At 34.7% G+C, this 72,089-nt stretch overlaps 2 protein-coding genes and 1 pseudogene across 3 annotated transcripts; 2 read left to right on the top strand and 1 right to left on the bottom strand.

Annotated features, from left to right (window-relative positions):
• Positions 1-14,252: 14,252 nt before the first annotated feature.
• On the bottom strand, positions 14,253-16,358 carry LOC142618317 (putative transcription elongation factor SPT5 homolog 1; annotated as a pseudogene).
• Positions 16,359-31,446: 15,088 nt separating this feature from the next.
• LOC142619284 (dolichyl-diphosphooligosaccharide--protein glycosyltransferase subunit 2) lies at positions 31,447-43,087 on the top strand. The gene is made up of 20 exons (XM_075792346.1): positions 31,447-31,587; positions 31,756-31,900; positions 32,467-32,659; positions 32,780-32,869; positions 33,314-33,376; positions 33,649-33,718; positions 33,888-33,952; positions 35,480-35,534; positions 37,427-37,554; positions 37,652-37,767; positions 38,915-38,984; positions 39,338-39,442; positions 39,595-39,684; positions 39,788-39,936; positions 40,162-40,273; positions 40,352-40,435; positions 41,430-41,510; positions 41,587-41,811; positions 42,391-42,513; positions 42,714-43,087. The coding sequence occupies exons 2-20, from the start codon at positions 31,758-31,760 to the stop codon at positions 42,828-42,830; spliced, it is 2,079 nt and encodes a 692-aa protein (XP_075648461.1). The 5' UTR covers positions 31,447-31,587; positions 31,756-31,757; the 3' UTR covers positions 42,831-43,087.
• A 4,005-nt stretch (positions 43,088-47,092) lies between these two features.
• On the top strand, positions 47,093-56,677 carry LOC142618851 (uncharacterized). Of its 2 annotated transcripts, XM_075791884.1 has the most exons (8): positions 47,093-47,343; positions 47,486-47,559; positions 48,618-48,698; positions 49,449-49,541; positions 49,804-49,923; positions 51,288-51,359; positions 54,773-54,850; positions 56,109-56,677. In XM_075791884.1, exons 1-8 carry the CDS (start codon positions 47,181-47,183, stop codon positions 56,298-56,300), a joined length of 873 nt encoding a protein of 290 aa, XP_075647999.1. In that variant the 5' UTR covers positions 47,093-47,180; the 3' UTR covers positions 56,301-56,677. The 2 variants fall into 2 exon arrangements, with proteins under 2 accessions (XP_075647999.1, XP_075648000.1); XM_075791885.1 differs by lacking the exon at positions 48,618-48,698 and having other exon boundaries at positions 47,133-47,343.
• The last annotated feature ends 15,412 nt before the right edge of the window (positions 56,678-72,089 follow it).

Genomic DNA, 72,089 nt, shown 5'->3' with positions numbered 1-72,089 from the left:
TGGCGAGGGCTGGAGCATGAGGCGGTGAGATCAGCGACGAGGACTGGAAAGTGAGGCGGCGAGATCGGCAGCAACTTTCTTCAGAGTGATATTGAGCAACTTTTGAGCAGGGAGGAGAGGGAAGAGATAGAGAGTGACAGAGAGAAGAAATTAGATAGAGTCGATGAAGAGAGAGAGATATCAATGGAAGAGGAGAGAGAAAATGCAATAAAATAATAATATCCAATTTTACCATTGTTGTCCATACCGTGGCATTTTTGCAACGGTACTGTAGTAATGTGGTATAATGTTTGAGATTTGGAACAGCTAATAAAGCTCCGTTATTGTGTTTGGTGTGCCAAATGCACCAAATATTTGGCATTTGGCACATTTGGCACATCTGCTACGGATGCTCTTATACTGTTAGCCGTATATCCTTGTTTTTAATTAGTTTGTTAGAGTTGAACAAAGTTGTCCTGTATTGATAGGTTAATTAGTCTATTTGGATTTCTATTAGTCATTGTTATGCCAGGGTCTTGGAGATGAGCTTATATACCGCATTACAAAGGCTAATTGGCCAAAACTCGGTCATTTTGGAGGGGCGAGCAGTTTTGGGAATGAGAACAATGTTTGTTTTATTTAGTGCTGTTATGGGAAGGTTTTGGATGAGAACATTAAGCACCATGTTGGTAATATCTGTTCCTACTATGTCCCAATATTTATGAAAAAATACAACTGACATACCATCAGAGTCTGGAGCCTTGGTAGGATGAATTTGGTACAGGGCCTTTGTGACTTCATCTCCAGTGAAGGGTCTGATTAGCTCCTCATTCATTTCTCTGGTGATCCTCATTGGAATGGCCCTGGTGATTTCCTCAATACTACTTGGAGAGGATGTGGTATAAATATTCTGAAAGTAAGCTACTGTCGTTGTTGAGATACTTTCTTTATCATCACACCACCTGCCATCCTCACTCCACAACCCCAAAATTGTGTTCTTCCTCCTTTTTTCTGTGGCTCTAGCATGAAATTTTTTTGTATTTTTGTCCCCCTCTTTGTACCAATGAATTTTGCACATCTGATGCCAAAGCATCTCTTTACTATCTAGCAAGTCATTTAATTCTTTTCTAATCTGGTTTATCTCAACACCGTGGGAACCATCTTGGTCTTGAGCCATTAGAGTGTTAAGCCTTTTCCTACTCTCTTGGATTTTTTTAGGGATATTGCCAATTACCTCCTTGTTCCACACTGATAAATCAGTTGCACACCTACTGAGACTAGTAGCAATTCCCTCAAGAGTGTTTGCGGAGACATCACTATTCCAAGCTGCTTTAATTATCTCATCGCAATCCTCCCTTTTGGCCCATAAAGCTTTAAAGTGGAAGTGATGCTTACGAGAAGGAGGGGAGAAGCTAAGGCCAGAGATTTTTACAATGCAATGATCAGAGGTGGACTCAATCTAATGGTGGACTCTTACATCTCAGAACAAATTCAGCCAATCGGAGTTTTCAAAAGCTCTATCAAGCCTGAGATACACCCTGTTACTGCCTTCTTGCAAATTACAGCAGGTAAATTTAGGACTAGAGTAACCAAGGTCCTAGAAGTCTCACAAGTTCACAGCCTCACGAATACCCTCCATTTGGTGTTGATACCTTAGAAATACCCCTGAATTTTCTGTCAAAGGCAAAATTTCATTAAAGTCACCACAGCAAAACCAAGGCAAAGAGAATTGAGTGTTTAAATAAGAGAGTAAGTTTCAAGATTCCTTTCTTAGATGAGTTTTAAGGCGGTCATAGAACCCTGTGAATCTCCAGGTGTTATTGTTTTGCAGCTCTAAAATTGTTGCATCAATGTGGTAGGGTGAGTATGATTGAATCTCCAACCTAACCTCTTTAGACCAAAGGAGAGCAAGGCCACCACTGCGGCCTCTGCTTGGAACAAAAAGACCATTAGGAAAACCCAATTTATATTTTACTTTTTCCATACGTTTTACATTTGCTTTTGTTTCCATTAAGAATACGATATAGGGATTCCAACGTCGCACATAATCGCGCAACACATAAACTGTTCGAGGCCTCCCAATTCCTCAGCAGTTTTAGCTTAAGCAATTCATTGCGCTCGGCGGTGCTGCTTTGCAGACACCGCTGATCCATCAAGTATATGGGTTGGGGTATTAAGTTGTGTTCCACAGAGTTTTTTTTTTTTAGAGGGAGGAGTACCTTCTGTTTCCTCAGGCAAATCAAGCCGACTAGGACGTTTATAGCCTGAGAGTTTTGCCTGGGCTTTAGTTGGTGTAGTTTGGGCTTGTTTACCTTTTTCACGAGCATTCCTTTTCCAGTTAGCTTTTTCTCTAGGTTGTGCTCCTTTTTTTAGGCTAACTGAAGTAACGGGCTTCATAGAGGGATTTGGGATTTCCATATTTGCTTTTAAAGGGCTTGAGATCTTGTGGGCTTCATTTGCTGAGGAATTAGGAAAGCCCACTAAAGAGTAAGCTTCACTAGGGCCCATACCCAAATGCTTCTCATAGTGTTGCTCATGTGGGGGATTTGACAACTGAGCCCCTGAGTCAGTAGATTCAACCCCGTATCTATTCTCCATATTTTTCTCTACTTTGGTGCCTGAGCCCTCGGTTTTACCCCACTTTCCTAGTGCAACGTTTTGTCTGATCTGTCTTGAATTTTGAAATTTCGAATTTACCCTTTGATCAGAAACCAAATCTGCTGGATAAGCAGTCACCGGGACATATTTTTCACCTAAATTGTTGCCTGATTTTCCCCTTCTGTCATCGTCTTGGCTTCGGCTACTTGATGCTTTGGACCGCTCAGAAAATTCCTTCGAATTTCCACCTGCTTTGAGCCAAACCCCATATTGTTTGGGAGAATCGGGATTGTAAGGGAAGCTAGCACAATGCCGTTCGTCGTGACTTAGTAATCTGCATTGGAAGCAAAAACAGGGGAGCCTTTCAAATTTAAAGGTAACCCATGTTTTGCTCCCATCCAAGTTGACAACGTTACCTCCTTTACGAAGAGGTTTTTTTAGTGGCAAATCCACCTGAATTCTCATAAACTTGGCTTGCTCTGTCAGCCAAGAACGTTTGTCTATTTCAATGTATCATATTTCCTAAATCTCTTCCAACTTCCTCAGATAAATTTCAAAAAGGAGACCCCAAACTTGTACCCAAAAAGGGGAATGGGTAAAGGAAATATTTGACACTGATAAACCTTTTTTCCATCGGCACAGTAGGAGGAGATTGCTATCAAAGTTCCATGGAACATTCCTCTCTACCCACTCCAATTGATATTCTGAAGTAAACTTGAACTGCAAAATGTCTTTACCCACATCAATAATTCTTAGCTTTGATCCCATTTTCCATGCAGCCCTGAGTGTGCTTTTTAGAGCTTTTTGGTTTTGTTGCCTGTCTGAGAGCAATTTACTGAATAAACTAAGGGCACATTCCTCCATGAGATCCGATCTGCTCATAGATGAGGTGGCTATATCCTTTTCCTTTTCCTTAGTGAGCGTAAGATGTTGTAAACTTTCTAAAACAAGCTGATCCATCTGATAGGTATGAGGTTAAAGGAACTACTTACCTACCAGAGATAGAGAGAGCGCCCTTAAGAAGGGAGAAAAGATGACCTAGAGAGTCAAGAGAGAAGACTCCTATGGAGGGAGAGAAAATTTTTATCACTGAGAACCAGAGTGCCTTTACCTCAAATAGGCTAATTACAGACAATGTTTTAGTCGCATTTGAACTAATGCACTACCTAAACCATAAAACTGATGGGAATGATTTTTTTATGTCCGTCAAACTCGATATGAGTAAAGCCTTTGATAGGATTGAATGGGGTTTTGTAAGGGGAGTTATGGAGAGGCTTGGTTTTGACGAGAAGTGGATTTCCCTTATTATGCAATGCATCTCATCTGTTTCCTACTTTGTCATCATTAATGGTGACGCATATGGTAACATCACTCCCACTAGGGGACTTAGACAGGGCGACCCCCTTTCTCTAGGCCTCTTCCTCTTATGTGCTGAAGGCCTATCAGCTCTCATTTATCAGGCTACTCGTACCTAAGCGCTCCAAGGTATATCCATTTGTAAGGGCTGCCCAAACATCACCCGCATATTCTTCGCAGATGACATCCTTTTATTTTGTAAGGCTACTGCCCAACAATGTCTTGAGCTAATCCAAAATTCTTAATTCCTATGAAGCGGCTTCGGGATAAAAAATCAATGCGGATAAGTCTTCGGTTTTCTTTAGTTCCAACACCCCCAATGATGTAAAAAAAGAAATTTTAAGCATTCTTGGCCCAATGCAATGCTTTCAACACAGGAAATACCTTGGCCTTCCTTCTCTTATTGGTAAATCCAAAACTCAAATCTTTGCCCAGATTAAAGAGAGGGTGAGCAAGAAATTGGCTGGCTGGAAGGAAAAACTTTTTTCCATTGGGGGTAGAGAGGTCCTCATAAAATCAGTCACTCAAGCAGTGCCCACTTACACTATAAGCTGCTTCCAATTGCCGAAGACTTTATGTGATGGTTTAGAAAGAATGATGATGAATTTTGGTGGGGCCAAAGAAAACAGGAGGCAAAGTTGGCGTGGGTGAGTTGGAAGAAATATGCAATTCCAAGCTTTATGGGGGCATCGGATTTCGAAATCTCCAAGCTTTCAACTTAGCTCTTCTTGTCAAACAAGGATGGTGGATCCTATCAAATCCTAACTCACTTTTGGTCAAGGTCTATAAAGCCAAATACTTCCCCTATGATGATATTTTAAATGCAAAGTTGGGTAGCAACCCAAGCTATGCTTGGAGGAGAATCTTCAATAGCCTTGAGGTCATTAGAAAAGGATCTAGATGGCAGGTGGGTAATGGCAAGAGAATCCACATTTGGGAAGATAAGTGGCTTCCAACTCCAACCGCTCACAAAGTGATTTCCACTTCGAGGGACTTTGATGATTTCTCTATGGTTTCGTCCCTCATTGATGAGAATAGCAAATGGTGGAAGCCGGACTTGGTGAAGGCTCTTTTTCTTCACTTTGAAGCTAATGAAATTCTTAAAATCCCTTTTAGTCATAGCCTCCCTGAGGACTCTCTAATCTGGTTGGGCAATAAAAAAGGCTCTTTTACGGGGAAAAGTGTCTATTATGTTGCAAAGGAGTTGGTGGAATCTGGGGCAGCAGGTGCAAACTCATCAAATCACCTTGCTTCTCCCTTTTGTAAGAAGATTTGGCAGGTAAATGTTCCTCCAAAAGTTAAAATTTTTGCATAGCGTGTGTGTATGGATGGCTTGCCTACAATGCTCAATCTAAGAAGGAGGGGTGTAAATACTGCTAGTTTTTGTCAAATATGCGACAAGGAGTTGGAATCAATCTCCCATGCTTTGTTCCATTGTAACCATGCAAAGCAAACCTGGTCTTGTTGGAGTGATTGCCCTGTGAATCTCTATTCTCCATCTTAAGATTTCATCAGCATTTCCTCCCAAATTATGGAAAAAGGGTCCTCTACTGATCTATTTTAATTCATACATTAACGAAGCATACACATCATAGACATTTGAAACAAAAACCCCAAAACCCATATAAGAAGAAAAAAAAAAAAAAGCCAAATCCGAAGCCCCTCAAAATCTTAGATAAAAACCCACATCAAAAATACCCAACAGAATATAAAACCAAACTCTTGGGAGCTTCGGCGATGAAGATGAAAGGAAGAGACCAGAGAAGTTAAAGCGTGGTTAGGTGTCAGGATATTATTGGTGGAGGGAATGTGCAGACTAGCAGTGTGAGGGACTTCTATGTAGTAAGTTAGGCAACGTTTGAAAGAATAATGGAAACTAACATCTCGAGTTTTAAAAACTCGAGATCCACATTAAAACTCAAGTCTCAAAGACTCACTTTGTACTAGCTTTGTGCTCACTGAGGTGGACAAAAATGCCACTTAGATCTCGAGTCTTAAAGACTCGTTTTGCACAAAATTAAAATTGAGTCTTTAGGACTCGATTTTCTTAGGGAAAAACTTCTTATCAACTATGAATATTTAATTAAAAATTTGCATAGAACTCGAGTCTATAAGACTCAAGTTCCACTGGGCAAAATTAATAAAAACTCACACGCATAACAACACTCAGCCTGTATTATAACACACGCATAACACAACCTTCTCACCCAAAAACAGAGCATCCTCACTAAGTCTCTCAGCCTCACTAACTCTCACACCACATTGCCTCTCACTCTCACTCACCACATTGCCCACTCTCACTGCTCTTCCCTCTCAGTAAATTCATATCTCAGGTAAGGGTTTGCATAATTTGATTGTCATTGTAGTTGGGTATGTTGTCTATGGGTGTGGGTTAAAGAGTTTGACTATTTATTTTGTAGATAGTTAACATAACTTAGTTAATTTACCAATATTGTGAATTATAGAACTTTGTTTTGTTAGTGTTAATTTTTTGAGTATTTATTTGCATGTTTTTTGTTATCAAAATTTTATTCATCATTTCTAGGTTTTTATTTTTATCATGATCTTACAAGTTTTTTTGACTTTATTTATCATTGTTTTGGGTATGAAATGGGTAGTGAATGAATGTAATGAATGGGTATGAAATGGGTATGTAATCATGCTCCACTACCCACCTACTTCTTTCAGAACCCTTTTAGGCATTATAGGTCACCACACAATAGAGTAATAGATAATTCCGTCTCTCCATCCACTAGGATTAGAAGGTTTACATCTTGGCCTTTAGATATTAATGGGCAATGGGGCACTTTATAATCTGGCTTGAATATGTTCAACCTTAAGATCACATTACTTTTTTTCCCACACTTTACGACTATGTGATTTAACTAACATAGTACTTGACTTGAACAGGTTCACAATGCCTGAAATTGATATAATCCTATACCACTGTGGTCCGCTTAAGAATGCCAATGCGAACAAGGGATTGCCATTTGAAGGGCCGGGTATAAAGACCTATTATACCCAAATTGATCGTAGGTTGAAGACCCTTGATGAATTAAAGATGTTTGTCATAGAAGAGTTGTGTGAGAATCTTGATGTGCACAACATACAAATTACTTATCGTATGCCAAATGAAATCCTGAAGCACTGGATAAATTACAAGTATATGACGATAGACACAGACAAACATGTAAAGATCATGTTTGACAAGTTGGAGAGAATAGTTGAAGTAACTAACATTGAGTTGTACATACAATTGGAGCCGCCTGCAGTATGGTAAGAGGATATCCAACAAACAACCACAAGCTTATAGGTTACGATTCTGGATGCTCAATATGAGCATTTTACACATGTAAAGGATGATGATGTTCATGCCGATGGTGATGATGATGATGATGATAATGACGACGACGACTGTGTTGATGAGACTACTGCCGTTAACAATGATGATGACGATGATGATGACGACTATGTTGATGAAAATCTTGCCATTAACGGTGAAGATTTTGCCAATAAAGATGAGTATAAAGACATGATTGATAGAGGGGACTTTCAGGACTTTGAGGATTTTGAGAGAGACATTAATGACGATGAGACATTGAACGGTAGTGAACCTGATGCAGACAATGTTATTAGTGTCCAAAACATTACGAACACAATCCCTGCCTACGCACCTCCTGCATTGTCGTTCTCTGCAAATACTTGGGAAAATATGGTTGATCCTTCACATTTTAAGATGCCATTTGTGTCTACTTGGAGAAAGGGGATGAATTTGTGCAAAGGGTTGACTTTTGCCAATAAAGTGGAGGTGAAACGCTTATTAACAATTTGTGCCCTCAAGGAAAACAAACAGTTTAAGATCACTATGTCGACGACGAAAAATCTGTGTGAAATGCGTGCATGAGTCATGCAAGTGGTATGTCTACGCAGTTATGAAGCCCAATCTCCACAAACTATGGATGGTCACCGTGTATGTGGGTCCTCACTCGTGTATACCGATTGGGGTGCGAAATGATGGTAGAATGTTGAGTTGTAATTTAATTGTAGCAAAAATCCATAAGAAGTTATGTAAAGATCACACTACTCAAATTAAGCATCTTAGATCTATGATAGAGTCGAAATATAATGGCCATAAGCCTTCTTACTGCAAGGTATGGGATGCGAAACAAAAGACGATTGCGTTTACGTTTGAAAATTGGGAAGAGTCTTACCAAAGGCTACAAAATTTGCTAATGGCATATATTGATCAAGACCTGACTACCCAGTTTTGCTATCGCGTCACACCCATCGATGAAGATGACACCGTATTGTTGCATTATGTGTTTTGGTCTTTTGGTCCATGCATATCAAGATTCAAATACTGCAAGTTGGTTATCAGTATTGATGAGACCCATCTGTATGGTAAATATCAGGGAAAGTTATTGGTCGCAATGGCAACCGACGCTAACAACAACTATTCCCTCTTGCCTTTGTTATTGTGGATTATGAGTGAGGGTCCAGTTGGAAGTGGTTTTTACGGTGCCTTAGAGAAACGATTGGCCATGTGATACTTGATGAAGGCATTTGCATAATTTCTGACCGACATCTCAGTATCAAAAATGCCATTGCAAACTAGCCTAGAAGGGATGATGGAAAAACATGGGTTTTTCATAGATATTGCCTTCGACATGTTGCTAGCAACTTCAACACTCATTTTCAGAACTCAACTCGAAAGTTAGCGGTGTTGAAAACGGGATATGCTAGTCAGGTAGTTAAATTTGATACCATAATGGAATCCATTAAGCAGGTGGAAATTGAGGCCATTAGGAAGAAGAAGAAGGTGTTGGGGAGGGATGGTAAGGAAAAGAATCAAGATTATCTTCCATACACATACCTAATGAGCAAGTTTGTGGATATGTGGACCCAATCACATGATGGTGGGAGACGTTTTAGGGCAATGACAACCAATATATCAGAGTGCTTCAATGGTGTGTTGAAAGGTGCACAGGGCCTTCCTATTGCCGCGTTGGTTGAGTTCACTTGGAACAAACTTGTTCAATATTTCCACGACCGACACAAAGAATACCATTATGAGTTGTCAGAGGGTAAGAAATGGAGTGAATATGCCTTATCCACGTGGGATGGAAATAAGCGTAAATCTAAGAAACACTATCTCAAGCCATTTAGCAATGAAGAGCTGATATTTCAAGTAGTTACTTAACTCAACACATGTAGCGCAAGAGGGGGAAACCACAGTTATGAAGTTCGGTTACGGGAAAGAATATGCAGTTGTGGGAAATGGCAAAACATAGGGATCCCGTGTTCACATGCAATTAGAGTATGTGACTATTTACATATTGATTCGATCACATATATTCACCCATGTTATGGTTTGAACCATGCCTTTAACACTTATGAGCATGCATTTGTGGTTCCTAAGTCACAGTCATTGTGGAGGGATCCCATGGGGCCAAAGTGGTTGCCTAATCCAGCATTGTTGCGGGTCAAAGGTCGACCAGTGAAGTCAAGAATAAGGAATGAGATGGATGGAGTGAGGAATAAGGATCGAGAACCGGGATGGCGGAGGGAGGACGCATATTTGATAGAGATTCAACCCAAGCAAACATATGGATTATGTCATGCTTCTGGGCATAACCGTAGAAAATGTCCGCAGTCTCGTGGCGCTTCCACAAGCGGTCATGTTCCACACTAGGTAAGTAGATGGCAAAAAGTTATGCATCGGTTAAATAATTGTTGTTCATTCGATATTTACCTAATGTTTACTATCTTGTCTCCTAACGTGATTACTCTACATTTTTCAGGCATGCTTCCATGGACAACGTTTTTGTCGTGCGGACCGCCGATCTTAGGAAAAGTGACTACGTTGTGTTGGCTCTATGTGAACTTTTTAGTTTTTGTTGAATGTACTTGTAATTCTCTATCCAATGTACCTCTATGAAGATTGTGATTTGAGTTGTATGGTTAGAACTGCAAATTAAGCGTGGTTGGGCATGTTTATAATGTTGATATATTGATAATGACTTTTGTTGTGATTTAAGTGCATTCACAATGTAAAACTATGGTTATGCAAAGAGCGTAACAATTTCTATAGTTTGGTGCTTATTGAGAACGTCTTTTGATGTAATTTAAGTGTATTTTACATTCTCAACTTCTCTACCTCTAAATGAGTATTTGTGGATTACATTCTCAGCTTCTCTATCTCTGTTTCTCAGCAGGTGTGTGCACACATTTCAGTTTTTGGTTTGCTAGATGTTTAGGAAGAAAAAAAATTCCCAATGAAACTCAAGTTTCATAGACTCGAGTTCCACTAGTCTAAACCCCCTAAAAAACAGAGCATTGCTCTCTGCCTCTTTGCCTGAAACAGAGCATGCTCCTAGGAAATATGAAAAATGCCAAGTAAAACTCGAGTGTCTAAGACTTGAGTTATACTCAATAAAATTCGAGTCTTTGGCACTCGAGTTTTACTTGGCATTTTTCATACGGGAGCCTAGTCTAGTGAAACTCGAGTTTCATAGACTCGAGTTCCACTAATCTAAACCCCCTAAAAACAGAGCATTGCTTTCTGCCTCTCTGCCTGAAACAGAGTATGCTTCTAGGAAATATGTAAAATGCCAAGTAAAACTTGAGTTTCTAAGACTCGAGTTTAATTATAACTCGAGTTTCTAAGACTCGAGTTTAATTATAACTCGAGTCTAAGACACTCGAATTCGGTCCACTTTGGTCTAATTCGGTCCATTTTGGTCCTTTGGGTTCCATTTGGTTCCATTTGGTCCCATTCGGTCCATTAAATTTAATTTAGTCCTATTTGGTCGAGTTTGGTCAGCTTTGGTCTTACGTAGTCATTCAGTTCTAGTTGGTCCAATTTGGTCCATTCAGACCACTTTAGTCAATTTCGATCCATCTATGTGCACTTACATATATAATGCTTGAAACAACAGGTTTAGGTTGAGAGACCTTATTCTAAATCTAAATTTATTAAAAATATACTCGATTTTCAAAGTTTATGATGCATTTAACACAACTCGGTATTGTCTCGTCAAGTCATGTAAGATGAAGCACAGGCCTGCTGAATACTCTTCATGTGAATGGGGCAGGAGTGCTGAATAGTCATGGTAGTACACTGCAACTACTGCCTACAACAAGAGAATCTCACTGTGACATTGGGAACGTTTGAACAAAAAATTCATATCATGGTTTCCAGCCTGTATTGACATGACAAGCTCGAATATGTTAAATTTTAATGCTTGAGTACACAGTGAAATGAGGTTATAAATGCACCACAATAATGATCTTATTCTTGCACCACTAACTTCATAGGTTGACTAAGCTATGAGTCGCAACGCCTCAACATTATCTCGTACACATAGAAACATGTTTCGATTTACTTCAACAAATGGATTATCACAAGTTCCAGCAGATTAACAACTACAGACATACACAAACCACTATGGAGGGAAATGGGTTGAAAATAAGAGAGATTTCGTTAATATGCCAATATACACGTACGAGAGTCTTGGAAGAGTCGGGCACATCATGGTCAGCAAACCTACAAAACTAAGTACAGATTCTACCGCAATGGAGTTCCCCGTAGCAGAACCACCATGGTCAACCCTATACGAGAAGAGGTGTGAGTTGGAGGTGTATTGTCGATGGCACGGGTTACGAGTTCCTAAGGCACGCTCAGCCAAGTTACCTAGAGATGAACCTACCAACATACTTGCTCGCCTTGAATGAGAGAACAATCAAATGCAAAGGCGACTAGACCGTTTTCATGCAATCCAAAAGGCTAGGAAGCATCTAAAGGGGAAGGCGCAAGAGCGAGCCATGAAGTCTATTAATGAAATTACTACGTTAGATGATGAACATGATATTTCACACTTCTCAGATTCAAGTAATGATGATTTCAAAAAATTTCAACCTACGAACATTCGACGTTGTTGTTAAAGTCCACACATTGTTGCAATTTTTAAATGTTGTTGTTAATGTCTGACAAATCATGTCACCGTACGTTCACTTGTTGCAAATCTAAAGATGAATTGCACATAACTTGTGGCTAAGTTTATATGAAATCACTTGCTCATTCTTTCCTTGCTATTCTTTGTTGGTATAAAATGAAAATGTGTAATTGTATTAGTGTTTGCAAGAATTATAAGAACTTGGTGAATATTATGGTCTAAACTCACATAATATACACATCTAATTCAACAAGTTAAACTCAAATGTTATATGCATATCACCATATAGATAAAGTCAATTATTTCTCTCTAAGTGCATCCGGTCCACAACTATCATCTACCAGTAATCCATCATGCTGGAAGCCTAGCCCATAGACACTCTTTCTGTAAACTATAATAGACTCTCTCATCATTCCAATTATTTTGAACACATTCCACTTAACAAGGAACGAAAATCTTTTATACCATTAAAAATGTTTTATACTTTATAATACACCAATTAAAATATGTCACGTGTATGAATTTCTTTTTATTTAGACTTTTGTTATTTTATAAAGAAAAAATAGATGAGTGGAAGATGGAGTATAAATTGTATAATCTATAGAATGGAGTACACACATTGGAACATATATTTTTTTACATATAACAAAGTAATTTCTCGACCAATAGTGTGGCGAATAGGACTTGAAACTAGGGCTATCCAACCACTAGGAAACTCGATCGAACCCAAACCAACCATTGCCTAACCCGACTACTCCAACGGCTAGGCTCTTCCTTCAAAAATCGATACCGGTAGGTCGGTTGCAAGTCTCCTCTCCCAAAACCCAAATTGACCAACTAGTACAAGAGTTTTCTAGTGAGATTTACTAGATCCAATAAGATCTCAGCCATTTCCAACGAGAACTCAGCTAGATCCAGTGAGATGTTCATTAGATTTGAACAGACCTTACGAAATCTATTAAGATTTTCACACATTACATGTCATATGAAATTGACCACGAAACTATAATTATGTCCAACATGATTTTTGTAAATAGTACTATATTACCAATTTTAAAAAAAATTAAAATACTAAACCCATTAATGTCTATTACATACTAGTGCTTGTTACACATAGAGTTGTGTGCACTAGTCAATTCCCTATTACCTAGTTTATACTTGGATAAAATACTATTTTGATCTTTAAATTTTACCAAAAATTTGTTTTTTGTCTCTAAACTTTAAAAAGTTCTTTTTTCATCTCTAAACTTTATAAAGAGTCTTTTTAATAGTTTAAAGACAAAAATAGGAAACAAAATAATATTTTACCCTTTATACTTCTTCAAACATTATTTAATCCTAGTTTGCCAAATTAGCAAATTGTTATTTGTAGGTAAAAAATATGATATCAATAGTACACCTTTATTGAAACTAATAAAAACTTGTCAATAATAATCAATTATTGCAAATATGAATTCAATTATTATGAATATGAAGGTCGATGTCCCCGTAGCATTACTTGATAGAAATAAAAAAATTTACCCTCTAGCATAAACCTAGATTGACTTGACAACTCACCAGTGAGCCACCCTCTTCAAGCTGCTAGTAGCTGTTTGGTAGATTAGTTCTAACAACTTTTTTCCAACCGCATACGTGCCCCTTATTAAAGGGACTTCTGATAACATAAGGCTATTTTATAAAAGCCATATTTGTAGTTAAAAGTACAACCATTTTGAAATATTTGAATTTCACTCAAAATGGGATTTAGCAGACATTTTACTCTTTTTTTAATTAACAATGTATATTCGCTCATCTATATGACTATATGCGTGTATAATAGAAATGTAGAATCCTTCCATCCCACAAGAGGTATATAGTTTTTGCTACCTCAGCAAATAGAACCCACATTATAATACATACGATAACTTGAAAGAGAAGAGAGTGGAGCCATTAAGGAAGAGGAGGTGAGTGGAGTTGAGCTGAGCTGAGCTGAGAGAGGGAGGCGAGGACTTTCTGGATTAGAGAGGGAGGTGAGGACTTTCTGGATTAGAGAGAGAGGTTAAGACTACCCATATCTACCCCCCCTCCCTCCCTTTTGAAAGCATTCTACCTCTACCAAATCAAGTTCGACCAACCTCTACCCACCCAATTTTTATATCTTGTACCCGGCATATATGCCGGGTGTGAGACACAGGGGCGGGCCCCATTGTGTTTGGGCCCCGCCCCTGTGTGAGACACCCGGCATATATGCCGGGTGCAGGATATACCACCTCCTACCCACCACTATTACACACAAAATAACTCCCCAAATTCCACCATTTCATTCTAGTAGTACCACCCTTCTCCAACTCTAATTAGCAAGCACCCACCCCCCATCCTCTACTCCCAAGTCTCCCAACATCTTTGTGATTTCCCATTTTGGCACCAACTTCATAATATCCAACCACCTCTGCTGGCTCTCTGCCACCAGCCCTTCCACTGCTCCAACCTCTTCACCGTTTCCCAACAGCTTCATTATTTCTGGCCGCCATCTCCATCTTTTCAGATCTAGGTCCACACAAGTGACCCATCTTTTAACAGCATAAAAATATTTCCTCAATAGGCTGTCATCCAATACTAAATTAAATTCAACCCCGTTTAACATACTTGTCTACCACCATGACCTACATTATAAACACATTTCAAACGACAGAGAGAAAGAGAGAGATTTTCAAAAAAAGATGAATCCCTCAAAACCTTTTTCCATAACTAACAATGATATATATATATATATATATATATATATATATATATATATATATATATATATATATAATACACATTTTTCTTCTTATTGCCATGTCAATCATGGTTGTGCTAGCTTTGCCAAAAGAACCAAGTCTAAAATCTTAACATCAAGAGTGTCGTCCACCTTTACAATTCCGTCACTGCCATCCACACCAATCAACTTACCAATGGCACCACGTAGCACACTAGCCAAGATTGTCATTTTTCCTTGGTACTAGTTCGTCCATTTCATTAGGAAGAACTGTTATGGTTTCACCATTGCCACTTGACCCAAGAACAATCCTACAAGAGCCATCCTGGAAGATGGAACAAAAGCATTGTTAACATATATTATTACCCCATTCACACTAACAAATTTCAACTTTTTGGCAGTGTAGATCAGCAAAATAAATGAAAAAATGGTAAACGTTTTTGGGGTGACCATCCATTTCACATGTTAAAAAGATTTAGATGCTTTCCATATCTCCACAGTTTTTGTTGCAACCCGCAGCCCCAAGTACACCGAACTTCTCTTGCAGGGATTTCTATCATAATTAAATACAAAAAAGGCTGAGAAAGACTTAATATAAGAATTTAACGAGACATACCGGAAGCACCTCCCGGACAATTCCTACAACAGAATCCTCTCCCGACCTGCGTACATTTACCAATATGTCTTGCATGAAATATGGCCCTTCATTGTCCCCGCCTGCAAATCAAATGAATAGTTAAATTGATATTCATAAAAACAAAACTCAACAGTTGGCCAACTCTATCTTCAAATGTTATGAAGATCAATGGCCAAAAATAGAAGAGGGTTGAGGAGCTCGTAGACAACTCCAAGTATTTAAACTTGGATTGTTTCTAAAAAACTTTCATCTATTTATTTCATTGAGAAGAAAATAAATATTTATCAGAAAACAGTGATAGTCAGTACACAGCATCTGAACAGGAAAGTCCCAAAAAAGTTACAATTGGAAAGTTAAACAATCCAACAATCAAGAGGAGAAAAACGGGACATTGCAAAAAGCTGTTGTCCAGTCATACGATAATTTTTAAAAAAAGAATACTTAAGCAATATGAGAAACTATTCAGTCTATTGAACCATCAGTATGACTCTAAGGTAGCAAAGGCAAAAAGCCGAATTCAAATCAAACCTATGACAGGAGACATGGCATCCAGACCACCAGTTCCCGGTGTCATTGGCTACCCTCCAGGAATGCCAGGAAGATAGGAAGCTGAATTTGGTGTCATTGGCTGTCCATTAGGAGTTGATGGCAAGTAAGGGCTAGGAGCATTGGCTGCAACAGGGACATAAATTGAGTTACTCTCACGCAAGATTAAAGCACATCAAACATTAAAAAAATGTCTTCATGTGTCTGGGTGTTTAAATAATGTAAATCAGTACCATATGCAAAACTACTATCCCTTGGTGTTCCAGCTTCACTATAGTTGCCGCCAGGAGTACTGACCCAACCAGAACCAGGACTTGGCGCTTCATATGTACGTGAAGGAGGACTTCTTGGCTGGAGGAAGGGGAAAATAAAAACACAATACAGTTACTTCGAATGTGAAAGAACAAAAAACTAAAATATTCCCAACCCGTCAGACTGAATATGCAAGATTCCTGACCTGATACTGTGGACTGGTTCCCCAAGAGCCAGGGTTTCCATCTTCCCAATTATCCCTAAATTTCAGCAATAAAAATTCAAGAATATCAGCCATCAGTCACGATGCACACAGTATTCTCTAGAGCTTCCTAATATAAATAGATAAAAGGAAGCTTCCTAATAGAAGGAAAAAGGAGCAGAAGAAGGAGACAGACTAGGAAGAGAGAGACATAACAGCAGCAAAAATTAAATGAGTCACTTATAACTCGGGAAGTACAAGTTTATATGCTTTTCTAGGTAGTTTCAAATATCTAACCGTAAAAACTTAGAACACACACATGATAATTCGCCATGCTTATGTTTTTTTTTTTTTTTATAAATAAGAATTCTCCATGCTCATGCCAATCTGAAACTTTCACTCTCAAAATGAAAACATAGATTCAAATTTCTCTTTCAAACCCATGACTACCAAAATTTCATCTTTAATTATCAAGACTGTTCTTGGATGTTGGCATTATCCCTCCACTCTCCAAAACAAAGAAGCAACAAAACTATTCACATCTATAATCCAGTTCTAAACACAGTCACAATTTATAAACATCGCAGAGTACACATGTACCAATTAAAAATTTATAAGCTATTTATCAATAATGTGAGTGTTTGTGTGTAAGTTTTGAAAGCAAGGAAATTTAATTCCTCTACTAAAAATGGAGTCCCAATTTATTAATGCTAGCATGCTTATCCAACCACAAAACAATCACATAGCTAAGTTTAAGCCCATCTTGAGCTTTCCATTTCCCCAAATTTATATGGCTACCAATCACATAAACCTGCATGAGTCCAACTTCAATTAATCCTACCAAGAATCAAGGCGACAAAGATAACCAACAGAACTTATAGATAATATCAATTCATATCCAAATAAACAGTAAAATTCTCATTTGGAGAACAGAGCTTATACTGATGTGTCTTCTTCTATATTTGGGCAGCAAATTCTGAATTGGACGAGGACTGTCTCTGCTGATAACCAGAAGTAAAAACGATAAATGACTTTTCAAAAATGACAGTTCACAAACAGAACTTTACATCAGGAATTACTAAAGAACTTTCTCAAAAAAAAAAAAAAGGAATTACTAAAGAACTCAAACTACATCCAATTACCTTCCTCATCCAGCTTATTCTGAATGACTCCTAGAGGTGTCTCTACATTCAAAGTCCAACTTCGGTTAAAATTTACATTTTTGAATGCACTTCTAAAGGGAATCTGGATTTTATAATAACAGATATTTGTTAATGTCAAGAAACAAACAATTTCCACAATGAGCAAATCATATAGCAACCCGAGGAAAAAAGAAATATGTCACTCCTTTTCCTCTTTTATAAGTAAAAAAATATTTCTGCCACTCCATTTAATTCCTGAAAAGAATGAGGATCCAAAAAAATTTTAAAACAAAAAAACCAAACTTTAGAACCATATGGGGTGGGAGTGGTTGTCATGTAAGAGGCTCTCCTGTCTTTCCGTTGTAAGCAACCAAAGAGTATAGATAAGTAGAACAGAACAGTAACTGAAATACGAAGTTTGAAACCATAACATTGCGCATTGATACAAGCATGTTCTAAAATATGGAGTTTGAACACATAGTATGCATTGTCCAGTACATGGCAACATAATTACTTGGATATTTTACATGCCAAAAACAAGTCATATAACATTACCTCTGTAACAAACCTCTTTTTCAAGGTTTACCAATTTTGCATTTTTTAACCCTCGTGTAATGTTTGGGCGGGGGAGGAGGCTGCGGGGCATCATCCTTAGGCTCATCATCGTGCTTAACGAGACATTAGATGCATACAATCAATATTCGGTGTAATGATAAGAAAAAGTGAACTACAAAATAGGCCTATACATTGTAATTAATGGTATCGTACCATAGAGCTGCCTTTGTGTCCTATTTTGTGTCCACCTGTCCCACAAGTGAGAGCTCTTCTAGCACGTTGTGGTCTACCTCGTGGGGGTGAGGGCTGATGAGGGGGATGCTCGTCCAGTACATCAGTATCTGGCTGTAGAGTGTCAATCTCAACCGAAGGTCCTAGAGGGTCAGATGAGGATGAGGTAGGTGAGTAATGATGCTCTGTGTAGAGGCCAGGAGTGGGGATCATTGTCATGGGTTCAATACGAGGTGGGTCTATGGGCAAAGTGGGTGCATTGGAGCTGGTGGATGGGTTTGAGGGTGTCTCGGGTGCACTTGGGCTGAGGAGATGCATCTACCATGGGTGGAGGGACCTCGGACTGAGGAGATGCATCTGGGATTAGGGGTGGCAATTCGTGTTTGCGTGTCGAGTTCGTGTCGTGTCAAGTCATGAGTATTCGACTACATAGGTCAACACTAACCCGACATGTTTATTAAACGGGTCAAGATTTCTCAACCCTAACACGACCCATTTATTAAACGAGTCAGTCGTGTCGACCTGTTTATCAGATTTTATCAAAATGAAAAATAAAAATTAATGAAAAAATAAACAAATAAATATTTTTAATATAAAATTCAGAACTAACAAGTAACTGCATCACAAATAATTATTCAAAATTAAAGCATATCCCAATATCACAAATAATCAATCACAATATGTCAAAGAAAATAAATCACAACAACTAATAAGTTTATATACCTAGAGTTTGAAGGGTATATTGGTAAAATATCATTTAATTAAACGGGTCAGACGGGTCAAACGGGTTCTATGTGTTCAACACTAACCCAACCCATTTATTAAACGGGCTAGCCGTGTCAACCCGAATATGACACGAACTCGTTAAGCCTCAACCCATAACCTGCTAATTTCGTGTCGTGTCATGTCGGGTTCGCGGGTCGTGTCAAATTTTGCCACCCCTATCTGGGATGGGTGGAGGGACCTTGGGCTGGGGAGATGCGTGTGGGATGGGTGCAGGTATCTCAGGACTACTTACAACCCGAGGGGTTGTTGCACACCGACCACGGCCCCTAGCTGCACTTGTGCTTCGGCTTGCTGTAGCAGGCCGACCACGGCCCCTAGCTACACTTGTGCTTGGGCTTGCTGTAGCAGGCCAACCATGGCCCCTAGCTACGCTTGGGCTTGGGCTTTTTGTAGTAGGCCGACCACTGCCCCTAGCTGCACTTGTGCTTGGGCTTGCAGTAGCACGCCAAGCACGGGTAGGTGTACTTACGGGTGCTGCGCTTGTGCTTGGGGTTGTAGTAGCTGCTGATTTAGTCTCATGCCCATTGTTTTCCTGCCCATTTGCTGCAGGACCACCACCAAGCCCAGCTACATCATTTGAGACGCGTCGGACATGGTTGTGTGCTCGGCTGCCTACAGGAAGCATCTCCAACAGCGCAAAATGGCTTTCAATCTGAAACCGAGAAAGAATCAATACAATCAGATTTGAGACATTTATGTATCAATTGTAGAATGGATAATATAGTACTTATTAATCTACTCAAGTACTCAACTAAGAACTAAAAGTGTTATTAGAATACTATATGTAATAGAAAGTCTTCTTAATTGGAGGTCAGCCAGATCAAACCAGATTTGCTGAAAAAAGAAATCAATTGATTCTACGTTCCTACATGTACTGAAGAAAAACGAAGTAGGCAATAAAATCTAACTAGAACACATTACCGTTATATCTAATTTAGCGTTGTTACGGTCGACATACTTTTGAGTGACCGGACGGTACCAACGATAATAGTCATGATCGCGAGGCATCTCACCAGTCTGAGGAGGTGCATGGCAAAGTCATTATTGTCTCATATCCCGTGTAAGGATATACGGTCCACGCTCCTCCCTCCAATTCTTTTCCACCTTCCCACGCAAGTCTATTCTATGCAGTCTATTATCGTACACAACATAGTCAGGCCGCTCTTACGCCAACCCAAACTGTCGAAGGACACGATCTGGGTGGTGTGTCTCTACTATGTAAAAACACACAAGTGGCACCCTTGCCGTCCATGTATCCCTCCCTGCAACGCAAAAGTCAGGAAGGTGGCTGAAGTTTGCCTCGTATGGCTGCCACACAATCTACAATAGAAACAAAAAATAATTACATAACATCAAGGAATGTGAAACAAGGGAGAATACATAAATAAAGGGAAAAACAAAAATTAAAATAGAAGATATGTTAAAGGATGAAGCAATCATATTCTTAAGGAAAATTAACATAACCAAACAGAATTTTTGTATACTATTACTTGGTCCGGCTGCATTCTAACTAAGTACTCGCAATAGTGGATCAAGGCCGTGCCGGATGGCCTACTTTTCGAGCTTGACACCCGCACCCATCTACAGTTACGAGCAAATAACATAAGATAAGATAATACCCATGTTATAGTTACTAAGAAGAGTACATTGCATAACACACTAAATATCAGGAAAATACTTACTTAAATACAAGTGGAGCATATGGCCATGGGCCATAATCACATCCAAGTGGGGGCTTTATCCTCGGGCATAAGAATGGCAACCTTGCCCATGCCCAATACTAGACCAAGGTGCACACCCCACCAATCTACGATGCCCCTTTCTCGCTTGCACGACACAACTCTCTGTACAACCAGGCCAGGTAACCACTACCCCAACTATAGTGTGGCAGATCACGAAGGTTCCGCAAGAATGCCAAGAACATCAGATGCACCCTATCTCCTGACTTGTCCATGAAAAGCTTATCCCCTAGCAACGCTAAAATATAGCACCGGGTATACTGGTGTATCTGCATCTCTGTTGCGTCATGAGGTAGTGGCGCTGCAATGGCATCAATAAGGCGGCTGATGAGAATTCTTTACCCCACCAAAGTTTTGTTGTCATTCGCGGGGGTAAAACCAAGCAACTCCATGCACAGATCTCTCCAATCCCCATCCACCACAGCAGTCGGCCCAACCAAGACCTCACCGTCTATAGGAAGTCCGAAAATGACCTCCACATCTTGTAGGGTGATTGACATCTCACCATATGGAAGATGGAACGTATGAGTCTCCGGCCGCCATCGCTCAACTAGGGCCGATATTAGACAATGATCTATCTCTTTGGAAGGGGCCCTAAACAATCCTTCCAGCCTTAGCAACTTGATAATGTCAATCACCCGATTATCTTCCATCTGAATGTTTGCCATCTCCTTAGTGCAACCAAGACACGTAAGTGGGCCCGGGTCCTACAAAATTGATAAAAATTATAACGGTTGATACAACTACAAATACAATTTTGAAAGAACTTGCTAACTAAAAGTCAAAGACAACGTAAAAATTAAAGCGGTTGTTAGAACTAGATATTTTACCTTGCCATTCCAAATGTCCTCTGATCGATAATATTGCTGTCGTGTCAACAATGACTCATCAAGCAGAATGGGGTACAAGATTTGTGGCTCATCATCGATCTGAGGCTCCATATTGCAAAGAGTGCTACAGTGAGATCATTAATAGTGTGGGGGCAAAGGAATGCTATTCTACATGTAAGGAAAATTTATACTGAGGAGCAGCTTATTGGCATTATTTAAAAAAGGATGCTAAAAGAATGGAAAGCTAGAAGAAGTACATCTATAACTCAGGATTAAATAGAGTACTTTGCTATAATTAGGGATTCAATCCAGCCTTGATCTTTGTTGTTCCTATGTAAATGGTAAGTTATTTTTAAAAATAATACCTCAATACAAGTGGAATCCTTTATTTCTCTAGCCTTTTCTGACACACACATACACATGTAATATATGCTTTAATGGATTTGACCAGGAGTCTTTATATATCTCTCACACACACACACTTTCTAAGCAACCAAACAGGCCACAAGAACTGGTACATTTGTTTCTTCATTTTACATTTTATTTTTTGCCCCTATTCTAGTCAAAGTACTCTAAGTTTTCCTGCAATATTTTGTGGCTAAATATTTGCTAAGATTATGCTTGCAAGTTATATGGATAGTGTTCCACTGATCATTCCACTTCTAGAAATGGAGTACAACAGCACAACAAGAAAGTTGAATGAAATTAATCGGGAACTCAAGTCTCAAGTTTAACTCATAAAACATTTTTTTTAGGGTAATTTCAGTAACTTACCCTGAGGTTTTGGCTAATGCCAATCAAGTCAAAGACATTTCAAAATTGACCAACTTGGTTCTTAAACCCAATTTGGTCTTTAAACACTGTTAGTGTCGTTAATTATTCTAATCCCTCTATTCTCTCTTTCCTCTCTCTTGTCTCTCATCCCTCTCTCTTCTTTCTCTGTGTATGCCAAACCCAGCCATAGAACATCAAGCTAAGTAGCTAGAAACTTCACTATCCCTACACCTTTCTTTTGCACCAACAACAGATTTTTGCAGTCACCCACACATTCCAGTCTTTATTAATATAAACCATCAAAAAGCTGTTGATTTCTTCAATATAACTATGTGGGTCTCTGCAAAACCTTCGATTGCTAACATGGATTCACTTTCATTTTGCTAAAAACCTCCCAACAACAAGTTTTGCAGTGACCCAAAACGACACCATAAAATCAAATCTTTATTAATATAACCCACAAAAACTAGTATTGATCAGAATATTGTAGTGATATCTTTTTTAGAAGGGAGTAATAAGATTCTTCTCTAACTGCCATAATTCACCAACAAAAAAAAAAAGCACACAAAAAAAAACCCAAAAAGATCCGAAAAACCCTAGGTCACATAATGGAATTCAAGAATCTAAAATTGGAGAAAGAGAGAGAGAGACAGAGGAATCTGAGAAGCAAAAACGACAAAGTATTGAGAGGAAAGAGAGAGTACCTTTGGCACGGTGGGCTACGAACGGCGTTGACAATGAGCTACGATTGCTTTAGAGACTACCTTCGTGACAGTGGGCTACGAATTTGCTTCAGCACTGGGCTACGAATTTGCTTTATGAATGAGTGAATGAGTGAGTGAGTTTGAGAGGGCGGAGCGAAAGGGTGTTCGAGTGAGTGAGTGTTTGAACTTTAAGGATTTTGTAATGAGTCGTTTGAAAGTGTGGATTTGTTCTTATTCTGAAGATTTCGAGTCTTATAAACTCGATTTCTACGTGACTCCATGTGGCAATTTTGTCCAGGTAAGGTACACAAAAACTTTGAACTCGAGCTTTAGAAACTCGAGTTCTACATGGCAATTTAGATTTCGAGTCTTATAAACTTGATTTCTACGTGGCTCCATGTGGCAATTTTGTCCAAGTAAGGCAGGACCAAAACATTGAACTCGAGCTTTAGAAACTCGAGTTTTAATTAAATCTCAAGTTTTAAAAACTTGAGATGCTAGTTTCACACATACTTTCGAACTTGAGATGCTAGTTTCACACATACTTTCGAAACCGGGTAACTAACGAAATTGTTAAAATATTATTGTTTTTTGGAAAGGGTGTTCATTATTGGTGTATCGTGTGTTAGAGATTGCTTAGGTTTTGATTGGTGGAGGGGAGATTTCATTAAGATGAGGTGGATCGGGTCAATTCTGTAGACCCAACTAGCCAACCCGTGAAACAAAGAAAAGCCTGACCAACTCGGCCCACACTTTATTTTTAGAACAATGGGTCCACCGCTTTCGTCCAGTTCCTTTGAAACCAATTCACACCAAAAGCCCAATCCGAAATTAGGCCTGGTTAGAAAATAAAATGTACCCATCCCAAACATGGACCTAATATGCTCCATCCCATTTAATTTAAAACTCACCCCTCTGGCCCCATAAGGGCCATAACTAACAAAAGCCCAACCCGTGGGTCCACAAGCCACAAACACAACTTTCCAAAATTACAAATCAAACCCAAATGTTTTCAAAATTATATTTTCAACCCCAAAACTTTTTTAATTTACAATTTCAACCCCCTAACTTTCCAAAATCACATATTGGTCCCTCTACTTTTGCAAAATTTCCTTTCAACCCCAAATCTTTTTCAAATCATGTTTTTCACCCAAAAATTTCCAAAATTACATTTTAACCCCTAAAACTTCAAAAAATTGTGAAAGGCCCTTGAGGTCACAAAAATGTTTTTTTTTTCTTAGTCAAAATAAAATATTTTCCTCAAAAAAAGAAGTGTGGAATGATGTTCTTTTTACATTTTATAAGCATTTAAAACTTGTGTTTCTTGTTGTTCGTTTTTGCACGAGAGAATATGAGATAAAATTTTTGGGGGAAAAAGAATTGCAAATTTGCATGGTATGTAATGCTATAGAGTTCCTTCTACATTTTACTGCCCTAGTAATTGTCATGCTATCATATGCTTAGTAAAGATTTTTGATCTTGCTTTCTAAATAGATTGTTCACACGTCCATGCATTTTGCACGTTTTTCTTTTATATGTCATTTTAGTGTAGATACATGTCATTTCTTAGGTCTTTCTTTTTTTATCTTGCTTTCTAAAATAAATTGATTTTTGATCTTGCTTCATGTCTTTGAGATACTTTATAGTAAGCAAATGTTTGGACTTTCACAAAAAAATTTACATGTTTCTCACTATTCTAATTCACTTATCACTTTTCTAACAACTAGATTGTCAACACTAGCTGTATTAATTAACTAACTACTCATAATTGAATTGAACCACTCTATAACAAGGAAGTCAATACCGTACTGGAGGCCGTACTGGAGGCCGTACCGGTTTGGCCATTGGTACGATATATTTTGGATACCGGTCAATACCGGTGTACTGTTTCGGGTTTACCGCTATTTTTTTTATATATATATATATATTATATACACACACCAAATTCTCTAGAATCATGTTTATAAGCATATAATATTTCACTTATATTATAGTAAATATAAAAGTTTATCATAAGACATTATCTCAATTTAGAAAAAATTATTTATAGTTTTAGACTTTAGTATCAATTAAAAAGAAAAAAAAAACACAATATAAAAAATAGAAAACTTAATTGTTTATTGCATACTAAGAAAACAAATAATACTAATAAGTTAATGTAAATAAGTTACCACTATGCCCTTACAAAAATTCAAAAATTACAAAACTAAAAAAAAAAAAAAAAAAAAACTTTTTTCTGTACCAGCTAGTATTGCTCGAAATTGGCCAGTATGGCTGGTACGCGGCCGGTACGGCCGATATTTTTTCCGATATAAAATAGAAGTGTACCAGTACCGATGCACTGGCCGGTACGGTATGTACCAGTCGGTACCGATACAGTATCGACCACCATGCTTTATAACCAATTCAACTAATTTGAACTCCTGTCATATGAATGGCATATAATAAATAATTATTAAAAGTTGGTGACTTGTTATAGTTGTCATCATCATTATCGCTCTCGTTACTGTCCAGAAAACTGCTATTTTTTCCTTCTTTTTTTATTTATTTTTTTAATGACATTCTTTGGTGGTGGATAACACGTGGTGAGTCGTCCACATTATGTTTCGTCACCATAGCATGGATCTTTAATATTGTAAAATAAGTGGTGTATAAAGCTTTATCTCAATTCATTGTTTTCTCTCCCATCAAATCTACCATTTTTTGGCCCTAGCAAGCAACAAAATACACTGAAAAATAAGAATGCATCAAATTAAGCTTAAATTAATTAAAATATAAAAGAGAAAAAGATAGAAAAATCAAAGTCTAGTAAGATGTGAAGACTTTTGAATTTGATTGTATCCCATAATTATTTTACTAGTTGTTACACCCACCACGAGCTAAGACTGTACGATAGTCGATACTTTGACTGTGTCTTCGGGGTAAATATCACTAGATTTGCTTTCTTTGCAAAACCACTTTCATAATTTGTTTTTTTATAAACAGACTTCGACAAATCCTCAAGGGTTATTTTGTTCTCACTCAGGTCAAAGAACTTCTTTGGCTTGGGTGAGAAGGACTTAACTTCTAAGGATTTGAAGAAGATTTTTTTTTCTAAAAAAGTTGATGGGAATGATTTTACAAAGAAGGCTACTTGGAGATCACTACCCTCAAAGACATGGTCAGACAATCGACTTTCATCCAGCCTTTGCTCGAATTGGGTGTTACAGCAACTGGGAAAAAGTTGTGGGATATCATCGTATTCAAAAGTACTAACATCTTGCTAGTAATTTGATTATATCTTTTTCTCTTTTTACATTTTAATTAATTTTAAACTTAATTAAGTTGATGCGTGCTTATTTTTCCAATTTATATAGCTGCTTGCTAGTACTAAAAAATGATAGGTTCAAAAGGAAAGAAAACGATGAATCGAGACAAAGGCTTATCTGCACCTATTCTACGGTTTTCAAGACCCATGCTCTGGTGATAAAGCATATATGGGCGGCTCATCACCTAGTTCATTTGTACCACCACTAAAGAATGTCATAAAAAAAAAATGGGAGAAGCAGCAGTTCTGTTGACAAAGACGAATACAATTACGGTGACAAGCTATAGGGAGTTGCCAAGTTTTAATAATTTTTGATCAGGTATCCCGTATATGATAGGAGAAGTCTGTTGAGTTGGTTATGATGAGGTGGCTCAATTCTATTATGAGCAGTTAGTTCAGCTGATGCTGACAATCTAGTTGTTAGTGAAGTGGAAATTGAATTAGAAATGTGTAAATTTCTTTGTTTGATATGTTGTTCATGATTTGCTTCTCAGTATTTTATAGAAAGAGTTGTAGTTAAGGAGGTGGGTGGGTTTTTTGGATATCTAGAGCTATATAGGAGCAAGCTATATAGGAGTAACTACAGATGCTGAATTTTAAAATCTGTAACTCAATAAATGATCTTCAAAACCAGCGTTGTTAAAAGCATTGACCAGACTGAAGCTCAAAGACCTCCTGGAGCTTAGGCACAAAGCACAAATGCACACTTGATAAATGTGATGCGCACATTTTAAAAAAAAAAAAAATTAATAAGCTAATTTTTTTTATTAATAGTCAATACAACAATTAAGTGATCAATTGATCATATAAATTATAATAAAACATTCCGTATAATTTATATAACATTTATATAATTCTCTTGAGCTTTACAAAATATATGCAACCATGATATTTGATGGTCATGATTACAAAACATGCTTAAATCAAAATAAGAGTATAGAACCAAAAAGGCGCAGGCTAAAAAGAACTAGAATGTTAAGTAATGTTATCTTTGCCTAACAAAATCAATGCAAATATGCAATGCAATCCTAATCTACATAATCATCATTCTCATTAAGCAAGGGACCATCATCATTATCACCACAAGATTTATAGCCCCCATCATTTTCCTCATCATCTTCATCTCCATCATGAGGATCATATTGTGAACTAGAACTTGAACCTGTTACTCGTCCTAATGGCCCCATTCTTGATTTCAAGTTGAATCTTTCTTCTTCAACTCTAGATTCTAGAAGCTCTCATAACACTACTCCATGTCAAAATATCATCATCATAGGCAAGATCATCTATAGAAAATTCATCTAGTTCATCTTTTTCTACTCTTCTAGTCAATCCATCATTGCTATCATCTATTAAATGTATGGTAGCATACCACACTATTAGTTTTTATATATTAAATCAATAGTTTATATCAAACATATTTAGATCTAATGGTTAAAAATCAAATCAAGAATTAAAAAAAAAAAAAAAAAAGCTCAAAAAAACATGTTTCGCGCATAATAAAAAAGCTCTAAAAGACGCGACTAAGGGCGTGCTTTTGTGAGGGTGCATCACTTTAGAGGGAAAGAGTCTCAAAACCTGTGCACTGTATACTTTACACTTAAGTGCGCTTTTAACAACACTAGTATCTGCTTATTCCATTCTCATTTCGAATGGCAGGTCTACTGAGTCAGTAGTAACTCTGCTGAGTCTGATCCCAAGGGTGAAGATATACATTAAGCACTGTTTTTGAGTTGGACACATGCTAACAAAAAATGGAATACGTCAGCAGCAACACTTTAATTAGGACATTTGTTGATTCACCAGAGGATCTTGTAATAATGTTGTTATATTTTAATGCTATGCTATTGCCAATAGCCTATTGGCAATATGGCATGTACTATGAGAGGTTTTCTGTTTTGGCTTATCTTTTAAAATTTTTCTAATGCATTTTAAAAAGAATTTTCTTTGGTAATTTTTGTTTTTTATATATATAATACTGTATATTAGGCTTCAAATCAAGCACACATATACACTACACATATTTACAAATGATATATATATAAATACACTACACGTATTTACAAATGATATATATATATTATATATATATATCAGTAAAAGTTTCGCGAACATGAGACAATAAGAAACAGTTTTCCTCTTTGTGTTTATATAAGGAGGGAAAATCTCTAAAATAGGTTATAAATCTTTTTTTGCTTCTAGTTAATTGGTTTGCCAGTTTCCACTTAATGATCATAAGTTTTTTACTAAACAGGATATGATGAAACCAATTATTAATTTGCATTGAGAAGAAATTACAAGAATGCTACACAACGATAATTACAAGTAACATGTTAAAATATATTTAATTAGCAAATACTCCCGTCATTTTGTTGGAGTTTTCATGCATTTGTAGGCAATCTTTGCATATTAATTTAATTATTATTGTCCCATTTCAAATCGAGGGACATCTCCTGATCTCTAGATTTTGGTTTTGACATTCAATGGCTAATTAGCCCTTAAAAAGGTTTTTTTTTTTTGGTTTTGTTTTTCTTTTTGGGAAAGCAATTTGAGGCTTGAAAGGGACATGGACAGTTAGGGCCATATCGTTACATACAATAAAATGTCTTATAAAAGTTTTCGTCGGGTCCATAGCTCCCATGTTATACACACAGTTATGCCTCTGCTAGGACCCATTCGGCAGGACGAGGACCTTTTGGAAATTCAAGAGGTTAGAGTAGGAAATAATTGGAACTTTTCTGGCTACTCCTTTCATTTCCCACCTAACATTTTAAATTTACTAAGAGCTGTCCCTTTTCCTTTGTGCTCAACATGTGATAAAATTGTTTGGGCATCTTCTCCCTCTGGTGCTTTTGAGGCTAAGAATGCTTACCTTCTAGCCAAGGGTGTTTCAACTCACCAACCCCATTTTGTTTGATCTTGGATTTGGAAGCTTGACTCATTACCAAAAATCCAGCACTTCTTTTGGAAATGTCTTTGTCAAAGTATCCCCACAAAAGAGGTTCTTGCTAGTCGTGGGTTTATGGGAGATGTAACTTGTCAGCTTTGTAACGATGAGAGGGAATCAATCATTCATCTTCTTAGAGATTGCCCTTATGCAAAGGCATTTTGAGAGAGCTCACAAGCTCCTAATATTGTTCAAAACTTCTTCTCTCTAGATCTCCCTTCTTGGCTCAAGATTAATGCTGGCAACAAATCTATATGGCATGAGTTTCTCCCATGGAATATTTTCTTTGCCTTTGTTGTTTGGAACCTTTGGACCCACAGGAATAAGGTGATTTTTAAGAATATGCTGTTGAGGAGTAATCTCAAAAGAGAAGTCTATGCTGCTGCAAATGAATTCCTCTTTTGTGCTTCGCGAACAACCATGCTTAAAAGGAAACAAAGCCTCCAAATCAAGTGGTCCAAGCTCGAATCTGGATGGGTTAAACTCAATACGGATGGCTCCTCTATAAGCAATCCAGGGCTGGCGAGATGTGGAGGTTTAATTCGCGATCATAATGGGTTAAACTCAAAAGAGAAGTCCATGCTGCTGCAAATGAATTCCTCTTTTGTGCTTCCCGGACAACCATGCTTAAAAGGAAACAAAGCCTCCAAATTAAGTGGTCCAAGCCCGAATCTGGATGGGTTAAACTCAATACGGATGGCTCCTCTATAGCCAATCTGGGGCTAGCGGGATGTGGAGGTTTAATTCACGATCATAATGGGAGGTGGATTAAAGGTTTCACCAGGTCCATTGGCCAAGCCTCTAGTGTAGAAGCTGAGCTCTGGGCCTTGAGAGATGGCCTTATGCTATGTGTTAATTTAAATTTATTGGCTGTTGAAATTGAATTTGATGTTGTAATTATGCTTAGATGGGTAGCTAGTGGTGATAATTGTAATTTACATCATGTCTCCCTTATAATGGATTGCAGGACCCTCATCAACCAAATCCCTCAAGTAAGGATGAAGCATTGCTATCGTGAAGCTAATAAATGTGCAGACGCTCTAGCAAAGATGGGAGCCAATTTAAACTAAGATCTTTTGCTATTTGATAGTCCGCTTGTGAACCTTTCTATGCTTCTGTTTTATGACACTGCTAGCATGTATTATGAGAGACTTCGGTCTCTGTATGTTGACTCTTCTAATTTCCTTAATGATTATCGTTTTTCTACCCAAAAAAAGTAATGCCTCTGCATAGCATTAATTTTGTTATTATTATTATTATTTTTCAATAGCGGACCCAACCTAATCCCTTTACCCATGAGAAATCACTGTGAGGTTTCGAGGTTTTGAGTTGAATTGAGTTGGATAAAATTAGTTGTATTTGTGGGTTGAACGTGGATGATGGAACATAAATCCACTTTTATAGTTGAGAAGTTGAGGTGGAGTTCAAATCATAAATAAATATAAGACACCATAAAAATGCCATCACCGATTGGCTATTATACAAACCTTAAAACTTTTTTTTTTTTTTTTGGAGAACCGTACAAACCTTAAAACATTGATCCACTTGAATCTAAACACACATACATTGGTTTTGGCCAACCAACATACATTTATGGGTAAATTACATTGACATTCTTAAAGGTTCTTTGTTATTACATCCTCCTCCCCTCTAGTGTGGACTAGGACACTCACCCTCTTTAAAATTTATATCTCCCTTAAAAACAAAAGCTTTAAAAAAATATTGAATTTTCTATTTCTATTTTACCATTCCTGTCACATACTCATCTAAACAAAAATTTGGATCTTCTCAAAAAAAAAAAAAAAACCAAAAAAAAAAAAAAATGGAAACTTTTAAACTTATGGTATAAATATTTTACATTTTACGAGGGGTAAGTCTAATGCCATGACAATTTTCACTATTTTTGCCACAATTTGTCTATATGACGAGTTATAAGTAGTAAAAATAAAATGATGAATCCTTGTGAGTCCATAATTCTACCATTTACGATTGTGACAAAGTTGTGAAAATAATTGCGTAAGTATACTTATTCTTTTACAAGAGACGAGTGTAATAACAAAAAAAAACTTTTGGACACAAATTTTCCACAATTTACATTGATACATACTCGCAATTGAAGCAAAAAGGCAGGGACAGTTTGGGAAATTAAGAATTCAACGCCCCTGACTCACTCACGTCCTCCTCTCCCTCTTCTTTAGCCCACAACACTCTATTCTCAGTCAGTCATCGCATCGACACGACACGACACGACACAGCACAACACAACACAAACCCAACACTCTCGGATTGTCTCAACTCTTACCACTTTCCGTACGATCTCTCTTCCCGATCTATAACCCCTAGGGTTTTTACAAATTCAATCAATCACTCACTCACACATATACATCACATTCCTATATATATATATATGTGTGTGTGTATGAATGTGTATCTGAAATTGTTGTTAATTTTTCATTTTCATTTTTGTTGTTGGTGCAGGAATGGCCAGAAACCTAGGGGGATTTCTGGTGCTATTTTTGGCGATTTCGATCTGCGAAGCCGCTTCGATCTTTCAGCCAATCTCAGATTCTCACCGATCTGCGGCCTTGGAGCTCTTCTCTCCCACCGATGGCTCCTTCGGAAGGTCAATTCAACCCTAAATTAACCCCTCATTCTTTGATTTCTTATTCCGCTTTGTGTTTTCGTTTCAAATTTCAATGGCTCTCTGTTTGGTCGCTGAGAAAAGCTCGAGAAATGGAGAGAAAACGGAATTCTAAATCTGCAGGGTAAATTTGAATTTGAATTGGAAGGGTTTTAGGATTTTAGTCACGAAAAATGTAAGATTTTTAGGTCAATTTTGAACCCTCAGTTTTGTATCTGGTTGATTTGAATGTTCTGATTTGATATGGTTGAAGAAATGGAGAGAATATGGGGTTTGAAGAGTGGTCAATTTATGTTTAGGGTCTTGGGATTGTATAAATAAAATGTATGGTTTGAAATTCTATTAAACCCTAATTAAATCCTCACTTTCGTAGCTGTATTGTGATTTGAAGAAATGTGGATAAATGGAACTGGAATAGTCTAATTAGAGCTGTTGGGCTGTCTTTTATATAATATGCCTCTTTCTTTAGTTAATTGCTTTTGTATAGAATTGAAATTTTAATGGTTGTATTTGATGAAAATTAACTATGTGGTTTGATATGTTACCAGCTTAGAAGAGACATATGAGGCCTTAAGAACGTTTGAGATTCTTGGAATCAAAAAAAGGCCTGATATAAGTGCCGCTTCCTGCCAATCTGTATCGGAAACTCTTGGGTCATCAACCTCGTCTTTAAAAGATGTATTCCATGCATTGAAAGTTAACAGCATATTGAAATGCAAGGTTAATGATGAAACATTCCAGGTATATTATTATATTTTGCCCTTTTTTTTACTGATGAATTGTTTGCATTTTGCAAGTCATTGACTTTGAAGAATGCGGCAATATGTATCACTAATGCTTAACTACCTTTTACTTGTGAAGGGCGTGGCCAAAAGACTTAAGGCTGTTTTGAATGATGCAAGTTCATTGCTTGACTTCTACTACTCAATTGGAAGCTTGGTACTCATTAAGGTAACTAGTTCTAATATATTAGAATGAAGTTTACATTTTTTAAATTGTTGCTTCTTCCTAAGTATTGATTATTTTTTATTAGTATTGCACACCTACCTACCTGATTTTGAACCAGTGCTCTACCCCATTTTTATGGGGGTGGAAATGCCATTTGAGCTAGAGATCACTGGCTATTTGACTGAAATTTTAATTAATCTATCAAACAAACAAAAGAAAAACTCTGAAATTTCTCCAGTCCCTTTTAAATTTCCTCTTTTTGATGCAATTATCTTATTTGTCATTGTAAAATTGTTTTTTTGTACTGAATATTGATGCTTTTGAAAGGGCCTATACTTTTTGGAGGTTTGTAACCTTTAACTTGTCCACTCTTAGCATAGCATTTTTATGTAATTTTGGTTGGTGCTTGAGCTTCTAACATGATTTTTTTAATTGGTTTTGATGCAGGACCAAAATTCTGGGGTTGATGTACTTCTTCATGATGCTGATGGAGTTTTCCGCTCCATTAAGGTTGGTTTTTATATCCCCTACTATTTAGTGGTAATTCTAAGGTGGTACTAGGTTCGGTTCTGTATACCCCCTGGAACTTGCCATGTCAGATGAGCCTTAGCACTTTCTTCCACAAGTGCTGATGTGGTGAGATTTGGGTCGGCATAGGAGATTCAGTACTGGAGCTGATTCCAGTCACTCTTTATTATTTCCATCATTGACATTGACTGTCCCAAGTAAATGAAAAAAATAATCTTGTGAATCTTTGAGCTTATATCACTTATTATTGACAGGCTTTGAGCCAGAGTGATGGAAGGTGGCGCTATAGTTCAAATAACCCTGAGTCTAGTACCTATGCTGCTGGTAATGATTTATCAGGCGCTATAGTTCAATGATTATTTTGGTATTAACTTTGGTCTTATAACTGAAGTTAGGTCTTAGCATGAGATGGTTACCAATTGCTGTATTTTGATATTTAGGATTCTTTGAATAAGCTTATGCACACCACCTGTGGTCATCATTCTTCTTTCAGGTTTAGCCCTTGAAGCACTTGCTGGAACCGTGTCATTGGCATCTTCTGAGATTGATCAGTCTTTGGTAATATAAAAGTTCTTTTGATCTTTGTTTTGAGAGCAGCTTAGAATGTTCTATGAATGTGAACAACAATCTAATATTGTACTATTTATGTTGATCAAGTCTTTGTTTGTTTACTTACCTCCTGGAGTAGTTGTGACTCAGAGTGAATAAAATTTTATTGTAATAAGTTTTATTTAATTTTAAGTGTCAATTGTATTTTATTATTAGTCCATTGGATTTGATTTTAAGTCTTTTTTAGCTATTTAAGTTATTAATATTTTAGTTAATTTCCTAGAGTCATGATTATTTTTTTCTTAAAAAAATTCAAAGATTGGGTTTTGGCCCACATCAATTAGAGTTAGGATTTATCCTAGTAGTCTATAGAAGCATGCTATTGTACTCCTATGGTGATAAGTTATTGATAATAAAATTTCTATTGGAAAATTTCTGATACCTTGGTATTGATTCTAGGCAACCCTAGTTGATGATTCTTAGTTTTTTATCCTCCTTGGTGTTGATTCCTAGGTTTCTCTGTTTTTCTGCAAAAAAATTTTTTCTGAGTATTTTGTGCTGCATCAAGGTGTTGGTTTTAAAAGTTTCTAGATTGCTATTCCAAGAGGAATTTTATCTGCCACAACTTTTATAAATTTAGTAGTCATCTTCCAATGAAGTCAACATCATTATGTGTAGCGAAATGTTTATAAGCATGTCCGTGAAATTTTGATAAGATGGAATTTCACCAAAATTCATAATACTGGCATTTGATTATTTCCATGGTGCTTAGGTAGTTACATGGTGATTCTTCTCATTTGTTCTTAACAGAATGGTAGTGTAGTTTGAAGTTATCATTTCTCAATGATTATTTGAAAGTATTACTTAAGTGGGACCAGCATTAGGTAATGACCCAATTTGAAAGTATTAGTTCCAACTTCCAATAAAAAAAGTACCAGCTTCAACTAATCTGGCAAGTTTCCCTATATTGTTAGTTTCAGCCATGTTCTTAACAAATACTGTGCCTACTGATTTTAATTTTTCAGTGCTTATGGTGTTGAATTTGAAAATTCTAAACGGAACCTTTTTTAGGTTTGTATACTTTTTTCTTTACCCCCCTATTTTAATAATGTTGGTGTTGAGAAGAATTTAATAGCCTTTTTGGGTGAATTGAGGGACAGTACTACCACTGCCTGCAGGGGTAAATTTTAATTGATCCCCCTGTATTACCCATCCATGCCCTATTCATCATCCAAGCTGAGCTTAAATGACTCGTTACAACAACCAAGGCTGGAAGACTGCTCATAAATGGGGCTCTAATTTTCCATTAGATAGACTTCCATTTTGTTCATGCCTTTACTGTTTGCTGGTATCCTGGTGCACTTGCATATAATACAAAAGAGTCTATACGCACATGTGTATATATGTAATATTTGTATGAAATCATACTCTAATCTATAGTTGTCTTTGCTAATGTTTGTTGCTTGTAATGTGGATGTGTCATCTACCTGTGTATACTTCAATATTCCATATCTTACATATGGTTATCATTATCAGATTGTTACATTGAAGAATGATATAGTGAAGCTCTTCGACAGTATTGAGAAATATGGTATGTGTAGCTCTGCCTTTTTCCCCTTAAAAGTTTCTGTGTTTCGATAATTCTGTACTTACACTTTTCAAATACTTATGTAATTTTCTACTCATTTTCCATATCACTTGCTTTACTGCAAGAACTTACTAATATTATTCTTGGCTATAAGTTGTGAAAGATGTTTTTGTTCCGAGTCCTACATATCTAAGAAATTTTTCTACACTTTGCTAGCCCGTTGTAATGTTTTGATTTATTATTCTTACAATGGCTCAATGTATGATGTACCACTTTTCTGAAAATTGTTCAACTCATGGTGGTCAAAGGCAAGCCGGGTGCTTGCCTAGGCGCCCGGGCGAGGCAAGGCACCACTAAGGCTCTAAGATGAGGTGCCTTTAGTGAGGTGCTCTCCTTTTGAGCCTAGGCAAGCAAGCAAGGTGACCGCCTTTGGCCATGAAAAAGGCCTCAATTTTATTTTATTTTATTTTAAATTTATACTTTTTTAACAGATGCTTGTTGTGAAACCTATGATTAGATTATTAATTTACTGAAGCATGTTACAAAACCTATTCTTAGACTAATAAATTTATAGAAACTTCTTGTGAAACTTATTATTAGATTAATTAATTTATAGAAGTTTTTTGTAAAACCTATTGTTAGAATAATTAATAGATTGTAAACCGTGTTAAGCCTATTTTGAAATCAATTAATAAACCTAATTTTATCATGCAACACAGTTAAATAAAAAAAAAACTTGATTATACAGTATTATTTCAATAAATTAGGTACGTATGATTTAAGTTCTATATGTATAATAACTATATTTAGAATTTGGCACCTTGTTTTCCATTTTGTCACCTCACACCTTGGGCAATATAAGGCCTTGGAACCTTAAGGTTTTAACTACATCAATTCAACTAGAAAGGATGACTTCTGGTGATTTTAGTTGCAATTAGGGATCATATTTGTGACTTACAGCTTCCTCAATAGTCTTTACCATAACTGTGAAATTGTAGTATCATGGGTAGCTCACTTACATCCATTGACAATTGGTGTGTTAATGAATCTCTTGCACTGGTTCATTGCCCCCACCTAGATGATTTTGAAAATTGGACCTGGAACTCGCTTGGTTGGGTCCATTGGAGGAAGCTGTGGCATTGGGTGGTGATTGACAGCGATATATAATTTGCATTGACAGGTGGACTAAGAATATATAAACCCTGTGTACAGGAGGTCCCCCTTCTTTCAATATAATTGCTCACTGCTTATTAAAAATTGTGGACTAAGAATGGATAAATTTTGAAAGCTTCAATGTATATTGTGCCTTAGGCTGCAAATTTTAAGACTAAAGGAAAACCTTAGCTTTGAACCCCCTCAACCAAAAAGGAAGTAAACAACTTATCCACTGAAGGCAGGGTGGCTGTAGAAAATGAACTTAGCTGTGATGGTTTGGTCTTGTTGAGCAGAAAGACGAAGGAATATATACCAAAGTGGAGCAATGTGGGTGTACATGAGAGGGCTGCAAGGGGAAGGGGATGCTTAAAGTAAGCATTGTCTGAGGCAATTAGAGAAGCAGGTAAATACTGTTGAGATAGGTCCCCATTCAAATTTTGCACATGGGAAATTATGTGGTGAAGATAGTAAGTGGCACCTTTTAAGAGTGAGGTTCCACAGTATCATGAGGGGAATTTCTTGATCTGGACCGTTGTATGTAAATATTTCACATATTGAATATGGTGACTAGTATGGATAGACTTGTATTTTGTGCGTGCACTTGCAAACATTTACTTAAACAATTTGAAGATCTATGAAACAGAAGGATTTTGATGAGTCCATTTTTGGATTTATTAATCCTTCTCTTATCTGTTTTCAGTCTCATAGTTACCTCATTTAACTGTATCACCTGTCTGCAGATGATGGATCCTTTTACTTTGACGAGAAACTTGTTGATGCACGTGAGCATCAGGGTCCTCTTTCAACTACCTCCTCAGTTGTCCGAGGGTTTACAGCTTTTGCATCTGTGACTTCTGGAAGTATAAATGTTAGTGGGAGCATACCTGTTTTGCAGGATTTCACGTTGCCTATCAGGAATTTTTTTTTCTTAGAATATCTCCTGATGCTTCAATCTTGGGTTGCAGGTTCCTGGCGACAAAATATTGGGTTTGGCAAAATTCTTCCTTGGTATTGGAATTCCTGGCAATTCCAAAGACTTCTTCAACCAAATAGACTTGTTAGCTTGCTTGGAAAGCAACAGGCAAGTGCTTTCCTGACAGTGTTCAGTTTCTTGCTCTTTTTATGTATCATATTTATAAGATGATTTTACACTTGTTTCTATGGTGAGGTTTTTCATCTGTAGCTGTTTATCTAGTAGTAGTCTTTGGAAAATAGTTTGTGTTTCTATATTCTATGGCATGTTTCATTAACATTCTAAAAAATTGTTCTAAAAATCATTGAAAACTTGTTTTGAGAATTCTTTCTTCTTATTGGTTTTCTAACCTGCAACACCCAACTCCAATTCCAACCATCTCAGCCACATTTCCAACTTGTTCCCCATACCTTAAGAGTTCTGAGTCTGCCCCTTTGAAGACTCGGCCATGTTGAGACTCATCTCCAACACCTTGTACTGTCCAGTTATTGATTTGGAGCAGTGGGCCAGTGGTGAGGCAGTGACTACAAGACCTAGATAGTAGAATGGATGGAACTCCAGAAGTGAATTCTGGATTATATAGGTTTTGGGGTGAGTGCAAAGCCGTCTCCGTCACCGTTGTCTTATGTTCTCCGTGTAATTTTGCTGGAGATGGAGGAATGGTGCAACATTGTATTGCTCAATAATTTCATGGCTGATGGTTTCAGATAGAAAAAAAGAGGGGGGGGGGGTGGGGAAGCGAGCTGGAAAAGAAAAGGTGGGCAGTGGCATTATTTATAAAATTGCCAGAGTCCGTGTTGAAAACAACTGAAAACACCTTTTAAGACGTTTGCATAATGATTTTGAGAACAAAATTTTTAAGTTGTATTTTTGCAATCACCCAACCAATCAAGTTTTTTATTTTATTTTTATAGGTGGGACCCACCACTTCTAATTATTAAAATTATGACTTGTTTTAAAACAGGAAACCAAACAACCTCCTATTATCTAATGTGTACAAAAGCATCTTATTATTTTTTTTAATCTTTCTTGTTTGATTCTTTAGTTTATATTTTCCTTCATTGTTTTGTTGGTTGGGAAATGCAAAAATTTGGATATGAAATGCTTCTGATTTTCTTTCTAATGGAGCTATACAACAGTTTTGAATGTGGCTAAGCTTTACATAGTAGTTCACTATAATTTTTTGTTTCGATCATGAAGTTACAAAATGGTGAGTTATTCTCTTCCAATCTTATAATTTCTTTTTCTGATACAGGGTGTCTGTCCCATTGATTTTATCCCTTCCAGCTACAGTGCTTTCGCTGACCAAGAAAGACCAGCTCAAGGTGTGTTTACGAATTTTAGTACATGAGAAGTTTTCAATTTGTATATTTGGTTATCAAGTAGTTTTATTTGGCTTCTCTTTCTTGATACATTTTGCTCCCAATTTTCTTCATACGCTGGTATGAAAACGACAAGTACAATGATAGCACCCTATAGGCACTAAACTCTGATTAGTGCACATCCTGAGAAAGCCAAGCTCTAATTTCTCATGTTATATTTACCTGTATCTGTCTGTGAAGTACAAAATGATGCATCTGTATGAATCTCTAATCACCATTGCATCAAAGTTTGTTATTGTGTTTTATAGGGCTCTTATATTAACTTAAACTATGCCATTTTGTAAAAATTTAATAAGGTTAAAGTGAATACTGTACTTGGATCAAGTGCACCTCCTCTGACGGTGAAGCTTGTGCGAGCATTCATTTCTGGTACAAAGGATTCTTCTGTGATTGAGAGCCTGGTAAGCTGTGACTTATTTCTCTTTTGGTTTTTTGTTGGGAAAAGTTTATTATTTTCCTACAATTTGCTTGTTTTAGATCATCCCTGATATTGATTGTCTGATGTGCCTTACTTGGTTAAATGCTCTTTGTCATTTGTGTAATAATGGCATAGGAACTTAAGTTTGACCCAGAAACTGCAGTACATTTCTTGGATGTTTTGCCAAAGAGTGTTGATGTTGGAAATTACAAATTTGTTTTTGAGGTAAGATTTTTTGTTTTTTGTGTTTTATTTTGGGTTGAGTTAATGAAGACTTAAACTACATGCAGTTTCAACTCATTACATGTTGAACTGAACTTTTTTGTAGATTGTGCTTCATGACTCTGAGGATAAAAATGTTTATGCAACTGGAGGACAAACTCAAGTACCAGTCTTTGTTACAGGATTGATCAAAATTGACAATGCAGAAATTGCAGTACTTGATAGTGACCATGGCAGTTTAGAAACTCAGAAGCAGTATGTCACATCATCCAGTGTATTTTTACTGTTTTCGGCTACATTATAGATTTCTGCTGCTTAGTCACCTTTTTTGTTGGATTCTTGTAATCACGAGATTCGTCCATACTTGCTTGATGGCGTTGTTACTTTAATATATTTTGCCTTATTTCTCTACTATTCTTAACTTTGCTTCATGTGTATGAAATTAATTTGGTGTATCTTCTATACCCTGGATCTGTTCAGGCTAGATCTGGCTGGGGAAAATGCTGTATCATTATCAGCAAACCACCTCCAAAAGCTGAGACTATCCTTTCGATTGGCCACTCCTTGCGGGAATATTTTTAAGCCTCATCAGGTTTGTTGTTCTTTCTGTCTGCCTCTTGAATAAATTATTTCCCATATTTAGTTTGTTGAGGAGTTTGTTTGGCTGCAGGCATTTCTCAAGTTGAGACATGAGACCAAGGTTGAACACATCTTTGTGGTGGGGAACTCTGGCAAACAGTTTGAGATCATTCTAGTTAAGTTTCTTGGATCGACTGTTTAATTTTAATTAATTAATTTAATGAAATTTTTTTCTCTCTCTCTCTCTCTCTCTCTCATGCACACAAACGTGCACACACAGAGACACTCAGTGATGCCCTACGCGAATGCTGATATGGCATGGGTATGAGGTGTAAAACTTCTGGCCTCAAATTGTTGTGGACTACAGCAAAGGTCGTGCGAGATGTGGACGCACTATAAATATGTTTCTGTTATCTTTTCATATACTTTGCTTGCTCACTTATATTACTCAGCTTTAAATTTTATATGAACTATTTTGGTGTTCAGGAGGTAGCACCTATTTTTTCAATAAAATATCATTGCTTATAAAATAATGTCGATATAAACTTGACCTTTTTATTGTCACTGGCATCTAAACGCTTAAATGTCTGGGCAATCAGTCATCCTGTAGCTGATTAATATTTTAGATATTTATCGCTTATTATAAAGAAAATATTTTAGAGACACTCTAATTAAATTCTGTAAGATAATGTAGAACACACGCACCCCCAAAATACTCAATTCACATAAAATGCTTCACTATGGTACACCTAATATTTTAAATGGCAAGTGTACCTGATGCGTTTCCAACAGCTTTCTATGCTTAGAAAGGAAACCTGACAATGACATTAAAGATGTATTCAGCATGAACAACATGACATATTTATTTGATTTGGAAGGGTGCCTATAGCGGCCCCTGTATGTTCTGGGAAACTGGAAAGCATGTGCCCTAGTCACCATGGGAATTTGTGGTCTGTGATTTAGTGAAGAATCTATTTTAGCCCCATTTTTGTCACTGTTTACAGACATTTGTCAAGATTTTGTTTTAGGACTAAAAGCATTTGATGTGCAGATATCTACCAGCATCTGTTTGCTAGCTCACTAATCAATGAACCAATTATGCTATTACCCATGGTTTTTGGAAAATACCATTCCTTATTTTTCTCATCTTTGGCAAATTTATCTTGCAGGATTTTCTTGGACTAGTTGAGAAGTTTTTCTATCTCTCGGGCCGATATGACATTGAACTCACTGTTGGCGATGCTGTTATGGTAAGCATTGCTTTTTGTCTCAGAGTTTGTCAATCTGTATTTTTTTGACAGTCCAAGCAAATTTGTTGTGTTCCAGGAGAACTCCTTTTTGCGGGCTGTTGGCCATGTCGAACTAGATCTACCTGAAGCACCTGAGAAGGCACCCCGCCCTCCTCCACTGGCTGTTGATCCCTCCTCAAGATATGGGCCCAAAGCAGAGATAACCCACATTTTCAGATCTCCAGAAAAACGTCCACCTCAGGAACTCTCTTTAGCTTTTCTGGGTCTTACCCTTTTGCCATTAGTTGGATTTTTGATTGGGGTGAGTCTTTTTTACTGAGAATTCTCAATAAATTATTTTTAATTGTAATATCATGTTCTCAAAACTCTTGTTGGCCAATTAAAGTTTAGTTTGACCAATTGTTAAGTTATATAGGACCAATTAATCTCAGATATAAATTTTCAAGTACTGGTGAGCTCAAGTTGGTTGTTAAGTTCTTGTTGCCTTGGACATCAAAAGTTTAACACAAATAAAAACATGGCAATTTGCTTTGAGCACCATAGCATTATCCTAAATTAGTCTTTGACCGGTTTTGTTATTACCTAGTTGAGGGTGTGTGGCCAATGACTGGTTGTTCTAATGGCATTTAATCTTGCCAACTCACTTGAGAGTGATAGGTTTTGTGACCAGCTCATGTTTTGTTAGGAGAGGGTATTGTATGTTGTATATGATGTGCACACATTCTCTATTGGGATTGTTAAGCCACTAGTGTTCATTGGCCCAGAGTTAGTATGATTTGCCTCTTTTGTTTGTGATGAAGTTGTTCACTTATTTTAGAGTTCCTAATAGTTTCTTGGACGTTGAGTGATGTGTGTTAACCTGCTTTGATGTCTTCAACAGCTGTTACGCATAGGGGTGAACCTGAAAAACTTCCCTACTTCAGCAGTACCTGCTACATTTGCCCTCCTTTTCCATCTTGGCATTGCAGCTGTTCTTTTGCTCTATGTACTTTTCTGGTTGAAGGTATGTCTTACTTTGTGCTTTCATCTGCCCTCATCTGGACTTCAACTTCAAGTCAGCAAGTCTTTATTACTTCTGCCTAATAATTTGATTTCCTTAGTTTGATTTGAGGACACTCCTTCAGAATCATTGGAAAGTAATGATCTTATCCCATTTATTGTTTCTTACATGCTTTTGTGTTTTCTTGTTTCTTTCATGTACAGTTGGATCTGTTTATTACATTGAAGACTCTTTGCTTCTTGGGTACTTTCTTGATGTTTGTGGGACACAGGATCCTTTCCCACCTTGCCTCAACATCTGCCAAATTGAAATCTGCTTGAAAGTGAAAGAAGTTTCCTTTTCTCAATAGATTGAAAGAATGAGGGATTTGTCGAGAAACAGTGGGTGCACTTCCTATTCAATTTTGTAGGACCCTTTTTGGTAAATTATGTTATACATGTTTCTTAAATTTTAGTGCAGACAATGATAGCGTATATTCAAACATGGAACCACCTTGTTGTCACTCTCTCTCTAACCAGTTGCTAGAACATCTATGCTTTTGCTATTTAAGTGCCTATCGAATGAATTTTATTCATCATTCCGGTTGTAGAAAACGCCCCGTATAGGCCATGCGCATTTTTGCCCATATGTACTGCCAAATTATCTATATAACTGGCATGCCAGAGTTGCCTCCTTCCCGGTCCTCTCATACTAGTTCTAGAATCTGGACCTGGACCATGAAACCCATGGAAATCCACCATCGTTCTTTATTGCCAAAGCAGCCCATTCTATACCATGAACACATCAAACCTGGTGAGCAATCATACGTATTAACGTATGTGCTTGAACTATGTGTACACATGAGAAGGGTTTTGCATATAATGTTACATAGGATGACTTGTGAGACTCGCAAATTTATAGTAAGGCTTGGAGAATTCTGGAAAGATGAAACATGCAAATTAGCTTACAACAAACGCAGCAAGATCAATCACATAAACCCCCGCTCGGCATAAGTGCATCATCAGTAAAGTATGAAATAGGCGAAGTATTGTACATCAAGGGATTATAGAAAATAAACAAGGATGGAGCAATGAGGGTGATCAATGGAAACATAGTTCTTGGAAAACAGGAAAAGGTGGGATAAGTTAGAAGGTTTCATTGCATTACACCTCACTCTTAAGGCCATAATAAACTAGCAATAGTCTCAAAAGCTAACTTTGTTCGATATATTTGATATTTACAACGAGAGCAAGAAGATTTGAGCTTTGGATGTCTTAATTAAAAATATCCTGAGTTGTCAACCAATTGAGTTACAAGCCTTGCTATAAATTACAGAGAAAAATTGCATATTCTTGTGTTGATAAGAATAAAGAAAAGGTTTCTTAATTTTTAAGTATGAAGTGTATTTGTTTGTGTTGTTGTTGTCCTTTTTTTTTTTGGGGGGGGGGGGGGTGTTTAAATTCATCATTGAATATATACCTAACACGTGTACACCTTAACAAAAGGTATTTATTATATAAACTATATATACCTTAACAATAGGTATTTTCAATACTTGGAGACAATATTAAAACCCGTATAGAGCTTAAAAAAAAAAAAAACCAATAACAACTTACAAGGCTAAGAATGAAAAACGATTTTGTATACAAAGAATGGAAAGAGGGAAAGATGGAGAGTGATAAATTGTGAAGGATGATAGCGGTTATGTTAGGCTAAGGCTAGAAGATAGATAGTGCAAGATGCACAATTTCGTATGCAAAGTCAGTAGTGGAAAATAGGGAAAGATGGAGAGTGATAAAACTGTGAGGGATGATAGCTATGTGGGGTTGAAAAAAAAACACATGATATGACAAATTGACAACACAATTAAATCAAAAAAATTTGTTGAGATTTTATTGAACGAACGTTATTATATGGGAAATGTTAACAAGCATCGTGTCGTACTTATTAAGATTTTCTTATATGGATTTCACTTAATAAAAATGACAAAAAAATTATTAAAAAGGTTGTCAAAAAGGATAAAAAACTACTAAAAATTGTCAAAGATGACAAAAAGCTACAAAAAGTAAACAAAAAACTGTAAAAAAGTTATTGTTAACGGTGTTAATACAACCCTTATTATATTTGTGTTCCAAGAACGAAATACACTAAGTAAAAGATGAGAATCTCCTTATTTTTTTTAAGGACAGTGTGTATTACACACTGGTATCTTGGTGTGCATCATCATACAAGCGTATAAATCCACTAAAATTATAACTTTAAGCCATGTTTTGACTATTTCAGTGCACTTATACAGCATCTACACAAGTGTAACAAATAACAATATACACATCTTTAATGAAATGACGACAATGAACGAGAATCTCACTTTAATTTTTACTGCATGGGTAGGTTTGAATCTAAAGCATGGAAATCTCTAATTCAGTAATTGTGTTGCCGAATTGCTTGTCTTTAATATCAAGTGAAAAAAAAGTCATGCACATTTTCAATGAAATCATTGAAATGACGTGACAATGACTTGGGAATCTTTCAGATTTTTATCTTTTATTTATTTTTATTTTACATTATCATAGTTCTAACTTTTAAATTTTAACAGAGGAAATTTCTGTATTTTATAGAAAAAATTCTTGTCTATTTTAATATAAATTTTTTATTTTTTATTTAATTAAGTTTTAAAATATTCACATCAAATTATTTATTTAAAATTATATTTCAATAAAAACATCAATTTTAAATTGTTTTTCTCTTTTTACACACCACAACCACTATTAATTATCATTTTTCATTATAAAAAACTGAAATACACAATAATGTGGCGTTTGGTACGGGGGAATCCACATTACTTCTGGCATCCAGATTCCTAGGAATGTGATTCCTAGGAATCACATTCCTAGGAATGTATTTATTCCTATGTTTGGTTTCATTTGGAGATTACTAGGAATGTGAGATGATAATGTTTGGTGTATTCCCAAGAATCTTAAATGAATTATTTATTTTTCCCATTTTGTCCTTAGATTTGAATGTGAACTACTAAGTCCTTTAAAAAAAACTTCCTTTAAATAAATAATGAAAAATATATATAAACTATTAAAAATATCTTCCTCTAAATAGATAGATAAAAAAAATATTTTAGAATTAATATGAAATTGACATTTTTAATCAATGATATTGTAATTTGCTCAATCGACAGGTAAACAAGGGTGTCACAGAATGAGGCTGGACTCTCTTAGTTTAGGAGCCTCGCCTTTTTTTGTATCATTGTAAAATAAAAATTAAAAGCACCAGAGAGGATACAAATTATTGACATGTACTGTAACATATGAATCTAGAAACAAAGCTATAAATCCAAAAAAAAAAAAAAGACTACATGAAGCTACTAATTAGATCTATATTTCTAGAAACTAAACAAAACTAAGATCTGAGATACGGATAGAAACATTAACAAATTCTCATGAAAATAAATTCATTAAAGTTTTGTTGAACAATACACACAACAGTAAATATGATTTCTCAAAAAAAAAAAAAAAAAAAGTAAAATTGAATACCTGGCAATAATGGAGAGTCTCTTTCAAACTTTTTTTTTTCACACGTAAAATCTAAATAGAACCTTGTTAAAAAATATATTAACAGGGTTGTTTATCCTTATATTGTTTTGGTGGGAAAAGATAAAGACAAAAGAGAAGATATTGATAATTTGTTTATAGTTTATCTTAATTGCTTAAATAATAAGGAAAAGGGTTAAAATTGTCAATTTATAAAAAAATATAATTTCTTTTAAGCTTGGGAATCTGGATTCCTACCTGTTTTAAAGGGAATCCACATTCCCACTGAGAGGGGTTTAAGAGGGGAATCCAGATTCCCCTGGCATCTGATTCCCAAGCGTAATTTGCAACCAAACATAGGAATCTTTAAACATTCCTGGGAATCCTAAAACATTCCCCCATACCAAACGCCACATAAATATATTTTCACAAAGGAAAATGCTATGTTCACAATATTTTTACAACAAATCTTATGTGGCAGGTTGTTATAGATTGTTAATGGTGGGGTAGAAAAGTAATTTTAGTGATAAGTTTAAATTTAAACTAATAACAACTAACCACCTCTGATTTGTTGTGAAAATATTATAAAAATGTTGTAGATGTAGCACCTCTTTCACAAATATTATAACAAAAATGCATTTTGCATAGTAAATGCATAAATTAATGCGGTTTTTTTAACTTTACTCTATTTTACAGAAATACTATTTATATACAACAATGTTATTTTATAAAGAGTTTTAGCTTGTTAACATAGAAGGCTTTTTCCTTTGAACTGCTTTCTTCTGAGGAACTTATCAGAACCTCCAACCACTAGCCATGACGGATCTATTGAGAATAAATTAGGTACTTGGGTCCAAACTTATTAATGACATATATTATTATGACACTATAGAAAATAACATAAAAGTATGGAATAGAACCCATATTAGTAAACCATTTTGATTTTATAAATATTTTTATAAAAAATTAAAAAAACTTCTTACTTTTTTTTTTACTGTTTTTTAAAATTTTCATTAATTTAGAGTCTTTTATAAATTCGGCTATTGTGGTATCTTGAAGATAAAGAAGGTTGGAAGCGGCGCTGAATTTATTTATTTATTTTTTAAAAAAATCGGCTTCTCTCTCCTCATCCCCAGTGATAGACTATAAATGCTGAGAAATTTAACCGAAAAAGAAAGAAAGACCGCTCCAGGCACAAACCCCATGGACAAGACATCAGAAGAAGCTTCATCCAAAGGCAAAAAACGCCAGCGAGACCAACAACCAACCGAAACCCAAACCAACCAACTTCATCATCAAATTTTATCACTAGGTTTGTATATTCGCCTTCACCTTTTGTTCTTGTTGTAGTAATACAATTTAATTCAGCTTTGATTTTCGAACACCTTCATTCTGCTTGAGTGATTCAATTATATATATATATAATTTCTTCTTCTTAATTTTGCTTAATCCAGAGGACAATCTTTCATTTACCGATACATTGGTTGCGCTTCGCATGATGCGAGCTCAGTTTCCTCGCATTGACAAGGTTAGGGTTCTTAATTTAATTTCCCCTCATTATTTAACCTTCTTTTTTTTTTGCTGAATAATTAATAACAAAAAAAGTTGATTATTGCTTATGGTTTTGTTAAGAAAACTTGTTACAACTTATTTTTATATGCACCTAACATCTTGTTCAAGTAATAGCTCCTATAAAAAAAAAAAAAAAATTCAAGTAATAGCTATCCTATAGTTTTCTACGTGTGCAATGAATGCGTGTGCGTGTGCGACTTTTTTTGGATCAATATCTATTTGCAATTGATCAAGGTTATGTAGATGTATGATGGGTTTGGGCACAACGCATGATCCAATGGTTGCCTTGGCAAAAAAAGTTAGGTAAGTCCTAGGATTATTGAGTGGTGTACAGGTGAAATGAAATGATAACTAATTTATTGAGTGTTAATGCCATGCGTTGCGGTATGGGTGTATGTAAGCTTAGAATGGCTAAGCATTGGGCGGTTCAACCTAGCTGTGTTTGATTAGGATTAAGCTCGAGCTTAGATGGAGTATGCCTAGATGTCGCTAAAAGTATCTCCACTTTTAGCTTGTTCAATCTATAGTCCAGGCTCATGCTTCTACCCAACCTGATGCAAACTAGATGGCATGACTTACTCTAAAGTCTTAAAAGCTACACTGCTTGTCATTAAATCCCACTGTGTTTACTGTATTTGTCACTTGTTAAATAAGTTTATAGCTGTTTTTAAAGTGGTTGTATCTTTAGAATTTGCATGAAACTGTCCTCAACTTTACAAGCCTGTTTGAGTTGGGCTGGTTTTTATCAAGTCTTAACTTCTTAACCTGAAGGAATGAGCATGTGTCTTAAGTTTTGAATTTGGCTTATTTATTATTAATCAACAAGCCGGAGGAAAGCTTCTAAATGGTCAAATTAATCTCTTCACAAACAACTCAGGTTGTTGAGTGTGATTTTTAATACTTAAGTGCAAGCTAATATTTACCTATCAAAAAAGAAAAAAAAAAGGTGCAAGCTAATATTTATTTATTTCAATTATAGTCATTAAACTTTGTTAAATTAATGCATGCTCTCAGGTCTCGATTCAGCCCTTTGTTTTAAGGTCACAATTGTACAGCAGTGTAAAGGACAGAACTCAAGTGGATAGGGAATTAGAGGTCAGTTTCTTTTGCCTTAATTTTTGAAGAATTTTCTTGAAACAAAAATTTGGTGGCCATATCTAGCAGTTCTGATTCAGTTGGATTTTTAAAAAGAAATTCATTATCTTTTTCACCTTTTAGACATAGTAGTATGAATATGGTGCATTTGGTGAGAGAGAAACAATCAGTGCTTTGAGGATTCAGGAACGACAGTAGCTGATCTTAAACTTTTCATCTTTAGAACGCTGATTGATTGAATGTCCATCGTTGGAAGCCGTTCCATTTTTTCAATCTATGATTTGATAGATGTTTGTAAATTATGTACTTGATTGTTATGATCCCCAGCTGTGTACATCGTGTATACTTGGGTGATTCTTTTTTATGATTTGAATAAATTTTGCATTACTTAAAAAAAAATGGTAACAGGTATATAATCTTTTTATATTTTTGGGTGTCTGTTAATGTTGAGGCCTTAAGTTTTAAATTTAATTCCTTATTTTTTTGTCTTTTTCAAAATTTGATTTTTTAAAAGAAGTTTACACATATGAGAGAGAGAGAGAGAGAGAGAGATCAACACATCATATGCCATAAATTTAATAGAAAATTATTTTATTTTTCAAATCTGGTTGCATACATGTGAAATTACTTGTTTAGTATTCGTTTTCTTTGATTTTTTATTTTTGTTGAGTTTGCTCCTCTTGGTTGTTTACTTTTTTCAAAGAAAATCTTATATGATTGATATAGGCTCTGGTGTTTCTCTTTCTGCAGTCATTAAGAAGAGAGAAAGTAGTGCGCATTTTCAAATTAAATACCGGACAGGATGACCATGCTATTATGTTTTTGGATGACTATCTAAACCAGGTTGGTTGCATTTGAGTACTTCCACATTGTCAAGAAAAATATTCTGCTATTTCTTGGAAGCACATTAGGGGCTGCAGGTGTTAAAAATTCAAACAGAGGTTCTTTTTTGCGCATAATCTGGGTATGTGCATGGGGATCAATGCTTAGGCTTCATGGTTTCCAGGCTATGGTTTATTCTGTAGCAACCTATGACAATGAAATGCAAATCTTTTTAAGGGGTTAGCAGTCTATTGAAAAAGTTTCTTCTAATGTTTATGTATAGATGGAAAATGTTGTGAAAAGATTCGAAGAAAAGAAGGAAGGTGATCTTGAAGTGTTCAAGTGGTTTAGGACACATGTTATCGATTCCAAGCTGGAACCTAGTATTGAACATCAAGAGCTTGTGAGTGTTCAAATATCATTCCACTTAATTTCTTATTTGTTTTTAACTCTGCTTGTATGTTTTCCACTTGTCAGAGACATTTCTAAGAGTAGTCAAACATAAACTTCCAATGACTAGGTTTTAGTCATTATGTTCTGCAATTGTTTTCTTTCAGTGACTTCTAATTTGGTCTTTTGTATAGTGTTTGATTGCTTATGTGCATGAGTACATGTTTATCATCCATGTATGTTGAACATAGTGAAGCATCACGAAGCATTTCATTTTACTATATTGATTGAGCTTCTAATAGTTTTATTGATTGGAATATTTTTATGGATTTTCTAATTAAAAAGAAAATATGACTAAAAATTCCATTATATGGCTACATATGTTGTAATTTTTATTTTTTTTCTATTTTTTTTTATTTTATATATAGTGATTGCTTATAATGACATAATTTTTGGACTGAATAAGAAGTTTTGGATTTGTCATCATCAGAACTCTTCTAATATACCGTGCAACTTTTTTGTTTGGGAATTTGTAAAGCACTTTAGCCTATATCCATTTATTTTTTTCTTTTCTCCTTCTTTTTGGGGACAAGTAAAGAATCATTTTATTAGTAAGAGGTTCATGTTCAAGAACAAAGGGCTTTTATATAAGAGCAACTTCTAAAAAATTATAATCTAAACTTCAAATGGTATGCTATGCTATTCATTGATTGGTGGTTAGCTCAAGAACGATATAATGTACACTATAAGTTATGTATAATTAGGATGAATATTTTTATTCATAAAGGGTAGTAAGAAACAGTTTCCAGAAGTTTCTGTTTTGTTAATGTTTTTTCTGTTCTATTTTTTATTAAGAAAAAATTTCTGAGATATTTCGAATAAAAGTAGAAACTTTGGATATTAATACATTAATCTTTAGATCTTTATTTATTTATTTTTAATATTGATTTTTTTGGTGCTAAATTGGTGTTTTATAATTTTAAATATGTGGTCTAATTTTCTTGTAATTGACTGTTCTTTTCAATTTATAACCCAATGGGCCAAAAGAAAATAAATGGAGGGCTTTTATATATTTATTTATTATTATTATTATTTTAACTATGGTACTTTCAGCTGAACCTGAGCCTCAAGTAAAGCTAAGGTCCCTTGTTGTAATGTAAATATTTTTTTAGTTTTTGACTGTTTTTAAATATGTTGAACATGGAGACTGCTTAAATTGTGTCTTCTATGAAGCATTCATTTAAGTATTTTATTTCATGAGGTAGTTTAGTCCATAAATGGTAGAACTATTTGTGCTTTCATATGCAACTCAACTCAAAACAGCTATTTGTGCTTTCATATGCAACTCAACTCAAAACAGTGATGCCTTTGCTGCAGTATACACTCTTATCACTTGGGGGAATGGTTAAGGATGGACACATCTCCCTTTTAATCAATGGTGGCCTTCTTGTAAGTAAACTTGGAATTGCAATATTAGATTGTAATGTTCCCTTTTTTTTTAATTCGTAAGTTGCACATGCACCCCTGGTGGGTCTTGAACCCACAACCTCACCCTCTACTTTGCTCTTATAAGGAGTGGAGGTGCCATTTGACCTAGGGCTTATTGATTGTAACATTGCTATTTAGTTTTTATTTTTTTGAATTCTTCCATTAAATATAGTTGTATTGTGTGGCGATTTTGCTGTGCCATGGGTATGCTGCCAGTTGGCACTTGAACTGATATTCTGATCAGGAGATGAAAGTTTCGGATTTGTTGTATCTGGTGTATTGACATTGTAGATTGGAAAAATATTGATAAAATAGTCAGAATAAATGAGAGTGTTCTGTTATAAAATCAGTGCATTTTTCTGTTTTAAATTACAAATGGTACTTGGGTTTTAGAATAGTATGTACTGTTGGTAAACTGTATTCTTGAAATTCTGAATTAAAAAAATCGATTTAGAGAGTGCTTTATAAGAATTTATAGATCACTTTGTCTGACACGTATTCGGTATGTGTCTTGCATGTATATTTGACTGATATGGAAGTAGTCATGCCACAGTCGCTCGGCACATTTGTTGTGTTGTAGATTCTCAAATCAGTTGTTCTCTTGAGCTTCTCAGTCCTTGCTTCATGTGTAATCTTCTTCCCACTCCTTTTAATCTCCAAACTTTTAACAATTTGCTTCCATCCATAAGATCCAGTATATTACTGGAACTGACACTTTGCATATTCATATTTGTCATGCTATGTTGATAATTCTATTAATTACGTAGTTGATTACAAGTATTCTTTGCTAGAACCATACTGTAATTGTTACAGTGAATTAAGGTCACAAATTTCTGTCCGTTTTATCAATGCCTTCTTAGCATATTGGTAGGCGCATCTTTGGCTGGAGTGAGTGGGTTTGGATTGCAATTCACATAGATGATATCAGATATGAAAAAAATAAATTAGCGTGTCAGGCTACCCTTTGGAATTTAGGGGGTACATTTCACTAAACCATTATCTGTTTAGGCTGGAATTTCATAGTTCTAAGTTAAATTATTTTTTAAGGCTTTAAAAGCATGCCATTTGGAGTTACTACTAAAGTTTGCCCAATCTACCAATGAAGTCAGCTGGGTTCAGTAACTGGGGCTACATTGACTACTAACCTTTTTTCTTTTTTTGAACGTCAATTCTTAAACTGATGATATTCTCAAGCAATGCCTTATATACCATTCTTTCCTTATGTATGGCATGCAAAATCTTTTTTTTTCCAGACATTTAAAAAAATGGGTTTTTATTATTTATTTATTTTAAATTTTGTTTACTGGTAACAAAAAATTAATGGAATTTCAAATCTGTTAATGGGTACTGTTGTCTATTACATTTCTATGTTTAGATTTTGTCATTCATGATCTCATTTGGTCCAATCTATCATATTGGTCAGATATGGTTCTACATTGTATGAACCCTTGTGATTCTTAGGCACATTGATATGAATCATGATTATATTTTAGTTTGATAAGGTGCGAACAGATTCATTACTATTTTTTCCCTTTTAAAATGAGACAAACTTATATTGAATGGTTGGTTAATAGGTAAACAAAAGATCACTGGGAAAATAATTTTGGGTTTCTTCTTCCTTTTACTCTCTAGAGTTCTGATTTTCAAATTTTTGAACATGATGCTAGGCTAATCAAGTATGTAACCAAAATTAAAGTGAATCCAACTCTTATAGAAGTAATAAAATAACTTACATTTTTTTCTAGAAGAAGTTAAATGGGGATTATAATAGAAGTCATCTTTAGTCATCAAATCAGGAGTCCATTTTATCTATGGCTGTAGTCCTTTTGTACTACTGATTTATATTCACTGCTCGAGCATGGATACGGGATGACAAAGCAGCCCAAATGAACCAAATTTATAGTTGGTGGATTGAGATATTCAAACTTAATTTGCACTCAAGAATTTTGCTAGTTCTAGTTGGTGCAACTTTTGAAACTCGATCAGATCAGATAAGAGGCAGGTGGATCGTCATTCTCACTGAAGCCAACCCTTGTTCTCCCCAGTTTTTAATTGTTTCCCGGGATTTCATGATTGATTTGTAGGATGGAGATAGTTTACATGCACATTTTTAAGATGGCATGGTGATTTTAAGGAAAGAAGGAGGTTGATCAATGGTTCCTTACTTCCTCTCTCTGCCTAGCCAAGTTGACCTTGTTTTTGCTCCAGCATGGATTAGAAAGTGCATGAGCCGAGAGTTCTAAGAACCTCTCATGCAGTTGAGGTTTCTTATATTAAGTGTTGATAATCACTTTGCTGAAGATTCTAGTCAATTTGGTTTGGCAGTGTTTATGGTAGTGCTGCTGATTGTCTTTTCCTGGGCCTAGGAGGTGCTGTCATGGGTTGATATACATAGTGGAGAACTTGCATGATTGAGGTTTGTAAAGAGTTTAAGCTTAGAGGTTTGCAAAAATCTTTTGTTGGAAGATGTATATAGTTGTGATTTTGAGTGGGGAGCAGATGATGCCCCCTGGAAATATCACCTCATTCTTAGATATTTGGATTCTCTTGGGTCTCTCTGGGCATAATAGTTTGAGTTCATCAGGTTGCTGACTGAAGTGAAACATTGATCAATTGTTAAGGATAAACCCAACATATGAGGACCCTTTGTTTACTAAGATTCATGGGTATGGGTATGGGTATGACATGGTAACATGGCAATTTTTGAAAAGTTAGGACACGGGTACAGTGGGACACGTCTATTAAATAATTATTAAATATATTTTTATTTATATTTTCTATATATATTTTAAGCATTTATTTTTCATATAATATTAATATATATCAAATTAAGAGAAATAATTGATAATAAAGCACATCCATGACTATTAAAGAATGTTTAGAAATTAGAATACAAATCAAGAATAAAGATTATTATTAATTTTCAAATGCAGTGTTACTATTCAAAGCATGAATGCTCTATTTGTTTTGTGAAAGTGTATTTGATTCCTCTTGTTCTCGTGTCCCAGCCATGTCCTGCATTTTTTTTAAAGGACACGGCTAGGACATGCATGCAAAAGTGTCCCAGACGCATCAAGTGTACGACATGGGTACGGCACCTCAAATGAAGTGTCCATGCTTTCTACGTTTATATATATATATATATATATATATATATATATATATATATATATATATATATTTGAATGGGTGTGATATATCTTTCCATAGAGAAAATCTCCAATTCCATTGCTTGTGCTTCTAATCATAACCTCCTCCAACACCCCCCATCGAATATCTATGAGACTATGATCATGTTCTGTTATTCTTTTAGCTTTTCTTTTTTCTTCCCCCTCCAGCCTATCTTCTGACTGACTCTGGTTTCTACTTTTTAGACTCGCCAGCTTATTGATCCCAACATGTACTGGTTCGCAATTCCAAACATTGGTTCAGTACTAAAGGGCCTCTCTCAGGTATTGTAAATGCTTCGTTTTATATAATTTGCTTGCTATTTTGGTAATGGGCTGTATGAAAGACAATTTAGGCTTATGATGAGATAATAATCCATTCCTTATTTGAAAGGGATGCCTATCTGACTATTAAGTGTTTGATGCTGATATAAGGGTGCTATTGTAACCACCATTCTGGCTCCCATTATATACACATGTATGGAATTCAATGTGAGCATAATGTTTCAGATAATGCAAAACAGAAGCAACTGTGTTATGCAGTCTAATTTCCATGAGAATATAATGTAAATATGTAGAATGAAGGGAGTGCGTTGATTTGGCTATTTAATTTTTAAAGGGCATGAACTACACACTTCTCTGAAGAAGGTTGACTGAGGAGTCAGTAAATTTTTTTTTTTCCAGAGACTTTTTCTTATTTCTTTTTTTTTTTTTTTGGGGGGGGGGGGGGGGGGGGGGAAGAGGTTAATTGTTAAATGATTAAATTTATCATATTGAGCTCAGAGCATTGTATTCTGTAGGGGTTTCCCACTTGTCCAAAAGATAGATGGAGCTATGACCCAAACAAATAGCTGTCCCCCTCCCCCACCTCCCTCTGTTTCACTATTGCCTCTTAAGAATGGAGAGTCTACACGGGGTTTGTTGACAATATGAACCCAATGGAATTTAGCTCACTGGAAAGTTTTTACATTTGTGAAACATATGTATGGTAGAAGGTTGAAAATCATAAGATTTAAAGATTTTTCTTCCCAGCCAATATGAGATTTATTAGATTGTGTTCTGGGTTTTGATGACCTTGGGGGGTTTTTCTTTAGGGGGGTGGGGGTGGTTCGTCAGTCAATGTTGGTTCCACCTAATTGAGGTCCTGGTTGTGGTAACTTGGATATGGTCCTACCCTTCTGTAGCTTTGCTCGAAGTGGCTGCTCTCAAGACCCAAACCGTACTTGCGTTTGGCAGTCTGAGCCTTTACCATTACACCAGAAAATGACCCTTTATTTATTGGACTTAAATTAAGATTAATATTGAAGCGAGCCTTTAGGAAGTAAAATAAAATTTTGCATTGTGAAAGTTCCAATTGAATTATATATATATATCCTCTTTGATGTTATTGCTAATGCTTTTAAGTTGATATGTATTTTGTCCACTCTTTCAAAAACTTCATAAACTTTCTATGACATTTCATTATAATCCTATGAAGTGGATCTGAGTTTCTTAACCTGACCATCAATATTTTGAAAATCATATTTACATTAATTTTTTACAGGGAAGAAAGGAAGTCCTCTCCTCTCTAAATCGCAGGAGATACAAAGAGATGATGTTAGCCTCTATGGAGAAGAAACGTCTCCGGTTCTCTCCACTTGATATGAGATTTCATCTCCGTGATCTGATTGGCTCAGGTCACCTCAAAACAGTCCAAACATCGACTGGCTTACTTGTTCGAGTCTCAAAAGATTAAGAACCCAGGAAGACACCGTCTCCCCTTTGGTCCATCCAAAAATTACTGCACTTATCATGATTGTAAATCTTGAGAAGAGATAAAGTAGCTGCTCTGGAATTTTAAGCTGAGGATGCTATCTGCATATTCTCTTCTGTTGATTAAAAATGACTAAAATTTATTCAGGCTGGTGAATAGAGAAAGAAAAGAGGTCAGGCAACCATGTGCATTGCCATTGATGAATACAAAATAGTTTTATTGTATTTGCCACACACACACATATAGTTTGGGCATAACCTGTCAGAATGGATGAGACGAGGGAGTCTGTAAGGACATTTGTTTTATGATGAGTTCGTGCTAGAAGATATATTCTGTGTCAGCGTGTTGACACTTGACAACCATATTTGCTTTTCCCATTTTGAAGCTATATTGCTGTTAGAATCTAATCACATGTTTATATATATATTTAGAGGGAGGGAGAGAGAGAGAGAGAGAGAGAGAGAGTATAAAATGAATAATCTTGAAGTAAGAGTAGAGAAAGCTTAAAGTAAATAAGTTTAAAATGAAGCACATAGAGGAAGAAATGGTAGAAACATGATTTTATTGAGCAGGAATTGGGGAAAGATTACAAGTTTAGGACCTTCCACACGTAGCCTAGAGGCAAAAGGGATATTTAAAGCCAGTAAGAAAAATAAGTTATGAATATAACTTGAAAGTAACAACCCTTTTTTAGGTAAAATAATCATTATCTACATAGTAGGGAGCAACTGGAATCAACACTCGTGGGGAGTAACATAAATCATTTAGGAAGTAATAGTAGCAAGAATCAGTTTTTACTATTAAATTGGAATCAATTCTTGTGAGGAGTAGCAGAAATCATTTAGAAAGTAATAGTAGCAAGAATTGGCTTTTACTATTCAATTGTCATTCAAAAGTAGTTGAAAGCACAAAAGCATCTTGACATTATATGCATAGCAGAGACAATCATGAAAGTACGAACCAAACTTTTACTATTCATTTCACATTTATCAAAAGTAGTCAAAAATAGCCGAGAGTAGTTCTTCTAATAGGTCTTTCATTAGCATTGGTTTTAGCAATTTTGTTAGCTTATGTCGATAGAATTAGTCATTAGCTAAATCAAGAGTGGAAATAGGATCATGACCAAAGAGAGCTTGATCATAAGGAGTCCTTATTTTTGGGAAACACACACCCAACAGGTAGAGGGAATGTGATTTTAACATAAAGTATATTACAAACTCTACTAAAAAGTTATGGTAACTTTTAAGAGATGGTAGCAAGTTATACTATACTACACTTTTATACATATTTTTGAAGATTAGGTAAATTGTGTTTTTTTAATGAAAATAATTAGACTAAAATGGCCTTTAATGTTTGGGGTGATTTTCATTTTAGCCTTTAATGTTTCCAAAGTTTCATTTGGGCCATGGCATGTCATCCATTAATGCTAGTTCAAACATGCACAAATAAATAAATAAATCGACCTGAAGACCAAGAGGGGAGTGGGAGCCTCCACGGTGGCAGCTCCCCGATTAGGTTGACATTTGGATTGGGTTTACTAATTCATAGCATGACTTGTTAGTTGTTATGGAGTTCTTTTTCCTTAATCATCATTAACAACAAAATTATGTCCATATGAAAGCATACTGAGTTAAATTCAATACTGGATTAAATTCAAGCTAAAAAATAACCTATATGATTGATATGTCTATTGTATAACTTTTATGAAATTCTTTTTTCCAATCATCATTAACACAACAATTTTAACCAAAATGAAAGCCCACTAAGATATAAAAATAAAAATTGATACGCTTCAAAAACATAAGATGCATGTTAGAGTATTCTCATCTAATCTTCTAAAATACATTTTTTTTATAAAGTGGATAATATTGTTGTTAATATTTTTTTCACAAAAAAAACCACCCATAGCCGGTTATGCATTACTGTTCAAATTTTTATACAACGTTTCAATATTATTCATATTTACAAAAGTATTGTAGCTACTCAATTTATTACTTTTTGATCTCGATCTAGAAGATTGACCAGTGTGAGTTAGGTACACGAGACAGATTTGGATCTACAAGCTGGGGTCACATGGCACATTGGATCGGGCCAAATGGATCTACAAGCTCGGGCTGCACTGATCCTCTCGTTTTGGGCTTCAGATCTACTTGGGTCACACTGTTCACGAATGTGAAACTACTCCCTCTCTTTCTTTAGAGATGACATTGTTGGTTATTGATCCCTCTGATGTAACTAGAAAGTGGAGAACGAATTTGATGAAAAGTGGGTATGGGTTGGGGTTTGGCATGATGGTTGTAAGAGCGTCCGCAGCCCAAATGTTATATGGGATATCTTGATATATATTAACATTCTCATTCCCGGCTTAAAATGTTGCTCCAGCCCAACTTGCCAAATGTGCCAATTGTAAAATTTTTTACAATACTGCTATAGTATTATCTTATATTTATGATTGTACTGTAACAAGATTGTATAATAATAAATTATTATTATATTATCTGATTCTTTTCTCTCTTCCTTTCTCATTCTTTCATTTTCCTCTCTCTCGTCTTCTTCTCTCTTGTTTGTTCTCTCCTCTTCAGACCAAAAACCATGGTGGACATGAACGTCATCACCAAGCCACCATGGCCGGACCCACTGTAATTGTAAATGTGAGTGGATGAATACAATAGACAAAGTGAATATATATATTTGATAGACAAAGTGAATTTTTGATGAGGCACTTTGGAGAAAATATGCAAAACTAGATGGGCATGCTCATAAGATCTAAATAAATCATGAATAATTATAGATATGATTTACATACACGAAGCAAAGACAAATTAGTAACTACCAAACATAAGGGTTAGTTGGATTGGACCTTGGGCTAGCGGCTTGGTTTGGGTTTATTTGTTGGCATATGAGTAGGATTTGGGTCGGAGAGAGTCCAAACTTTGGCTAACTCTCAACGTATTTTTTAGATTTTTCTGTAAAAGAATTAAAATGAAACAAATATAATTAATAATATGTACGGATAGATTATGGAGAATAAAATTTTGTCTACATGTATTAATTACATTTACAATATTCCAATTAATAGTAATCTGCCAAAATTAGACTTGAGCTCGATAACCTGACCTGAACCTAAAGAAAGATATTTAGTTCATCTTGAGAATTGGGCTAATATGTGCCTGATCCATTTAACTTTAGGTCAATTTAGGTACACTTATGACAGGAACTGTTTTTAAATTGATTCCCCCTCCCCATAATATTTAGATGGGATAGTATAACATATTTTTTCTTAATAGTTTCATGTACACATTTAGTATTTATGATAATGATATACTGTTCCTAAAAAAATATATGGGTCCATGTCATTTACTTTTTTGGCAGTAGTTAGACATGACGAAATTGGTCCTAGTCTTATTAACTCGAATTAAAACCAAAGGAAAATACTTGACTCAATTCAAGATTTTTTTATCGATCAACCTTGTTTAATTTTTGAGTTGTGTTGGGTTAACTCATGAGTCAGATAGATTGACTCACTTTTAAAACAATAAAAAAAAAAAAAAAAGACTAAATGGACAAATTCAAAATTGACAATTCACATCACACTCCATCTTTCACACGCTAGCCTCATAGTTTTGTACACCACAACACACCATTATTAGAAAACAAAATCATTAAACCTAAACCTAAACCTAAACATTTGAATTGTCATTGTCTTTGCTTTTAGTCACTCTCACTCTCACTCCCAATCTCATCATCTAACTTCTCAAATGTTACTATTGCACACTTGATGTGGGCACTGAAATTTAGTATTTTTTTTTTTTCCTTTTATAGTGATGATATCATTAGTGAGTTTTGGATTGTATAAAGTAAACATAAGAATTTATGTATTATTTAATTTTTATTTTTGTGTATTTTGTTATTTTTTCTCTTATTTGTATTGACATGAAAACAATGACAATATGGTTATTGTTATTACAATTATTGCATGTGAAAAAATACATGTCAACCTGACTCGCTTGCAGCCTCTTTTTTTTTTTTTTTGCCTGAACCCAATTCGTTTGCCAAGGTGTATTTTTGTTATTTTAGTATAATTTTATAAAATATTATAAAAAAACAATTGATTTAAGATATTAACTAAGCAGTGATTTAAATTTAAGACATTGAGTATATTTGATATCAATTTGTCTCTTTCAAGCAAATAAATAGTTCTCGCTGAGTTGTAAATCTGTTTGTGTGTCGCGCGTGTGAATATTTTTATTTTTTATAATTTTGCTAATTGTAATAACATAACTTAAAATGACAAAGAGCCATGGTGTTGATAAGTAAATAAAGCTTTGTCAAATTAGAATTCTTTTGTACAAATATAGCTTAGAAGATATATTTCATACATGCATTCTGCTTTTTAAATAAGGGAGAAAAAACATTTTTAGAGTTTTTTTTTTTTGAGGAAGTAGAGTATTTGAATTTCATATGATAAACAAGAGTTTATTTTTTAAAATATATATATATATATATATATATATATATATATATATATATATTTAATGCATGCATATGTCATCTAATGTAAGTATGACCGACACTAATATTACGTTTGATTTGAGGGGGAAATGAAAGAGAGAAGAACACATTTTCCTCCTAAGCCCATCATTTCCTTTTACCCAAATCAGAAAGAGAATGATAGCCAAGATAGAGTAGTGATGGTGGATCTCACAATTTGTGTCTTTTCTTTCCCCTTCCTTTTTCTTTCCTCTCCCTATATTTCACCATACATAGTAAAACGTTTTCAACGCCTTTCACCTTTTCTCGAATGCACTACCTATATATTTGATACAAGTTGTTAAGGCCTAAAGGGGCCATAAGCCCTTGCTTTTATAAATTCCCCATTTATCATAAAGTCCATGTAAATTTACTTCCACTTATTTTAAAGGTCTCATGTGAGTCATGTCATATGTCATTTAGTTAATTACCTTGATTTTACTATTCTCTTGTGCTGTGTTTATGTACTTCAAATAAGGTGCATAGAAAATATATATCTTCACGTATAGAATAGCAATTCCCTTTTCCTCTTTTTTAAAACTAAAAGTAAGAGTCTCAACTTTTTATTTGCCTGTAGGAGGAAAAGCAACTGTAGGCCAATAGGAAGGCATGGATTGCCTTTTATGATTAAGTGAATCAACTATTTGTTCAACTTTTTGAAATTTTAAAAAAAAAATGTACTCAAGAATTTTTTTTTTAAAAAAAATGCTGTACTTTAAAAAAGCGTAGTTTGAAAATGTGCTATAAAAAAAACACTAATAGTCTTCTTAAAAAAAAAAAAGATACTAAAAGAAACGAGTGGCCTTGTAGAATTTCCTTTGTTGAGAGAACTTTATGTTCCTATTGCTTTTGTCATTAATAAACATAAAAAAAACCAAGTTATTTCTTTATTTAATTTATACATGTTTAGATATGTAAAATAATGTTAATTATTTAAATATCTAAAACTAATTGATTTGTTATATGTTTCAAAAATTTTAAAATTATCATTATATGGCTAGAATCTCTCATTTATTTAACAAAAAAAAAAGAAAAAGAATTTGAGATAGTTATAAAGCATTAATGATGATAAAATTTTAATTTAGCTATATATTTTACCTTAAAAATGAAAAGTTAGCTGGAAAAAAAATCTTGTAATTTAATTAACAGTTTCTGATTTTTTTTTTTTTCAATTGAAACGTCTATGGTTAAAACATAATAATTAAAATCAAATTATATAAAAGAAACCCAATATTGATGTATATCTTAATAAAAAGAGTATCTCAATTTAAAAAAAAAAATATTATTTTCAAAAAATTATTTCTAAATGTTTATATATATAATATAAATGATAATTTTATTAGTTTTCCGCCACGGGGGCGGTTTGATTGCTGTTTTCGCATACATAATCGTAAAAGAGAAGATTGCTATAAATACGGGTAGGGGCCGTAGGGGAATATTAACAAAGTATAGGTGGGAATATGCCATGCATCCATTGGAATGACAGGACTTGGTACCCTTTTCCTAGGAAAATAAGGACGAAATAAGGCCATATTTTTCATGAGCTCTATAATGGTGATTCATTAGAAAAAGAAAACAAAAACATCCCTATACTCTAGGGCGCCAAGATTGATTTGAAATGCTAATGCATCAATCATAATTGAATAACTTTGGTTATTCATTATAAAAACAAAGAAAAAAAATCATCAAAAGAAGTTTGGTGGCATAATTTGCTTTACATTTTTTTAAAGATAAAATATTACTCTCTCCGTCTCAATTTGTTTGTCCTTTATTCCATTTTAGGATGTCTCAAAATATTGTCTAATTTTTAAAAATAAAAGTTATTAGTTTACAAATATTTCTATTATACCTCTATTTTATTTTCAAAACTATATGAAAAGAAAATTAACAAATATTTTAAAAAATAAATCTAATTGAGGCACATTTTTAGTTGCAATCATTAAGAATAAATATAATAAATGATGTTTTCTTAAAAAAATTGACTTTTCAAACAAGACAAATAAATTGGGACAGATGAAGTATTTTGGTTCTTAAATTTTATTAAAAATTTGTTTTTTGTCTTTAAATTTTAGAAAAGTTTGTTTTTCATCTCTAAATTATTGAAATTTTTTTCTTTTATCTCTAAACTATTGAATTTTTTCCATTTTTGGTCCTTATAAACCTTGAAATTTTTTTACCCTAAATCATTAAAAAAATTATTTTTTTGTCCCTATTTTTTCTCTTAACTATTGAAAAAAAAACCCTTTAAAAATTTATGGATGAAAAAAGAACTTTTCAAAATTTAAAAATGATTTTTTTTTTTGTAAAGTTAAGGAACTAAAATAGTATTTTACTATTTTTTTTTTCATATTTTGCCTAGTGTTAAGTTGTGAATAGTTGAAAATAAAAGTAACATTAATGATGAGTTCATATAAAATAGTTGTCTATCACTCAAATTAATAACTTGTTTTTAGACTCCTCAATTATATCACCTTAGTAGATTGTGAAATAAAAAGGTGAATTCAATGCAAAGAGTCTTATAAATTCAATCATCAATAACATTGAGTCCGTTTGGATAGAACTTATTGCTGAAAACTGAAAACACTGTAGCAAAATAATTTTTAAAGGGGTAAAAAACATTGTTCATTTCAGAAGCTACTGTTCATTGGCCTAAAATCACTGTTCATGGCCAATGAACAGTAACAAACACGCGTTTAAAAAAAAAAAAAAAACAAAACGTGGACGCAGCTAGAGTTTTTTATATACTTGAAATAAGAAAAAAATTTTAAGTTTAGAATCAGTTATATAAGTGAAAATGCAAAATTCTATCAGACAAAATATGATTAATTACACATTTAATCGTCAACCTTTTCCACCTCATCCTTTGAAAATTTTCATTTTAGTCCCTGTATTTTTAATTATAGGTCATAAAATTTTATGTTGTTAACTCTTACTTTGATTTTCTCTGTCTTCAAACAAATATAAAAGAAGAAAACAATTTATTTGAATAACCAATCTCTTACCTCCTTTATTGCTATCAAAATCCCTTAGATTTTGTTGAAGAATTTCAACTCAAAATCAAAGCAAGAGTAACAATATGGACCTTTTTGACACAAACTTAATTAAAAGTTTAAGCACTAAACTGAAACCTTATAATAGAGATATCGACCATTTGGAAACATGGGGTAAGACAAACTATGTAATTAAACCAAATAGATGATATCTTGTATTAATAAAATTTTCCAATATGAATTTTTATTGGTTTAAATTATAAAGAAAAAAGAAATACTACAACGAATTAAATCACAGGATACATTGACAATGTGTAATGCTTATATTATTTCAATAAATGTAAGAAAGGTTTATAAATCCAAATTTTGTTATGAGTGTGTTTGTACGAGCTTATTTTATTTAAAATGATAAAAAAATGTAAATAAAATTTTTGAGAATTTAAAAAGTTGTACATAGGCTAACGGTAAAAATATTTTGGAATTTTAAGCTGAAACAATATATTTATTATAATTCAAGGAAAAATGTTAATCATCTTTATGCTATACCCCAAAATGATTAATTTAGTCACATTTATACTATATTTCAAAAGGACTAGTCAAGTCACAATCGATACACACCCATACTACACACACTCAACTAATTCAACATTAATCTAGCATGTCACAATCCAAACTAGTTATTTTGGGGTATACCATGGATGTGGTTAACTTTTTTTTTTTTTTGGTGTGGTTACAATAGTATTAGAGCTAACCAAGTAATTTTATGTGGGCTCAAAGACACTGCCACACAAAGTAGGCCTTGACGATGATGTCATAAATTTTTGTGAGGTAGATTTTGATCCCCTAGATTGTATTGAATTAGTTGAGTGTGAGTTGTAGGGTGTGCGCTGGATTCTATGTTACAAGGTTATTTGATTTTTAATCTTTATAAATATCTATAAGGTGCATCAATTATGACTAGATTAGTCCTTTTAAAGTATATCAAATACGTGCTTAGTGTTCTTTCTTGTACCATATGTAATGTATTTTAATTATAGGAAAGGAGAACACGACCAATTATGTGCTCTTGTCAAATTCGAGTAACTAATGTTATCAAGTGTCAGTTTTGTAAAACATTTACTGTGTATTCAAGAGTTAGGTCATTTTGAATGTACACTATTGTTAGTTTCTTTAAAACTTTCTCCCCTTTTCCTATTTGTGTGTATGTTAAAATACTTAATATTCTAAAAATAAAAAAAGTGTCAACTTTGTAATGGCAGAAAATCATGAATCTGTGTCATTGTTCGTGGCTTAGAAATAACTCCATCAGCTACAAGTACAAAATCAATAAAGTCAAATCAAAGAATTTGTACAAAAAGATGCAAGATAATTATTTTTTAATCTGTTTAGAAATGACACAAACACAACTTAATTAGAACTTGTTTAGTTGTTAGGTTGTTTTATCATAATAAAATATTGAGTTTTAATTGCTTTTAGATTTTAGCAAAAATCAAATTAAGATAATATATTATAATGATAACGTGGAAAATTTTTGATGACAATATAGATAAGAATCAACCAAAATGTGAAAGGTTTCTTTATATATATATATATATATATAAAACAAGCTTGGAATTACTTTACGTCTTATGTATCAGATCTCTCTTAAAGTTAATTAGGTTAAGAACCCCCAGTCCTGACAAGCATGCATGTGGATATCACGAGGGCTTCTACCAGTCAAAATTCAAAGGTAACTTGTGCTCAAAACCGGAGCTAGAATTTAGAGTTAGCGGGCCAGAAGTATAAACATATATATATATATATATATATATATATATATATATATATATATATATATTATTAACAGATCATTAACAATGAAAAAAAAGTACAAAATTGTTTTTTAACACATTTTTAAAAAAATACTCAACATTTTAAAATTTTTTGAAATTATCTATGATTGAATTTGTACTAATCGCAATAATATCCTTTTTAATTAATGAATAACATTATAATGTTCGTTAAAAAACTCATATTCCATTTTGTTGTGAAGGTCAATTTCAATGACATTCATAACTGAAATGCTCGTTCCGCAATTTCTCACTCTCTTCTCTTAGTTAGGTTGCTTAGATGGTTAGGATTTTTTGTATGTGTTTTTGATGTGTGCATCTGCTAGCTGTTGGGTTAGGGTAAAATTATTTTGTTTAATTTTTTTTTAATGACTGGGATGTTTATCTTTGGTAAAATTGATTGACTGACTTAATGTTTTTTAGCTTTGCTATTAGTAATTTCATTGTTGTGCTAATTTTTTTTGGGTTTTTCAATTTAGATCTAAAATATAGATCTATAAATTTTTTTATAACCTTTAAAAGTATAAATTAAATTGTTAAAGGAGAGTCAAAGTGTGATTTTATTTAACCAAATTATTAAAATTAATGTCTATATGTACTGATATTTTTATGGGAGCATTACCCCCAATGCCAAAGAACACATCCGTCCCTGCTTGTACTTCCCAGCGCCGGTGTTTGTACAAAAACTCCTCAACTATCTCAATCTAGCCCTTGGCATCTAGTGCTGAACGCATGGAGAATTCTCATGGGTGCATGGTGTTGTGGTCATTAGAGGTAAGGAATATGATCGCAGGCTCGTGAGTTCGTGTATCTTGACAACACCAAAGAGTAGTCAGTCAGAGCTAGCTAGGAATAGGACGGTGGTATTTCATAGCTCGGGGCATGGACATAGGGGAATTATGATTGGGACTCCCTTCTTCCAATACAAGTTGGATGGATAAGTTCTTGTTCTTGTCTAGTGAAAGTTGGGAGGTCCTTATAACTGGGAGGCAGGCTAGCCTTTTTGTTTTAGGTGTATAGTGGCGTGGGGTTCCTCTTCCTCTTCTAATGATGCTTCTTTTTTAACATTTAGTTCTTTATTAAGTTTTGTCTGTATATGTTTGAGAAAGAAAATAAAAACATGAATATCTTGTAATAAATAAGATAGCATTTGCATGCATAAAGAATATGAGGAGATAGATATTGTAATCGATCAAATGCAAATAGTAGCATTGCCAAAATATTACTCCAACTAAATTGACAAAGAGTGATATGATATAACGTATTACTATGTGTATACATATGCAAATATGTTTTTTTTTGAGGTAATTGAAAGAGTTATATATATAATAATTAATTAAGTTATTACTTTGCTTTGAATATACACATGTACGTATTTGTATAATTTTTTTTTTTTTTTTATGTAATTAATTTGAAGCCAAGTTGCACTAGCACTATCATACCTGTGACTCCTAGTCCAGCTCATTGAAATATATATACATGTATGATTTGTTTGTATGTACATATATGATTTGTTTTATACGCTCTGAAGATTCTGAATCCAAATTGAACTAGCAACATCATCACTTGCCACCTCGATCGAGTCCAGCTCAGCCTCTTTCATGATTACCTTGAAGTTCAATTGACAAATCCGCAGCCTCATATTTACCATTGTCATCACCTAACTCAGATTGCTGCCAGTTTGTTTTCTATCTGAGCATTAATATTGAAGCTCAGTGACTCCAATTAGCTTATATTCAAAATTCTTTCTTATGTTTACTTCCTTAATTGTCAAGGCTTCCACTCCTCTTCGAACTCCTTTTTTTTTTTTGTTGAGAAGACCCTTCGATCCAACTCCTAACCATATAAATTGGGAGGAGGAATTTAAAGGAAGAGAGAAATAAGAGAACTGGACCCACCAAAAAGGGAAAAATAAACTGACTGCGTCAATTATATCCGCATTTATTATAATCCTATGAAATGTTTAGTTAAAGTGAAGCTTTCCTAGCTGATGACAATGGGTTAGGTTCAAGTACATAGACATGTCTATCCCTACCCACCACACAAACAGGTTTGAAAAGATTCCTAAAGGAATTACTTTTAAGCTATAGGCTAATGACTCCTCCAGCTATAGCAAAAACAGTTAAAACTCTTTTTCGATTTGTTGTCAATATCATCTCTGCTCCTCCTACTTTAAAGCACCCATAGTTTTTAAATTATAGGATTAATGGTAGGGTAGGCCTCTAAAATTAGAATCTCCAGATCTGATTGATTAGGTGAACCCATGATTGATATATAGCCCTAGAAATTATATTGTTTGTTGTCGACATTTGTTAATAGCCAACCAACACCCAACACGCGTCTTTGTCTCACAAGGTGGATGTAAAACTAGAACATGATTGTCTCTTCAACAAGTAAAATTTATAATATAATTGTCTTGTATTGTAGTGCAGACACATACATTCATATTCAAGATATTATGAACCAATTATCAAAATCTATTGGAGGTATATGCACTTCTAGAATAAATAAAGTAGTTGTAGGGTTAGCTTAATTAAGGTTCTCTATTATATAAATCTTGTTGGTCCTAATGTAAATGGTTAGTAGTACTTTTAAGGCAAGAATCACAAATAAAAGAACTTGTGTATTTAGAGAAAAAAAATTGTATACATGTTCAAATGGATGCCCAGGAATATGCATAGGTAAACATATATCCCTAGAAAGAGACATATTTGTTATCAATAGATATATCAATTCTAAGAGCCACATCCTTAGCCAAATACAATTTTGTTATTAATTATTTACAGCAAAACAAATCTCTCAAATGTGAAGCGACACTATGCATTAAGTGAGAATTATTGCATGTGTAAAGGTGCACTATATTATGATATGATCACTCGTCACAATTATACATTAACAAACCCTAAATTTGGTTTATTATGATGTCAAAATCATAGAATAAAGATGCATTCATCAAATACTTTTCCCCGTGAGTGCAAACCGTCACTACTTTTTCTGTTCTCTCTTTCAATAATCTCTACCAATATTCACTTGTTTTGGATTACTACAGCTGATAATTTGGAAACCTGTCTCAGATTGGTGCTTGCTTTTAGCTTCTAGAACACGAAATCTAGTTATGACGGCAACTGTTGCTCTCTCTATTATTAAGAAGGTGAAAAGACATGCAAAAGAAATCAAATAAAAATTTATCACATGACTCAGTCCAAGTTCAAGTAAGTACCAAAACAACAATGGGGTTTTTGTCAAAAAGGAATCACCAGGGAAAAAGAACAGCTTAATTTAGAGAAAATGAATGTTGGGTTTAGTTGAAATATAGCTTTCTAATGCCAGGACTAACTTAACAGCTAGCTATACGCTGACAGTCACAGTATAGTCAATAGGCCATATGGTTTAGTCGGGGGGCTTAAAATCCGTGTTTTTAGAGAGCAAATAATGGATAAGTCAGTCAGCATCCACGTAAATGCCAAGCTGTATGGTATTGTGTTGATTTTTGGTGTCATTGACAGGATGTGTATCAATGTGTGTGTGGGTCTCAAATTATTTTGCTCTAAAATCTCTCATGTGATAGTTATGCTTTTGCATGGATTAATTGTGTGGCCTAATAAGTAATAAACTCTCTCTCTTTCTCTTTTCCACTCTCTCTCTCTCTCTCTCTCTCTCTGTGTCGTCTGTACTGTGGGGATATGAATCAATTTGCGTTTGCGGCGCAAATTAATAAGCTGTCATGTAGTGTATAAGTACCAAGCTAACCCAACCTCCTCATACAAGTTTTCTCTTTATATAATCAGATAGCAGCCCACGCGTGGATCATACAGTCTACTCTTGCCCCTCACACCTGTTGCCAAAAGACGCGTGCGACGTCATGTATGGAATTGTGCATGTCACATCCAAACAAGCAAAATTATTATGCCATTGATTCTCCCACGCTCATTAGTGTACATTCTCATTACATTATTCATTTCTCATTTAAAATATAAACATTATAAACGTTATGTGTATGAAGTGTATAATAATGATGAGTGTAAAATTAATATAGAATTGTGCATTGATTCTCTTATATTTGTTAGTGTATATCATTTATATATATATATTATTCATTTCGCATTTTTAATGTAGACGTTAATATGAAAAAAGTGTATATAACATGTAAAATTATGGTCGGCATGTTTACAATCACAAAAGAAGTTTAAAACAGTATCTTCCTAATTTTTTTTTTGTTTCTCCGACCACACATGTTTTTTCAAAATATTAAGAGAACCGTTGTCATTGTGTATCATGATGGTGTTGTCAACTTCTACGTCTAACAATAGTCGGCAAACTATTGCAACTTTGCAGATCCTGTCTTGATATGAATCATGAGAATCCATGCACACTGTTTCAAACCCTTCAAGATTCACTTCATATATGGCTGAACCAGAATTTTATTTTTGGGAATTAAACCAAAGCATGAATAACTTTTATATATACAGAAAAAAAAATCCTAAGATTGAGAGAAAAATACTACATAAAGAATAAAATTAACATCTATTTAGTATTAACAAGATATAAAGAAAGAAAAGATACAGAATAATTAATTGTTCCTCAATATATTTTAAACAACTTATTAAAATATGACTTGACATTCTTTTTAAAATACCCCAAAAGGCTAAAATCATTTAAAATTGAATATTTACTAAATCTTATAGTAATTTATTTTTTAGTGTAAAAAATCAAAGAGCACTTTTAAAAATTATCTTTCGTTTTGTTGTAAAACTAGTTTTGATAATATCACAGATGAAAATGTTTGTTGTATAGTTGCAATCAAAACTGATAGATTAGTCTATAAACAAATTGGTAGGCTGATAAACTAATTCTTACCAATTACTATAGCATATTTCAAAGAAAAGTGATAAAAAAAAAACATGTGTGTTTCGTATCTACTATTATCTCCTTCAAAATGTAAAGAAAAATAGCTAATATGAAATATATTGATAAAAATAGTACAAACATATATGCATATCCAAAATGAGGGAACTTCCTTAAAATAGAAATAATAGAATAACAATAGAAATAAGAGTCCGAATTTGGTAAGAATGATGTATAAAACTTATATTTTATATCATCCAATAAACGATTTCCACATTAGCATTTTATTTAAAACTTAATAGAATTGATTGAGTGTGGTTGTACTTATTCTTTAATATGTAATATAATGATGTGACATGTTGAGATTAGAGAGGTAAAACTTGAGTTTTACACTACATCCTAATTTATAAAATTTAATCTTTAGAACGAATAGAATAACCTTACTAAAAAATCCTTGACCTTTTATTCTCAGCTTGTGGAGTGACCACTGCATACCCTTGATGTGATGATTGGTCACTCTACAAGTATAAGTGCTTATAGGGTGTGGGGGGTAAGAGCCAGAGTTCAAATTTTCAGAAGGAAGTTTTCACACATATATACATTTAAATTAGGCTAGAGTAGAATATCTATCTTATATAAAAAATAAAAAATAAAAAACAAATTCACTTGGTAAATGATTCTAGCCGCATGACACACAATAAAAGTAGAAAAAAAATGTACCAAAAAAAGGTTTATTTATTTATTAATTTATTTCAAGAAAGACCATATTTTATGGGCCGGTATTCCGGCAATTAGACGTTAATTTCTTAATAATTCTCTTGTGGTCTTTTTGGATAAGTTGGATTCTTGGCATCAATTAATAGGTATGATTTTTAGAGGACCAAACTTTATAAATAAATTTATATATAGTAATTAAGTAGGTCCGTCCCTGACTCAATAAATGTTATTTCTATATATAGGGGGAGAGTTTTAACATATGATTACTACGTTTAATTAGTACTAATAAATTGTCTAGATTTCCGTTATGATTTCAATCACATCAAGGCCCTGCGTGATCAACGAAGCTTATACTTGTAGAAATCAATTTCCCACGTTTTCAAGCTATCATCCGAATCTTTGATTTGGTTACATATTTTTCAAGCTTTTAAAAATATGAAAAAGACGTAAAGTCTTAAATATTGGTGTGTATGACTGATCATGTATTCATTGAGAGTGCCATTTTATTCTAATACTGTGTAAAATTCCTTTTGGTGGTGAATTAGCCTACAATAGCATTAAACTATCCGGATGCTATATACGCTAGCTTTGTTGACAAAGGGGTATCTATTTGTATTCTGATAACATTAAGAAAAAAATTCATTTTCTCTAAGAAAACTTTTGAGAAGACATGTTCTTTATATAAACGGGTAAATTACTAACTTAAAGTCAATGATATTGCAAATTGTTTGCTAACATATTTCTGAGATTTCTCTAAGTCCTTATTATGGTATTAATAGTTCAATTTTAAATCACAACATTATTCTTCTTTTCTTCAATGTACTTGGGGAATATATTAAATGGTATTCTTAATTAAAGAC

This window comes from Castanea sativa, chromosome 12 (assembly GCF_040712315.1).
Source record: "Castanea sativa cultivar Marrone di Chiusa Pesio chromosome 12, ASM4071231v1".
NCBI lineage: Eukaryota > Viridiplantae > Streptophyta > Magnoliopsida > Fagales > Fagaceae > Castanea > Castanea sativa.
This window is presented reverse-complemented; position numbering and strand designations above follow the sequence as displayed.

Coding starts and splice junctions, on each gene's coding strand:
- LOC142618851 (XM_075791884.1), top strand. CDS start 47,181: ATGCTGAGAAATTTAACCGAAAAAGAAAGAAAGACCGCTCCAGGCACA. Junction 48,699..49,448: donor AAGTGGATAGGGAATTAGAG/GTCAGTTTCTTT, acceptor CTCTTTCTGCAG/TCATTAAGAAGAGAGAAAGT. Junction 49,924..51,287: donor GTATTGAACATCAAGAGCTT/GTGAGTGTTCAA, acceptor CCTTTGCTGCAG/TATACACTCTTATCACTTGG.
- LOC142619284 (XM_075792346.1), top strand. CDS start 31,758: ATGGCCAGAAACCTAGGGGGATTTCTGGTGCTATTTTTGGCGATTTCG. Junction 38,985..39,337: donor CCAAGAAAGACCAGCTCAAG/GTGTGTTTACGA, acceptor AAATTTAATAAG/GTTAAAGTGAATACTGTACT. Junction 40,274..40,351: donor ATATTTTTAAGCCTCATCAG/GTTTGTTGTTCT, acceptor GTTTGGCTGCAG/GCATTTCTCAAGTTGAGACA.